Genomic DNA, 72,089 nt, shown 5'->3' with positions numbered 1-72,089 from the left:
TAATAATAATAATAATAATAATAATAATAATAATAATAATAATAATAATAATAATAATAATAATAATGTTGGAAGGGATCTTGGAGGTCATCTAGTCCAACCCCCTGCTCAGGCAGGAAACCTTATACCATTTTGGACAAATGGCTGTCCAGTCTCTTCTTAAAAACTTCCAGTATTCACCGCTTCTGGAGGCAGGTTGTTCCACTAGTTAGTTGTTCTAACTGTCAGGAAGTTTCTCCTTAGTTCTAGGTTGCTTCTCTCCTTCATTAGTTTCCATCCGTTGCTTCTTGTCCAGCCTTCAGGCGCTTTGGAGAATAGCTTGGCTCCCTCTTCTTTGTGGCAGCCCCTGAGATATCTAACCCACATTTTTCTATCTTATCAAGTAGTAGGTTGTGATCTACTTTATCAAATGCCTTACTGAAGTCCAAGTAAATTATATCTACAGCATTCCTCTGGTCCACTAATTTTGTCACTTGGTCAAAGAATGTAATAAGATTTGTCTGGCATGATCTGTTTCTGGTAAGCAACTTCTCACTAAACCTGGAAAGGGTCCCATTTATCTCTTGGGTCCTCCTAAACAGGAAGCAATAGAAAAAGCCTCTTTGTTGTCTGGCTGAAGCACCAGAATCTCTCTCCGCTCCAGTGTTTTCTGGGTTGGGGCAGTAAGTTTCTATTTTTCCCACATTCCTCATTCATTAAATTTTCTTATTTTACTGCCTATTTTTTTTCATGTGTTTGGGACATTTGTGATTAAGATATCACAAATAATTCAGCAATCTACCCAGAAAACTTTGTGCCGGGGATGATATTTAGTGGCTGTATTCATTCATTCATTCATTCATTCATTCATTCATTCATTCATTCATTCATTCGTGTTTTTACTGTGTTAATTTTTAAAATTGTCTTAGAATTTATCTATCTATCTATCTATCTATCTATCTATCTATCTATCTATCTATCTATCTATCTATCTATTTAATGTATTTGCTGCCAGATACTTTGTTGACTAAGGTGGCTATGGAAAATGTGTGAATAAATGAAAGAAAGAAAGAAAGAAAGAAAGAAAGAAAGAAAGAAAGAAAGAAAGAAAGAAAGAAAGAAAGAAAATGCAATGATTATTCTTATAACATAGAATCATAGGGCTGGAAGGGACCTTGGAGGTCTTCTAGTCCAGCCCCCTGCTCACGCAAGACAGCCTACACCGTTCCAGGCAAGTGACTGTCCAGATTCTTAAAAATTATTGTTGGAGCACCCACAACTTCTGAAGGCAAGTCTTCCATTGATTAATTGTTCTCACCGATAGGAGATTTCTCGCTAGTTCTAGGTTGCTTCGATCCTTGGTTAGTTTTCACCCATTATTTCTTGTCTTGCCTTTTGATGCTTTGGAAAATAGTTTGACTCTTCTTTTGCATTTTTGCTCCTAATGATTTTCTCTCCAGTCTGATTGGCTTCCATTATGACTGGAGCTATGCAATCCTTTTCTCACCTGTTTTTTCCTGTTTTCTTTTTTTCTCCAAGGCTCATTTTTCTGGCTCATTTATCAGAAAAGTGAAATTGCAGCTTCGGAAGGAAATTAGCCGATGACTACCATTGTGTCCACCTCCTCCAATAAATGGTCAATGGGATTACAGATGGAGCTATTTTTAGCCCTTCATTCCTCCTGCGTTTGGACTGAATACAAATGATTTTTTTGGGATTCATTTTTCATTTGTTCGGTAATGTATGCATACCTTGACTGAAAATAGCAACTGCCAGGATTTTCCTAACATAACTCTAAGGATAATGTGCTGTTATGGTTGAGGAATGACTGCTCATAAAGCTGAAAGTTTTGTGGCTTTCTGGTTGAATTATTGTCAGGCCAAAATTTATCACTTTTAACATTTGCATGCAACCTTTTCCCAAATACATTTTTTTAATTATATATTCTGCCCTTCCATTTTCCCCACTGTTTTCAGATTTATTATACTGTAGCTAATGGAGCCTTTTATGATAGCCCTCAATTAATCCTCTTTGTCTTTGCCTGAGTTAATAAAATGTATACTATGCTTCAAGCACTTTATTAGGACAAAAAGAAGCTGAGAGAACAAGTAACATATTTGTTGTAAGTGGGAAATCTTTCGTGGCATAGGCAGTTCTGGATTAAGCAGCATGGAATCCCATTTTAAATGTGGCTGATCAGTCCTGATGTACATTTGCAAAGGACGCCAGAATAGATGTTAACCCTGGTGAAAAACCCACCGTAGGATTCTTGCCACTTATTTCTGAAGAAGAAAGAAAGAAGGAAGAAAGAAGAAAGAAGAGAAGGAAAAAAAGAAAGAAAGAAAGAAAGAAAGAAAGAAAGAAAGAAAGAAAGAAAGAAAGAAAGAGAGAGAGAGAGGGGGGGGAGGGCAAGGGAGAGCAGAGCAGAGGAGAAGAGAAGAGAAGAGAAGAGAATAAAATAAATAGAATAAAATCATTTATCTGAAATGGTATTAAATATGACAAGCAGAGGGTTGAACTAGAAGACCTCCAAAGTCCCTTTTGACTCTATTATTCCATGTTCTATGTTCTAAGTGCATCTGCTTATGTGCTTGAAATGGAAACTACTGGCTCAGCGTAGTTAAATAAAATACAACCTCTAATATTAACCACCCTCTAGAGTCTGTCGGGAGCAGGCCAGCCTAGAAATGCAGCAAAATAAATATAAATAAATCCACAGTTCAGCTACTTAATTCTGCTTTTCCTGAGACGTTCCACAGAAGCAAGGCAAAGCAAAGCAAAATGCAGCCCTTCAAAGCCTCCTATTCCATTAGCGTGGCAGCATCAGAATCAAGGCTCCAGGTATGCCCAAAATATAAAAACTTAACAGAACACTTGATTGCTTCAGGTTAACTCAGCCCTGGTTTAATTTGCTTTCAGATTGTGTAGGGAAAAAGGAAGCCCAGTGCTCAGCCTCATTCAAAAGCTTTTTTTCCTTTCATTTTCCCTTTTCTATTTCTGGCAAGCCCATACGAATTTTTACCCTTTGAATTCCATCCTTCTATTCAACACTCCCCCGCCATCCCAAGTCTCTCTGCCAGCAGATGGATGAATCTGGGAAGCGGTTTCTCAGTTGCCATGTTACCCTGGTCTGATGGGGGAAATGTTCTTGGCTATAACTGAAAGCTCACTGGACACCACAGGGAAGTAGCTGGTGGATTTGATTGCCAAGGAACAGGTTGTAACTCAAGAAAAAGGAAGGTGAATGGAGGCATCAAATACATCAAGGATTGCTGCTTGGAGAAATGGACCTTGCCAGCAAGTGTTAAAACACGCCTCCAGGTTCAGGTTATGGTCACCCAATCAACATACTCACACTCAAGTCACTTTCAGTTGGATACTGGGGCCCAGCTGGTTTTTTAGGCTACATGGAAACCCAGTGAATTTAAAATAACAGCACGATTTCACTGGTCACAAAGTGAAATCTTTCTCTCTTTCTCTCCCGTATGTGCATATGCACATATCCACATCTGCCCACGTCTTTCTCAATAAGCAGTCAGGCACTAGGCAGAGGGGTAGAATCCCCAAGTCTGAAACCAAATTTCCCCAAAGTGCTTTTTCAAAAGGCAGCTGGACTTCGTTGTTTTCCTTGAAGACATTTCTCTTCTCATCCAAGTAGCTTCTTGGACCAGAAGTGAAACGTCTTCAAGGGAAAAAAAACAAAGTCCAGTTGCCTTTTGAAAAAGCATCTTTGGGACAACCGTGACCTGAATGACTGAGAATCTCCATAGACATCTGAATCCAACAATGACTCAAAAAGTGTGGGCGGCTTCTGGGCCTCTTTTATCCCCCAAATCCTTGCTTTGTTGATCCACAAGAACTGGCAGCTTCTTCTGCTTTGTTGATTTTCAAGTCTGGTAGCTGTTGATGGGACTTGGGGAAGGGATTCCTATGTGCTTGGGCTCAACTTCTTTTGTCTGGTTCAGGTGACCTTTTTTCATTTGCCTCCTTAATGACTTGGTTTCTTCTTAATGATCTCCCCTAAGAGATCTTTTAGACAAGATTCTTGACTTTTTGTCCATCAGGCTTATGTCCCTGCTTCGTCTTTATGTATGGCAGCTTCAGTCCTGTCCCACCCAAGCTGTGTCCTATTGCTTGGACCTCTGAGAAACCAATAGGATCAAATCTGGCAGTCGCTCCTTGGGGAAAAAAAAAACAGCTGGCAGTGGCTTCCCAACACAGATTCTGCCATTCAGATGTTTCAGACGAGGCTCTCCTTGGGAATTGCAAATGGCAGCAAGGGGGAGGTGTGTTTGTTAAAACTGAAACACAGCGGCCTGTCCAAAACCTACACAAAGGTTTGTTCAGACATAGAGGTTGTGATCAACTCTTATCATCAGGGTTTTACCGTAGGGCTGGAAGGGGCTTTCAAGGTCTTCTAGTCCAAGCCAGGAGTCCTTAAACCATCCAAAATAATTGTCCAGTCTATTTTTGAAAACCTCCAGTGATGGAGCACCCACAACTCTGGAAGGCAAGCTGTTCCATTGACTTTGAATGGTCACTGAACAAACTGTCATAAATCAAGGACTATGTTTATATGTATAAAATATTTTGGTAGTTACACTTTGAGGCAGGCGGCGTCTTGTGTTGAATCAACCCTCCTCAACTGTCTTAATTTGATCAAGGTTGTTGACCAAACAAATGAGATTTTTGTTTGCCTCAGTCATGCAGCAAATGCTCTCGTGCTCTGATCATTTCTCTCACATGTGAGTTAAACAGAAGCGAAGTCCAGATTTAAAATAAAATACTTATGTTGGCTCTCAAAACAAATATGTTACAGGCCAGCATTAACATAAGCTTTATTATGGTTTTAGACCAACTGTTATATAGTACATAAAATACCTCAAATATACATCAAAATTAATTAAACATCAATAAAAAAAGGCAAAATGGAAGGGGAAAAGATACTTCTTTATTAGTATAAGATGCATAGTTTTTCTGTTTTACTTGAATTCAATAAGACATGGAAGATTTTCTAAAACATGGATAGGGAATTATACTACAGCACCCATGTTACTTGGCAATTGGCCATTCTAATTTGCAGTTCAGAACTGGAGTTTCCATATTCCTCGCTCTTGAATACACAGACTACTTCTCACCCCAGAAGAAATTAAACATTTTCATTCAAAAGATTAGATCAATTTTCATGGGGAATCGCCATTATGAAAAATATTGTAAAATTAATGTAATTCGGAGACCTATCCCAATAATAAGATGGTCAAGGAGGTCTGGTCTGTATGGATGTGCACTTTGTCATCTAACAGAATAATAGAGTTGGAAGGGACCTTGGAAGTCTTCTAGTCCAGCCTGCTGCTCAGGTAGGAGCTCCTATACCAGTTCAGACAAATGGTTGTCCAGTCTCTTTTTGAAAGACTCCAGTGATGGAGCACCCACAATGTCTGGAGGCAAGTCATTCTACTGATTAATTGTTCTAACAGTCAGGAAATTCCTCCTTAGTTCTAGGTTGCTTCTTTCCTTGATTAGTTTCCATCCATTTGATCCTGCCTTCTGGTGCTTTGAAGAATAGGTTAACCCCCTCTTCTTTATGGTGGCTCCTCAAATACTGGAATACTGCTGTCATGTCACCCCTAGTCCTTCTTTTCACTAGACTACACATCCCCAATTCCAGCAACCATTCTTCATATGTTTTAGCCTCCAGTCTCCTAATCATTTTTGTTGCCCTTCTCTGCACTCTTTCTAGAGTCTCAACATTTTTTTTTTACGTTGTGGCAACCAAGACTGGATGCAATATTCCAAGTGTGGCCTTACTGACGCATTATAAAGTGATATTAACACTTTACATGATCTTGATTCTATCCCTGTGTTAATGTAATCTAGGATTGTGTTGGCTTTTTTTGGCAGCTGCAGCGTACTGCTGGCTCATAGTTAAGTTATTGTCCACTAGGACTTCAAGATCCCTCTCATAGTTACTACTGTTGAGCCAGGTGCCACCTATTCTATATCTGTGCATTTGGTTTTGCTTGTTCCAACAGATTGCCTGGCTTCCTCTGCTTCAATGAAAAGTCCAAAGAAGGTGGCAGGTTTTAACTTTCCTCCAAGAGATTTTGAAAATTATGAAGTCAGGTTGGCAGTGCTTTTTTTGTAAGAAGAAAGGTGCCAGAACTCACATCTTGTTAATCTTACCTTTCACACTTAGTCAATCACTGTACACGCACCCACACACATCAGTTGTGTAATGAAACATAACAATCGCCACGCGCAGTAAGCACTCAGCGCGTGATCACATGACCAATCACAAGCCGAGCAGTGCCACAAGCCGAGCAGCACCATCACAATCAGCACAGACGAAGTACGCATGCATCGGACTCAACACACAAGCAGCCCGCATGCACCATTTTAATGATTTTGCCGCTGACTTGCTACGCTCAACAGAGCGATTCACGTCCATGTGGACCAAACATCAAATTTTCATAAGTTACTTTTAAAACTTGGAAAATCCGTCAAAAAAGGTGCCGGAACTCTGTTCCAGTGTGTTCTATGAATAAAAAAGCACTGCAGGTTAGAGACCCATGCAGAGAAGAGGAAAAAGAGGAAGAAGAAACAAATGTGCGATATCTGACCGTTCTGTTTCTGAGCAGCTCAGCCATGCAACCTTCTTCCTATTATTTCTTGGAATCTTGTCTTGTGAGGCATCTGGACATGTCTGTTGAGACATCTTGCCTCAGATTGTCTCATGCTGTGAGACAGGAGGATGGCTCTGTAGGCACCAGGCTTGTAAACTAGAAACTTGAGTAGAAACCTCTTCTTTTTAAAGTTTAAGCCATCGTCATCTAATGAACCTGAAACAGCTTACAGCAGTTGGTCTCCTGCACTAGCTAGCAACACAAAAGTGTTTCTAAGAGTCAAGTTATCTGTCTGTTTGAACTACTTAAAGAGTTAACTCCACAACTTCTGCTGCATTCTGAGAATGAAACTGTGGAAGAGAAAAATTCTTTGGCAGAGGAAGAAACCTCCAGAAAATTGGAAGGCATGGACATAACAACATAACAGTCTTTGATGTTTCTGACAGATGGCTTTCATATAAAGGAGGCTGAATTCAATAAACTGCAATCTTTGCTTGCGTTTTGATGCTAGAACTCCAAGGCTGGCATTCATGTTTTTCAAACAGGACTGTCATCACCAGGAGGCAAAATGTGAGAACTGCCCTAAACAGTCACTTGGAAGTTTTGAAAGGTCAGCAATGTAATCCTTTCAATCCAGGCATTGTTATCTTTTTCAACTAGGAATGATAATTTCTTTAGATGCAGCTGCTCAATCTGGGCCTTAGACTTTTTCCCCTCACTGCTGGCCTTTTAGTTTCTTTTGTTTTCTAAGATAATTCTATCTTGGCCTTTAAAAAAAAAGAATCTGGGAAGATCTTCACCAAATGTGAGGGAATGTTTGGCAATGTTGAGATTTAATGGCACATAAGCAGAAATTAAATAGCAAGTATTTGACCTAGCCTATTCAAAAGACTTACGGTATTTGTAGCCCAGCTTTATGTAGTTGAAGAGTGATGGGTTCTTCATTTCTGCAAAATACTTGTAGGTCCATAGAAATATTTTCTCTTTGACCCAATTCAACATTCTACTTTTAATGCCCTTGGAAAATCTGATAACATCTCCAAATCTGAAAAGATCCCTTTTTTGCTGAGTTGAAGGACCTGACTTAATGACACGATGTAAGAGAAGAGCAAGCAGAACTGGGGGATGGAATAAAATGTGTCATCAGTTTAGAATCCTTACATTGCCACAAATGGCAATGGTCTAAGTCCAGCCCCCCTTGAATTCCTCGACCTTTATCTAGTGTCAATTTAGTGTGGACCATTAGTTGACCTGATTCTTCTCTATAGGCTTCAATAAAAAATGTTATGCTACAACGTACATAAACAATCCCGATTCTGCACACAGATGCAGAGTTTGGCTGCTCCTTTCACTCTGAACATCACATACAGTAGATCTCATAATTCCTCTTCTAAATAGAGATAAAATGTAGAAGAATTACACCTCCTTAAATTAATACTCTGGGAATTGATGTTTTGTTATCACTATCATTATGAGACATTGCAAATGATTTGAAATGCCAAAGTTTGGGCAACAATGAAGTGTTTGCTTATGAATAATGCTATAACCATGATTTTTAGTCATGTTATTGATTTTTATTCTTTTTTTTTACTGGGGGAAGAGTTCTACTCCACCATCAAAATAAACTATGACTAACAAGCTTTTGATCATTTTCAACCAATTTTTTTTAAAAAACAGAAAAACAATGGTTGTTTCATTTTATTTTGGGACTATCACTATTGTAAGGACTACCAAAAAAAAACCCCATGAAAAAATGTATTCATCTATTCTGTTTTATTTCACACTGTGCTACTACCCAAGCCTCAGGAAAGAAGTCAATAAATAAAATAACTTTGTTCTTAAAAAAATCTTATTTTAATAGACTCTGAATTTATTCACTGTCTTTGACGATGGGCAAGAAAGCTATTGTTGGGGTAGTCCAGATTGTCTTACGCTCACCAAATACGTTAAACATTTTAAAGGGGATATTACTGTATGCCACATTTCTTTCTCGGAGACAAATTATTTATCACCAGATGGAGAATGCAGATGCTGAAGGAGGACCCTCCCTTGGTGTAGGCCACCTGGCATCCAAGCTAAATAAATCCCATGTGTGTGACGAACTAATGCACTGTTTCTATGGACAGCTTGCTATCCATATAGAGGGTACTTTTCAGAATAACCAAACATTAGGGGACATGTTGCCCAGATGTTAAAAATTTAAAAGCAGGCAAAAGTAGGTCAGAGTCTGTAGAAGGTTTCTTAGTGAATTGCTTTAAGTTGGAGCAGAGTTGACAGTTGTTGATATTGACTTAAGACATATACACACACAATGGCAAAGGTTCAAATCTAAGTGTACTGATTGGTTAGGGTAATTTTCAAATACTGTACTATTCTCTAACTGCCTGTCTTTAATTCAAGGTCAATTCAAATATTTTTGCAGCCTTTGATGGCCCTGGGAAGGAAGGAAGGAAGGAAGGAAGGAAGGAAGGAAGGAAGGAAGGAAGGAAGGAAGGATGGATCTTCAAGGTTAATCTTTGCCCAAGTTTGATCCAAAGCATGAAAAGATGGGAAAAGGGAACATTAGATCAGTTTTCAAGATATGCACCAAAAGCCTTAAAATAATCGTGTGTAGCACCTAATACACAACCTCAATCTTATAATTTGGTTGGATCTAAAAAAGATTATGCTATCAACAGAATGATTACAGTCCTTGCAGCCATATCCCCAACAAGCCACCAAGACATCAATAAAATTCAATAAACTAAACTAAACTAAACTAAACATCAAAACCATCACTCAAGTGCCATAGCATCATCAGACAGATGGCAAGATTATGTAGTGAGGCCATAACGCCTGCTGCAAGTAGGTAGGACGTCATACCTACCTGCATGGGCCAACATCTGCCTCTTCCTGCCCTTGTCTCACCTTGGAAACATTCATGACTCTTTGGTCCACAACGGTGCAAGACAGCCTGTAAGGTTTCAGCCTGCTTTACATATATACATCCTGTGCAGAGAGGGGGTCTTTTTAAACATTATTTTAAAAGCACACATATCAGGGTGGACAACGTGATTGACATCCCTTCTGCAGCTGGCCCGAACTCAGGTAATTATAAAAGCCCGAGATGTGTGCAAGTATCAACTTATGACAACGAGGCAGCTACTGGCCCACAACGCCATTGGAATGTCACAATAGTGTGCAGTTCAGCTTGTTTGTGGAATGGAGGGCTGGTGAGTCAGGTCAAAGCACAGAGCTGGTGTGGAATCTATGCAGGAGTTCCACAAACTGCCAGAAATGCTAGTTGTCATTGTTGCTTCTGCAAACCTCTAAGCTGCAACGACAATGATGAGACGGAAGTGGGGGGGAGTTTTACTTTCTCTCCGTATTATCGCTGCTGCCATGGTGCATCGCCTCACTTGACCTTTAAAACAAATGTTCCTTGTCTACAGCATCTTTGGCAGCCTTCGGGTCAATGTGAATGTTGGAGAGCAAAGGGCTGAATCAAAAATCCATCTCCCCCTTTCCCCTCCTGTGATCACTAATTCAGGATTTAGGTTTCAGGAAAGGTTTTGCTTTACCCCTCTACTGTGGCTTGACTTTAAGCATTTTTGCTCCTTTCCGATAGCAATGACCTTTTCAAAAATAAAAATAAGCAAATCCGCAGCTGTTGTTACTAAGATGTGCTCGGTCGCCTGTAACTATCCATATTTATTTATGACTTGTTTATGAATCAAATTTTAGATATGTAGATCCACAAATGTAGACGTGTACTTATGAAAATGAGTTGACAGAATAACTTTTTTAAAATGCAGAAAATTCTTTGCGATTCCATACAGTCTCTTAGATTCATAACATAGGGAAATACTTTGAGGAAGAGGAGATTCTAGGAATTTCATCTATGCACAGTGATGATAAGAAAAAAAAATTGTTCTGATTTGAACTTTTGTCCTGCTAGCAGTAATATGTAATGTATTTTTTTGATGCTCAGCAAGATGTAGAAAGAGCAAGGAAAGAAAGAGAAAATGTGATTTGTGAAAGTAAACCAAAATATAGTTTTATATTGTCTTCATCTTTTCTAGAGGACAAAACCTAGAAAGGAATTGTTTTAGCTAGACTTTGAAGAGAGCAGAAGGACTTTATTACTAAGATGTTGTAAATGAGATACTCATTGTGTTCATTTCACAGTGCTAGGATCAATATATGCAGTGCCAACAAAGTAAGTGATTAGTTTGATTTGTATATATTAGAACTTGGAAGCTATATATTGGATTTGGAAGCTCCAATAGTAGAGAATATATTGGGTTCTTCATGTTCTCTGAGTTCGCTTGTTTTCCTGCAGACAGTTCATTGCCAGGTTAGGTAACATCATCAGAGCCCAAGAGAGTGGAATTATCTGATTGTGAGTGGTAATCAACTATCTGCAGAGAAATAGCCAAACTCAGGGAATACCAAGAATCCAAGTATTACCAAGTATTTCATGTTCATTATGTAAGTGACTGACCTAAAGATTCCTTCCTTCCTTCCTTCCTTCCTTCCTTCCTTCCTTCCTTCCTTCCTTCCTTCCTTCCTTCCTTCCTTCCTTCCCTTCCCTTCCCTTCCCTTCCCTTCCCTTCCCTTCCCCCTCCCATTTCAAATTGTATTTCTTTAGCTGCCCTTGAGGCTTGGTGGACTATAATTCCCATGGCTGTGAATGGCCGTGGATATCAAAAATTTTAATCTGAAATACAGAGAGGTCATTGAGTTGAGTAATGATGGTCTCTCCTATCCCTCCTTCCCTTCCTTGTCTTCCTTGGGTTTCTTTCTTTGATGATTTATATAACATCCCTTTCCTGCCCAGATTTTCTTGTTTTGCTTGCCTCCTGCTATTTATAGCCCCTCCCTGGGACCCAAATGATAGCATTAAACAGCTCATATGGAGCAATGAGATTGTTTCAAAGAAAAGGGGATTCTGGCCTTTATCCTACAGCTTTGCAGTGGCATTTTTTTTACCATAAACATCACCCTATCCTGGCGAAAGAAGTTTGTTTTTTCCCCTGAAAGATGGAGCTGCATTAAGATGCAACGACCTTTATACTGAGCTGGAACTGAAATCCAGCCAACTTGACTGAGCAGCCTAGTTTTTAATTTTCCGTGTTTGCTGACAACAAAGTCTGCATGGTGCTTATTTTCTCTTTTGCGCTCCCATTGCTGTGTTGTAATGAACCAGTTATTGGAATGCAAATGTTACCTTCGGAGGCCGGGGTGAGTCTCTATGAGGCTAGCAGAGGTGATTACAAGCAAAATCTCAGATTCTGCAAAATGATTGTCTTGTATCCAGGTAGCAGCTTCGAGGCCTTGGGAATCCTTGAAGCTACTGCCTGCTGAATGCCCTTTGACTGCTGGTAGGCAAGTCCACAGCATTGCCCAGAAAGAATAGTGGTACTTTCTGCACGTGTTGAAGGCAACAGAAGAAGGGGTAAAAGATATGGAGACGGAAAGAAAGAACTGTTTGGTAAAGAGGATGGGGTTGCAACCCCAGGAAAAGAAAAAACAACAACAACAAGATATTGTTTGTTCAGAAGTCCTTAAGTTCCAGGAGTTCTCCTTCTTTACCCCTGGATGGGGTTGCTCTGTCCCTCAAAGAGCAGCTCTCCAACCTGGAGGTCCTTCTAAACTTCAGAGGGTTTGCTCAGCTTCATCTGTAGCACCAGTTGCAATTTTGGATCAGGAAGTTCTGACACCAGGAACGTTACCATCTTGCCCTTGGACCACCACATTCCCCTCTACATAGGGGTCCCCTTGCAGATAATTAAGAAGCTACCACTAACTCGGTGTAGCTGCCCGTTTGCAGACTGATCAATACGGGGACAGCAGAGTAACTCCAAACACAGGAAGCTAATTCTGTTATCTGCACATTTCCAGGTTCAATTCAGGGTGCTGGTTATCAAAAGCTGTTTATAACACTGGCCCTCCCCACTATCTTCAGCACTGTCTGATCCAGGCAGAGCCTTCCTGCGCATTCCCAGGGACTGAGAAGACAGGTTGATCATTCCTCTTCCTTGAGTAACAAGGGAAATGAGGTCCAGAAAGAAGTCTTCTTGGTAGCATCCCCCCTCCCCCTCCCCCTCCCCTGGTAACAGTCCTGTAAACGCCCTCCCATTTAGAATAGTCCCTTCCCTCTTGAAAGAAGTTCAAATTTAACCTTTCCAGTAAGTCTTCAGAATGGAATGTACAGTTCAACTGGAAACATCAGAATCAGGATGTTATAATTTGCTGGCATCTAGAGATCAGATTACATGCTTTGTTTTGCTGAATATATGTTATTGTATGTTTTAATCACTGTTATGAGCTGCCTAGGATCGGAGGAGCAGACCAATAAAATCCATGCACCATATAGACAAACTCCAAAGCCCATATTAGCCCAGTACTATTATTAGGTTAGGGACGTGGTGGCTCAGTGGGTTAGGATGCTGAGCTTGTCGATCAGAAGGTCGGCAGTTTGGCGGGTCGAATTCCAAGTGCCGCGTAACAGAGTGAGTGCCTGTTACTCGTCCCAGCTTCTGCCAACCTAGCAGTTCGAAAGCACGTAAAAATGCAAGTAGAACAATAGGGACCACTACGGTGGGAAGGTAATAGCGTTCTGTGCGCCTTTGGCGTCTAGTCATGCTGGCCACATGACCACGGAGACGTCCTCGGACAAGCACTGGCTCTTTGGCTTTGAAACGGAGATGAGCACCGGCCCCTAGAGTCGGAAACGACTAGCACGCATGTGCGGGGGAACCTTTACCTTTACCTATTATTAGGTTAATGCAGAGTTGCAAAATTTGTGTATAACAAGGAGGGCTGCAGAGTTTTCAAAAGATAAGAGGATCACTAAAGAAAAGAGTAAAGAAGAGAAGCATCAAATGAAGGAGAGAACCAACCTAGGACTAAGGGGAAATTTCCTGACAGAACAATTAATCTGTAGAACGGCTTGCCTTCAGAAGCTGTGGGTGCTCCATCGCTGGAGGTTTTCAAGAAGAGATTGGTCAATCATTTGTCCGAAATGATAGAGGGCTTCCTGGCTGAACAGGGGTTTGGACTAGAAGACCTCCAAGGTCCCTTCCAACTCTGTTATTCTGTTAACATCTTCTGAAGTACACATCCAGGTGGTTGCCTTGGCTGTTCATTGGTTCTTTTTCTTAGGCAGGAAGGAATATTAGAGGACTAATTTCTATACACTTCGCTGCCTGGGTTGAAGGTCTACATTATTGTGTTTTCATTTCTTCTCTTGTTCTGCCCCCTAGAGCTGATCGTTCTGTAAGTTTGACTTGTCAAAATTCAGTTAGTAGCTGGACAAGACCAGCCGCCTTTGGAAATTTCATTTGAAAGGGAGAGCAGAAAAGCACAAAATAGAAGAAAGCATCCTTCATCAAAGGACTCCTTGCAAGCTAGAGATAAGAGGAAATCCAAGGCGTTGCTGTTAAGAGGATGGCGCTGTGAGAAAGCATGAAAGGTTTAATATCTGACGGGATATGAATTCTTAATTACCATTCCAACTTGCTCAGAAGCTGTCAACCGTCTATTATAAGCTACCATTTCCTGGAATACAATAAATATATAGTTTCAAGCTGTGTTCTTCTTTGACTCTAGGGAGTCTCTGGGGAACCATGATTTCTGGTTTCTGATTTCCAGCTCACTCTGGATAATTGTTCTCATGGGCCTGAGTCTTGACAGATGTAGCCTATCACTTTTGTCCTTTCCATATCTAAGTCTATGTTAGCAATCTTATATCCTTGAAATAACTTGGAGTATGACTCCCTAAGTCCCTAACAGTTGGCTATCCTGTCTTGGGTCTTAGTCCAAAACATCTGGAATGTGCCTTTTTGCTCACCTATCCAATACTTAAGCCACATTCTGTATTCTGGTCATACAAGAGTTATTGTCTTGGGATATGCTTCCGTTGTGGATGAAATATTAAAGGACAAAAGTGATAATTTGCAAAGCATGAAAATTTCACTATCTTCCTGCCATGATGACTATCTAAAGCATTCTACAAAATCACAACTGCAGTTTTCCACAGAGGTATTAAATCATCCTTTCCCCTTGCATGATGAGTTTTTCCATCAATGGCCAATAAATTATTTCCTAGGTGATATACTGTGGCAAATAATAGCGGCACACTTAATAGTTCCAGTAATACGAAAATGCTTTGTCAACAAAGGCCTTTTCCAAAAATCTGGATTAATGATGGAGATCAATCCAGAATTGAGAGGTCATATTTCAAAGCTTTTTTAAGTCGAAAAGAAGAGCTGGTTTGGTGTAGTGAGAATGGCACCAGATTGGAAACTGGGGTCTAATCCTGATTTAGGCACAAAACTAGCTGTGTGACCTTGGGCCATTCTTTTTCAGCTACAGGAGATGACCCGGCTAAGCCTGAGGGTGGGGTCAAGTGCATCATCAGTTTGGAATCTCTACACATACCCGTAAGAAATCTAAGTCCAGGCCCTCCTTGAAATCCATTGACACTTATCTGGCACCAATTTGCCTTGGCCTTTAGTAGATTAGATTCTTGTGTGTAGGTAGCATGGAATAAACCTGTAGTGCTTGTGAACTCTATCCTGGTTCCTGACTTCTTGCACCTGACATCAGCCCTGGGAGGAAGGCAAAGGCAAACTATGTCTGCATGCTGGCTGGGCAATTCTGGAAGTTGAAGTCCACATAGGTTAATAGCAATAGCACTTAAACTTATATACCACTTCACAGTGCTTTACAACCATCTCTAAGTGGTTTATTGAGTCACCATATTGCCCCCCTAGCAATCATTTTACCGACCTCGAAAGGATGGAAGGCTGAGTCAGGATCAAACTGGTCAGGATCAAACTGCCGAACTGCTGGCAGGATCAAACTGCCGAACTGCTGGCAGTCAGCAGTCGGCAGAATTAGCCTGCAATACTGCAATCTAACCACTGCACCACCACGGCTCTAAAGTTGCTAAGGTTGAGGAATACGGTTCTATTGTCTACTTTGGTCCTAGTTTGGTGAAGGTTTAAAGCAGGGGTCAATGGCAACTTCCAATCCTCAGCTGACAGACAGTACAGCATCATGTGTCAAGCAAGGAATTCTGGAGGATAAGCCAAGCCAGCATTTTGGGAGTCAAGGATCCCAGCTGACCCCAAAAAAGAATTCTTGCCAACTGTGAAAAAAATGCAGAGTATAAAACTGTCATTTTCAAAGTTCACCAGCAACAATAGAAACTCCTGTTTCCATTTCACAGGTAAAACAGGTGAGATTGTTGCCAGTTGCCCCAATGAAAACATCTGGATAGCGAGAGGCTATCTCCAGAACCTTTTCAATTATAAATTAGCTTGAAGAAAGGTTTGACGGGGGGGGAAACGAAGGGAGAAAAACATATTTGCAAGCAAACAAATAGACGGGCAAACATCTGAATAGCTAACAGCCTTCCTTCCTTGCATTAAGAGGAACGTTTCCTCCCATAGGAACAAATTTGAAGCTTTCTGATTATCAGCTCCATCTTATGCAATAGTTGTTGAGGTGGCCCTTTGCCACCCCCTGAGCTTTACACAGCGAGGCAGCAATTTTACACCCCATTATGAGATTTGTACTCCTGTACTCTTCCAAGCAGGGCCACCAAATTAAAGAATCAGCTATATCACACCTGAAGGCCGAGAACATTCTTGAGGAATTCAGTGACCTGATTGTATTTTATTTTTCTTTCAATTTCTTGAGAAATCCTAGAACTTTCTGTCTTACACTGTTCTTTAGGTGTGAAAAAAATGATCCAGGAGTAAACATCTCTCGCCCTACATTATCTAAGGTGGCCAGAAATACAAATAATTAATTTAGTTTCCCAGCCATTGCCCTATTTTCACTCAGCTCTCATCTGACAGACAGGCTTCCTGGTTGCTTTTCTGCCTCAGATGTGTTCAAATAAATTGCTGCTCTCGGACAGCAATCCTGCGGGGCCTCTCGAAGAAATTCCACGGTCAATAAAGCTTCTTATCGAAGACCCACTTGAACTTAAAACAAGAGGCCCAGAAGAAGGGAGGCTTAAACGTCTCTGGAGATTCTCAGTCATTCTGGTCACGGTTGCCTCAAAGGTGCCTTTTCAAAAGGCAACTGGACCGTTTATTCCTTAAGGAAGAAGAAGAAAATGTTTTGCTTCTCATCTAAGAAACTTCATCAGTTGTATTTGAGGGTGGGTGGGTGGGTGAGTGTTGAAGGATAGGTACTGACAGTGGAGGCTGGATGGTGGGGAAATGGAAGGGTAGGTAGGTACACAACTTATCCTTCCATCTCCCCACCATCCAGCCTCCACTGCCAGTACCTGTAAGGTGCCACCATATGCTTACTTGTGCTACTCTACCATGTGGTGACAGTCTACCATCAACTCTGGGGACGGTGGATGTGAGGGGGAATGCTTGCAGGGGTGGGGGGAAATGAAAGTAATTGCTGTATCTCACTAAGATGCTGCTTCAAGGTCATCCAGCTGGGAAAAGAAGGCAGCTGCATACCAACCTAAGTTTGAAGTGACCATTCTGAAAACGTCTTGCTTGAACCTGATTGGTCACGGGGTGTCAGCAGCGGGAGGCAGTTAAGGGAGGGAAAAGTTGAATTTAAAGATTTTGGTATGAAATTCTCAGTTCTGTCTATGCATTACTGCAATATACTTGACTTTTAATAAAATTATACCTTTCTAGCAAATGGAGTTTAAGGGGTGGCAGGTCTGACAGTACCAATCCTTCCATCTCCCCCATCTCCCATTCACAACTGATGAAGCTTCTTGGAAGAGAAACAAAATGTTTTGTTCTTCTTCCTCAAGGAAAAAACAGTCCAGTTGCCTTTTGAAAAAGCACCTTTGAGACAAGGGAGGGTTGAGTGCTCACAACTCTAGACATAACCTATATCTTCTATAATCAAGGAATGCCTTTTCGGACTAGTACTTCTTTTATCCACCCAATGTTGACTCTTCCATAGACCTGAGTTGAAACATACCTTCATTTCTTAGCTGAGGGAGCCAACATTATCTGAAGATATATCCACGGTCCGGTGGCTGGCATGACTATACATCAAAGAGACACAGAATGCCGTTACCTTCCCATTGAAGCGATACCTATTAAATTACTCGCATTTGCATGCTTTCAAGTTCTTAGGTGGAAAGGAGCTGGGGCAAGAATGGGAACTCATCCCATCGCACAATGCTTGAGTCTCGAACAGGGCTGTTAGCTTTCTTTAACCGCTAAGCCATCATGCCTCTTTCTGTTAATGTGGCCTTACAATAAAGTAGAATTAACCTATCTGGCTGAGTTTCCTGCCTGGACTACCTGGTAAGGCTAACAGGTAGTTAGACACAGGGCCTTCTCAGCAACCACCCCCTGATAATGAAACTCACTCCCTGGGGAACATAGTCAGTTCTGCTACGTCATGCTGTAAACATCAGCTGAAGACAATAGTGTTCATTTGTCGGCAAACCACAGGATTTTAAATTAACTCCATTTTAACTTGTCAACCTTCCCTCATTTTATCATACAGTTCTATGGGGGCTTGCTTTTCTTGTTGATTGTTTTTATCAAATTGTTTTTATGGAAAAGGCTTGGGTGTGGGTTCTGTTTTTGAACACAATTTGGGAGTCCTCCAGAAGGGATAGCAGTGTAACAATAACATAATTCTTACTTAGTGTGGGAGGTGGTGTAGCACCACTGCCTGGTTCCTGACTCGTAACTCCCAAGAACTGAAATGTTCTCCTCATTAACAGGGACAAGAACTGCTGTGCACCGAGGATTTCAAGCTCAAGATGGCCAGTCAATTATTATTAGCACAAAATGTTTCCATGTGTACAGATTTTTAGCACGAACAGTGCGTGGGCAGGACATTCATTTTTTTTCTCCCCAGTTTATCTGCATCCTTATGCCTTGTCTTCATTAGCATGTGCAAGCTTTGATTTCACACCACCCAAAGGATGCCACAAACACATTTAATCCTGATATGGTTATACATGATTACATCAAGATAGTCTTTCTCTCTCTCTCTCTCTTTGCATTGGAGAGCACTTAGCAACCTTGGCTGATCACAAAAGTCTAGCAGTGATGAACTCTTGCTTAGCACTGGGGTGGGAGTACAATGCAGTGAGACATATACAGATCTGTACATTGGAGAAACAAAACCACTTCACAAACACAAGGCACAAGATAGGAGAACAAACCCATCAGGACAAGATTTGGCAGTCCATCTACATTTGAAAGACAAAGTCCACATTTTGGACAGCAAAGTCCACATTCTGGACAGAGAGGACTGCTGGTTTGAAAGAGGGAACAAAGAAGCCATCTGTGTTAAAACTGAACAGCCCTCTCTCAACAGAGGGGCAGAGATATGACACCACCTTTTTCCTTTCAGCTGTTCCAAGAAGGTTCCATACCCATTGGGCATAGGTGACCCTCAGGGCACAGATAAACCTCCAAGTGGCCTCAACGACTTTCAGGAGGAGCGCTAACAACCAGATGACTGCAAGGAACACAAATCCTTCCATCCTCCACTGTTCAGTCAGAACTGAAGAAGCTTCTTGGATGAGAAACAAAATGTCTTCATGGAAAAACAAAGTCCAGTTGCCTTTGAAAAAGCACTTTTGGGATTGGGGTGGGAGGCCACCAGGGAACTGCAAGGGTATAAGCTAGACTGTGGGTACAAAGGAGGAGAAGACAATGCAAACCCATATTGTGTCAAGAGATCTATTTGTAAAAGGAAGTAGTTTCATTGGAAGAGCAATTCTTGAAGCTTTTGGTTTCTACATGATGCTACTTCATCTTGTAGAGGACAATGTTCCAGTGATGGGTTTCTATCCTGAGGATGATCCTGCCTTCTGGATGGTTCTGTCTCCAGAGTTCTACAGAAAGGTGTGTATCAGAAGGAGATGGAAGATAGGAAGGAGGGAGAAAGGAAAAGAAGTAAAGCTTTTTCTAGGGAGCCTTTAGTGAGAAAGTAGAGGTTGCTTCTACTCAGAAGAAGAAAGAAGCATGCAGAGCAACTGAGATTTGTTTTATATTCTCCTGGGACCTGATGCAGATTTGGCAGCTGTGCAAGCTACTGATTGGAAAGGTTTATGCTTTCATTAATTTCTGTTTTATAAGTGGATATGTGAAACAAAGACTAGCTTGCCAGTTCCTGAGTGTGAAACAGTTACATGACCAACAGGCTACCTTAGAAAAAATTTCCTGCTTGGAAAAGAGGCATAGATGGTGAAATAGATAGGTACAAAATCAGCAAGACATTAATTGTATGTATTAAGGTCATAGCAAGCTTTTATTTGGACAAAAAGTCTTCCTCAACCAAAGGGAATGCAACTTTGCATAAAATTCAAATATTACTCTATTATCGCCCCATAACAATAAACATAGCTTATCTAGACTGCAAAATCAGATGACCATATAGATGGCAGCAAAGGGTGATTTATTTTTGTAATCCTTTGCTGCCATCTAATGGTTTTCTGAGTTTTTGCAACCCAACAACCTACTATTTACCTAATAATGTATAGAGTCACATGAATTCACAGCAGCTAAAACTACAGAGTCATGTGATTCTATAATGCCTAACAAATTTATGGCAGCATACGTTTTTGTTGACTGCAAGTCTAGGTCCGCAGATACATGGTAAATTATCTTGAGTGAGGAATTGAAATACACCCACAGTTTGGTTAATTGGTGGATTATACACCAAGAAATTAATAGATATCAGGAATGTAATGGGCTGTGAGACAGGAGGAAGAATTGCAGCCTAGGCAGTGGTCAGGCAAAAGCTATCTTAGTTCACAGAAGGAATGAGAGAGTGGAAGGGACTCATCCTAGTTCTCTGGAAAGTAAAGGTAAAGGAGAGGAGAAGTGTTCAAACTTACCAGATTCTATTATTGTAACCTTACAATAAAGGCAGTCTTAGTAATCATGGTTTTGGTTTCTTATCTGGATTATCTCAAAGAATTGGCATCAATCTTGCAAACAATTCTCTCCTTTCTTGCTTCTACTTTACAGAGAACTGGGGAAGGTCCTTTTTGAGGCACTTCCCAGCACTAATGATGTTACCTAGTTTGAGCAATGAAAGGTCTGAAAGAAAACAGCCACGTTCAGAGAGCACCAAGGACCCCTCATATCAACCATGAGCTACAAATATTCTCCTTTATTAGTAGTACTTCCCATGCCTCCATTCTTTCTATGGGCTGAGATATCTCTTGTCTGACCATTATCTAGACTGTGGCTCTTCCTCCTGTCTTCCAAGGTGTCTCACAGCCCCTTACAAAGAAGTACAGGTTGTGATGATTGTCTACTGATCATACTTAAAAAATATTTTCTGAGCGGCCATAGTAGATATTATTTTTGGCAGCACAGTCCTAAACATGCTTCCTCTTAGGGATCCAGCTGAATTTTTAGGTACCTGGGAATAAGATTGAATACTGTACTACCTTATTGAGAAAATACACAGAGGCAACTGACAATTGGCAAACTTTGTAGAATTTCAGCCTTTGTTGGCACTGAGGGACAGATTTGACACAGATGACTACAGAGGATGCGTACAGAAAATGTACGGTAATATATAAATTACAAATACAGTTTGTGGGAAAAAGGAATTATCTTTACAAAAAAAAACACCCATCCTTAATAACTATGGAACCTTTTGCAAAAGAGCAGCTGTATTTCTCTGATGTGGCAAACACACACACAAAAATTTATATAGCTGTTTGAAAGGTAACATATTTATTACGGGGCATGTTTTTCTCAATTGGGAACAATTATCAGATAGAAGAAATGGGGCTCTGGATAGCAGCTATGTATCTTTATGACAGGAAGAGATATAAATGCTGTAAGATCAGTAACGAGTGCCTTTTTAATTGTGGCATTCACAGAGGTTGTCAGGTCACAAAGCTGATAGGAGATAATTGTATTTTATTCATCCCTTTTCTCTCTACTCATGATTTCTCACTCAAGTATGCATATTCTGAACACTTGAAACACAGCACTTCATTGAGCTAATAAACTTGTCTTTAGTCCATGAATTAACATCATCCTTTGGTCTTTAAGGTAATGTAAGACTCTGATTATTTTATGAATGAAGACAAATCTACGTGTCCCAGGATAATGTTGCAGGATCCAATCTGGGTGGTTCACTGGGACCAGAGGTTTAGTCTTCCCGATGGGCTTCAGCATGAATCCTAAAGCTCAGAATACTAAACCTCTGGTCCCAGAGAATGACCCAGATTGGATCCTGCAACTCTGATTATTTTGGTTGAAAATAGAAATGTTGAACTTCGATTAACCCAGGATTGGAATCTCTCAAAACGTCAATGATAAGGAGGTGACACTAACCGTTCTCTTGGTCCATATTCTCATCTTCATATTAATATTGCTGTGGAATACTTTCACCCAACTTGGAAGCAATTAAACACGCCAAGTTGTTCCCTCTTCAGACTGCTTTGCTTTCATGCCACGATTGTGAATAAAAAAAATTGTGCTTTTGTGTTGCATATCATTTGCACTCACACAGACAGGCCTTCACTTCTGGGACCTGGGGAAGATCCCCTGACGAGCCTCTGGAGTTCAGCTTCCAATCAAAATGAAATTAAGGTAGGGAATTAGATGTCCTAAAGTGCAGGCTTCAGAGACTTTCTGAAAAGTTTTATTGAACTATTATATATATATAATATGGGAAGAGGAGGAAGCACAGAGAATTATGAAGGAATGGGGAAAGTCTGGCTTTGAGAAGAGACATCCAAGCAGAGTAAGTAGCCCTATTCAGGTACCTTGGAAAACATCATGAAGAAGAAAGTCAAAGCCTGTTCATCTCAGTGCACAGAATATTGGATTGAAATTACTGGAAGACAGATTCCGGCAGAATATTTTTAAAAGTCTTCTTATTAGTAAGAATAGTTTGAACCATTTATCCAGAGAGGTGAGGGCTCTCCTTCATGGGATGTATGTACAGGTAGCCCTTGAATTATGAGCACAATTGAACCCCATATTCTGTTGCTAAGCATGATATTTGTTAACTGAGTTTCACCCTATTTTACAACTTTTCTTGCCTAGTGACCTAGTGCCTAATGTCCACAATAATATGTCCCAATTAATGTAGTTAAATAAGAACTACTTGTATCTTAATCTTAAAAAAAAGTAGTTTCTCACTGTTAGGAAATTTCTCCTTAATTCTAGGTTGCTTCTCTCCTTGATTAGTTTCCATTCATTTTTTCCTTGTCCTGTCTTCAGCTGCTTTGGAGAATAGGTTGACCACCCCTTTTCTTTGTGGCAGCCCCTCAGATATTGGAACACTGCTATCATGTCTCCCCTGGTCCTCCTTTTCACTACATACCCAATTCTTGCAACCATTTTACATATGTTTTAGCCTCTAGCCCCCTAATCATCTTTGTTGTTCTTCTCTGCACTCTTTCTAGAGTTTCTATATCGTTTTTATAATATGGTGACCGAAACTGGATGCAGTATTCTAAGTGTGCTCTTACTAAGGCTTTATAAAATGGTACTAATACTTCATGTAATCTTGATTCTATCCCTCTGTTAATGCAGCTTAGGAGTGTATTGGCTTTTTTGGCTGCCGCCGCACACTGCTGGCTCATATTTAAGTGATGAAGTGATTTGAGTTTCTAGAAGACTCAAAGCTGAATGTTCAAACAGAAGATAGTTATCTACTGTATCTATCCAGAAAGTCTTAATTTGGATTCCTAGATGGGGAGAGGTTTCAGCTTCAGTGGAGTTCCTAAATCATGGAATTTTAGCCTCCCTCTTTTTTCTCTCTTTCAACACATGATGAGGTGGGATGATTCCCACAAATTCAGAGCCCCTTGTGAGAGAGTGGAGCATCAGTTGGATAACTACTACAAAACTTGGAGAGGTGGAAAGGTGGAAGACAAGAGAATTATGAAGAGACAAGCAGATAAATAGCCAGAGGTTTCTTTTATTGAGGAATCAACACACAAGAGAACAATCATGCCTTGTTCTTTGTTTAAATGAAAGCAGAGGATAGTTTTGTGCCTGACTTTGCGATATAATTAACTGCTTCACATAAATTGGTTTTAGAGATCCAACTTCGTTTTATTTTAGTTTGTCTTTGACTGTCTCCAATGATAATATCGGTAGCTTAAACAGGTTTGCTTCGATAACCGAACAACACTCCAAGGAGAAGCTGAAGAATGAGAGGAAGGAAAGAAAAGCATTTCCAACCTATTAGTTCACTGGTTTTATCTTATTTAATATTGCAATAGTGGTCTCTGTGCTAATAAGTAAAGATCTTTCATGCTCCTCTTAGGTGAGAAGACATGTTTAGTTATGTAACAGAATGAGAAAGCAAAACTCCGAGTAAACAAGATCTAAGACTTCCCTTGGCCAGAATTGTCTTCCATTCCAAATACAGTGGATTTGGAGTGAAGGAAAATATTTGAACGCCCCCGGATTTTACGATTGGAGAGACCTAACTTCAAATCAGCAGAAGAACAAATTTGATGTTTTTGGAATGATTACTGCTGGATTGTCCTGGGGACAAATTGATAGTGTAACGACTACCATACAATCAAGGATCATGGCAATTCTAGATTGTTGTGAGGTAGGAAAGGTAGGCCTTTTAAACTTGTTAAAAGTGTCAGAAAAGAAAAGCTTTAATTTTTAGTTTGCCATCCGCTAGGAATGGAGAACCATGGAGCCTTGAGAGGCAGCCTTCTGACATACTGATTCTGCCCATCCAAGCTGGTCACTGCTTCCTTTGGGACAGGAAATTGGATCAAATCAGATCATTATTACAGTCATGGGCCAGCGTTAAGAAGAGTGGGGTACGGTCAATTAAAAAAGCATAAGAGGTACATGAGAGTCTAAAATAAAAATATTTTTGAAGCTAAAAGATATAACACAGAAAGAAGATATATAGAAACCAAGCATCTAAAAGGATCTGATTTGATTTGGGGGAGGAATGAATGTAAATGTCAGCTGAGCCTTTCTGGAGAACAGGTGACATGAAGAAAAGGTAGGAATTTATCTGGATATAGATACAAGCTGATTAGGTTAGGCAGGGCTGTAAGGCAGAGTAAGAAAATCTCTGGTACTCAAGATAAAGCCTGAACATTGATGAGAGATGTTGGCAGTTGTGTTTAGCATCCTCTGGGTAGTGTTACTCAACCATAGGAACTCTAAGATGTGTAGCCTTTAACTCCTAAAATTCCCCAGCCAGCCATCTTACAGTTGTCAAGGTTGAGAAAGACCGCTCTGGGGTGTCACTGGCTGCCTGCTTAGTGTAAACCTTTCCTCCAATTTCCCTGTTTTCCTAGTCTCCTGACAAAGCTTTATGCATCCAGTATAATGTTCTAAAACAATACTTACAAGCCTCTAGAGTTTGTGATGCTCTCTGAGCTTAGTTTTTTGCTTGCAGATGTTTCCTCGCCTACATTGGTAACGTCAGTTGGAGTAACTGTGAGGTTTGCTGCCTGTTTATAGGCAGTAGCTTGCCCTGCCAGTTTTGGTGGAGGTATAATTGCCTCCTTGTGGTTCCTTGATTAGAGTATTGTTCCCTGCCTGATTGTCTGGTGCTCTTCTCTGCTCATCTGCATGTGGGCAGCTAGAAGGGGGGGGGATGTTGTAGTTCTTTTGTTTCCTCCTAGGTTTTGCATTGGCTCTTTTGAATGATGTGTAAATGTAGTCTATCTTTATGTATCTATTGATGGCTGATTTGTGTATGTCTACCTGAGAGTAGCCTCATTCTAGGGGTCAGAGCTGATGAGCCCCAGCTATGTTTAGGAAGAGAGTGATACTCCTGGAAATTAAATCACATGTTGCTCCAGTCCTGTATGGTCTGTTCCTTGTGTGCTTTGTACATTTGTGCCAAGGGTTTTTTGGATACTGTTCATGGAACAGATCATGCTTTTTGTCTTACCTTGAACCATGCATGTGAATAAGGGCTTATACGCTGAAGACTGAAGTTAGAACTATAGCTTAGTCTGGTGAATTTAACTGATTCACAATCTAATAATGCCAGATGGGGCAGGAAAATAATTATGTAAGACAAAGTCAAATTTTAATATGTATCAACATCATTTGTTTCTTCCTTCTCTTTAGTTTTGGAGTCCTGACTATTATATTATCCTAAATTATTGCATTCCTTGTCCACATCCGTCCACAGTCCAGCCTTCCACCTGAAAATACTCCTGTGCATAATTTATGCCAGGAAGCAAAATAATTTAGGTTCAATAGACCAAATTGGAATTTTGGGAACGTGTTATGGACACTATCACCAGCTGGCCACCATGGATGATGACTTGCCTTCTCAAAAAATGATGGCTTGGATGGGGTCTCAACAGGCACAAATCACCTGTTTATCAAGCAGGTGAAGGATGCTCTTTCTATCACACTAAATTTGCTTTCTCGTTTTTAACTTCAGTGGAACAGGAACTTGAAAATGGCTTACCTTACCTTACCTTCGATCAAGGTTCAAAGGAGAACCAGCTCAAACTGCTTTTTCAGAAGACAATGTGGCTTTGCTAGGAGAGATTATGAATTGAGGCAAGTCACATTGTGTCTCCGCTTCAACAAGGCACATCACATCACCTTCACAACATGAAGCTACTCATAGAAGCCTGATCGTTTCCACTAACAATTTCTTTTGCAAAGAAAGTCCTTGTAAATTCAAGTCAGTAGGAACAATGTAGGAACTTGTCTCTTAATGAAAATGAAAGTAACTACAGTTGCTGCAAATGAAGTAACTACAGTTTGTTTAACAAGTCACCATTTAGAAAATCCTGGCATATAACATTAAAAGTAAATCCATTCCGGGAGTAACATCAGATCGTCAAGACTTCAGTAAGGGCAGGATCATTCCCTATTGCAAGAATGGTGATGAGCTACGGCCTTTTCATACCATTTTTTTTCCAGAAGTAACCATATTACTTCTGTTCGACATCAGCTAAAGTTTTGTCAAGTCTTCAGAATCAAAGAATTATGACAGAGATGAATGATGGCTTTTGAGTGAGTTTGTGATGTGTGAGGTGATGCTAGTAAGATCTCCACTTTTGTGGGAACAGATTACCTATGTATCTTTGGTTCACAGTTAATCTGGAAAAAGAAAGAAAAAATGAAAGTTATCCAATGTTATTGGGTTATGCCATGATCAGTTATTGGAACCTTTCTCTCTTCCTCTGCCTCCCCATTCCTTACCTCCATTTAAACACAATTAACAATCTCTAATAGCTGTCTCCATCAGCAACAATATTGTGGACATGTGTGCGTAGAGACGCACTTCCACAATAACATCAATAACTCCCTAAAAACACATTAGCCAAGGAGACAGCATTTAAATGATGGAACTAAGCAGTGGGAAGCATTTTCTCCATATAACAACCCTTGAAGACTGCGATTGACCGCCCCCTTCCTTTGATCTGCATCTTGTACATTGTTTCCAATGTCCAAGAGAGATGTCAAATCCCCCCCACACACACACCCAATCTTTTTCAAAAAAGAAATCACCATCGTTAGGAGAGCTTGTGAATTCAGTTTCCTGTGCTCAGCTGCTTGGCAGCAGATAAAGGAGGGAGGCAGTGTGTTGCTGGGTTTATACAGAAGAACTGCTAGAATAGATGTCAGATTCCACCGGCTAGTGCAACTGCTTTTGAGAGCTCCTACTTTTGCCTTGGCTGCCCAGCACCCTCTTTCTCTCTGATTTGAAGTTTTGGTTTTATCTGAATGTGCTTTGCAAGGGAGAGAGTAAGCCTACTTGAGAGGAGAAGAGCTGGTTCTTTTCAGCACCATCAAAACGGGACAGTTCCCACGAAGTCTTTGGACTGCAAGCCTTCTGATCCTTTTGTCCTACCACAAACTGGACTCTGGAGCCACCTGGTACCATGGAGCTGTCCACCATCCCTGGTGCTGAAATCTTTTACAACAGCACCTTCCAGGACTCAAGTTCTCTCCCAACTTCCAATGCCACAAATCAATTGCCAATGAAAGATACTACTTCAATCATCATAGCTATTGCTATCACCGCCCTGTATTCTGTCGTATGTGTGGTGGGACTTTTGGGAAATATCCTGGTAATGTACGGCATTGTCAGGTAAGAAAAAGGTTCCAAACTAACAAGCCCAGTTTGTTCTTTGACTTAGATGAGAGGAAGTTTTATGCTTATGTGATTTGGCTGGATGCCACCAGGGTCATTGGAAAGAAAGAAGACACGAAGTAGATGTGTAGGGAGATTGGGAGAACTATGTGCAGCATGAAGTTGTGACATAAACTTGTAATCTAATGTAGTCTGTGTGAAAGAGTGAAAGAAAAGTCATTGCATGCCAAATGCATTAATAACCAGGATTTTAAAAAAAAATCTTGTTGTGCATTGAGTGGAAATAGAGTGAACATTTGAAGTTGGTGAAGGAAATTTAGAGCCATGTCTGTGCATTCAGCAATGCACTACCATGTGGAAATTAGGATAGAAATGGAAGATTTAAAATCTGAGCATTTAAAATGTGACTCAAGAAATGATGTGCTTCACTGCATGCATTTTTAACTGCAAAATGAAAGTGCATCCTCTGTAGCTATTGTTATGTTTTTAGAAAATTACCATGGCTGGTACATCTCTGAAACAATGTAGATTTTACAGTGCTAAAAATTCTGCCCACTATGATTTTTATATATGGCTATATATGAATGAAGGGAGAGACTCAAACAACAGCAACAAAAATGCAATGACTTTTCAAATAGGAGCATCTTGGTCAGGCAGAATAAACTCCAAGACATATTCACTCTCAGTTTGTGAAGATAACATTGTTTTCTTTCAATTCATCTATCAAGAGAGACATGCATGTTCCTGTATGGGACATATCAATTTTTCTAGAAATGCAAGAAAGGTTCAAAATGTCGAACAAATAGAAATCATGAACATAAACATCAATGTTTCTGAAACAATATGTCAGTATGTTGCTTTGTCAGTATGTTGTCCTCAGCATATCTTCCTTCAAATATGTTGGACTACAAGTCCCAGAAATTTAGGCTGCCTGGAAATTATGGAAACTGTAGTCCCTCCTATCTGAAGGATAGTTGGTTGGGTGGGGGGGGCAAGAATATTTCATAACTTTGGGAATCAGCTTCTGAGAGTCATTTTTTTATTGTACTGAGAAATTTCCAAAATACCTCATATTTAATGACACCATCAGGGATCTGAATTTATTTGATAAGATTTCACTTCACAGGTATTTTTTCTAATAGTACTATTACCTCCAAAGTGAAATCTTATCAAATTAATTCAGATCCCTGATGGTGTCGTTAAATACTTCTGCAATCACTTTGGTTTAGGTCTAATGAACCTGCATTGCAGCCACTGGTCCCAACAGAGAAATATTTTTAATCCTGACAAGTACCAATTATGAGACTTACCGCCAAGTCTCTTTTCTATTTAGAAATGCTGAGATTAAACCTGGGAATTCTTCACAGAGTCACAGCCCCTTTATTTTTGTGTCTAGAATTGCGACGAGAAAGTTACTTAAGAATTACATTTCCACTTCCTTGCTTCTGCCTCTTTTCATTTTTTTAAAAATCAAAATACTGTAACTTCTGGTTAGGTCTAGCCAAGCAAAGAACTGACCTCTCATATTTCAAATGGCATATTATGCAAACAAACAGGCCCCATTTTGTGAACTGGGCTGCTCACTTAGAGGCTGTGTGAGTCAGCATTCACACATTAATCTGAGAAAAGAGTGCCAATATGGGGTTTTTTTCCGCTTCGTTGTTTCTGAGTCATACAAAGCAGAGAAATGGTTTGCTTTCATGCAAGCAATTCAAAAACCCATCTGCAGATTCCTGTCTTGCCTGTGTAATTGGCAGAGAAAAGCTTTGGCAAAATCACCACTAATATGCAGTGACCCTGAACTCAGGGGACTCAGAACTTGGCATGCCAAGGAAATTGTATTTTGGGCTCACGTTATGAAAAAAAATCTGTTCTGGGGTAGAATACCCCAAGGTTGTAATTTGTGTCTATTAACATTTATTTTCTGTATTTTCCCATTTCACTTCCCAATGGTTGACCGAAGTGATACAATAGAACAGGAAAGTACTTTTAGTAACTTGGAGCAATCACAAAGAAAATTTAGGTTTACTGAAGGGAAATATTCCATCTGTTAGCATTCACAAACCCTCACCAGAAATTCCCTTGCTATTTTCAAGCCTTTATACAATTTCCAATTTTCTCCTAGACTCATGAGGTCTAATAGCTTTATCTTTTCTGCAAATGGGAGCTGCGATATCAAATATTCTGAAAAACTCTTTGTGTGAGAGTTCCGTAGAGAATTGGACATTAAGTGCAAAACCTTATATAACTATTGATAAGTAATTTCTAGCAGATTCAGTGTAATCGATTTCTGAATTTGGAACCTGCATCTCCTTGATGAAGACCAAATACTAGCATCTCCTTATAGGGCTTTGTTCTTTCAGAAGATGGAAGATTTCTGCAAAAATCTGGATGACAATTAGATAGCTTCAAAGAGATGCAGGGGAAAAATTACAACTCAGGGTTGAACTGTGTGGTCCTTGGTGCTCCCTGAACTTGATAGTTTTCTTGCAGATGTTTCATTACCCAACTAGTGGTTCCTTCATTAGACAGTTATTTCATTGAAGTTAGATTAGAGTACAAGAAATAAACAACACTCCAATCAAGGAATTACCAATTCAGACAAATAATCAAACAACAGCCTAGGAACACCACCACCACCCCAACACTGACAGGGTAATCCACTACTATATAAAGTGAAAACAAGCCCCATTCCCTCCTAGCAGTGATGATATTACCTAGTTTAGTACTGAAACATCTGCAAGAAAACAACCAAATTCAGAGTGCACCAAGGATGGAGATTAGAAAACCTAACTCTTTGCTCACATCTGGATTGTTGCAACCCAGTACTGGCAGCCGTGCTGAATATCTATGCAACAGTTTGCCTAAATTATCAACCATATTGTTCTACATGCTGTGCCTGGTGCAGTTTATAAAGGTTTACAAACCTTTATTTGTTCATTTGGCTGTGAAATGCCAAGAGATTAACAAATTGTGTTGCCATTTTCTTTTCCAACCCAAGCTGCTAATGTTGATCGTCATACTTAATTTGGAGACAAATTATCTTAAAATTTTTTCTCCTCCTGATAAAACTACCATGTTCTGAAGTCACCTACGGAAACATGCAAGGATTAAAGTTTGGAACAATTGATTTGAAAGGCAAAATAAGATTCATAGCAAGCATGGATGTGCACGTAGCACCTGTCAGGAACTAACAAAACGTGTCTGCTCTTAAAATTGCACAGCACAATCACATTTTGTCTTCAAGCCGGACTGCTGCACAACCCTAACCCTAACCAAATTTGTTTGGTTGCTAAGATGGGGACATAGACATAGAATCATAAAACTGAAAAGTCCCTCAATCACCAATTAAACTTCATCTTTCAAAGAGTTGGGACTCTTTCCAGAATGGCCAGTCAAGGAAAAATGATGAACAAGGAAGAGAATAAATACAAAAAAATCCAACACCAAGCTCAGGCACCAGTTCTAAAAATAATACTTGACCTAGTGACCTTTTCAGATTTTACAGTCAGTTCATGGATAGGAAGCAGTTAGATCAGGGGTCTTCAAACTTGGCCCTTTTATGACTTGTAGACTTCAACTCCCAGAATTACTCAGCCAGGCACGCTGGCTGAGGAATTCTGGGAGTTGAAGTCCACAAGTCATAAAAGGGCCAAGTTTGAAGACCCCTGAATTAGATGACCCCTGAGTTAGATGACAATCAACATAAGCTGGTTCCTGATTGCCATAATGAACAGTATGACTGCTATAGTGACTGGTACATTACTTTACCTATTTGTTTTTAAAGTGTCACAATATTCTGTGATAATGAATTCCACAGGTAAGCTGTATGAGTCTTGGAATGTTTGGTTTTACCAAACATGTCACCTTCTGCAGATTAGAATGATTGAAATATAATATTTTGATAGTTTCCCATATTACTCATAATTCTAGAACCTATCATGCTGTGATCAACTGTTTATTTTCCCACTCACTTAGCCATTGTGAATTCTCATTAAAGTGCTTCATCTTTATCCATCCAGGTAGTCCTTGACTTACGACCACAATTGAGCCCAAAATATTTGTTGCTAAGGGAGACATTGGTTAAGTGAATTTTGCCCCATTTTAGATCTATCTTGTCACAGTTGTTAAATGAATCACTGCAGTTGTTAAATTAGTGACTTGGTTGTTAAGTGAATTTTGCTTCTCCATTGACTATGCTTGTCAGAAGGTCACAAAAGGGGATCGCCAGACCCCTGGACACTGCAACCGTCATAAGTATGAACCAGGTGCCAAGTATCTGAATTTTGATCACATGATCCTGGGGATGCTGCAATGGTCGTGTGAAAAACACTCGTAGGTCACTTTTTCCAGTGTCACTGTGACTTTGAGCAGTCACTAAATGAACTGTTGTAAGTCGAGGACTACCTGTATTCATTAAAAGCAGCACATGTGATATTTCCCTGCATATTGAATTACACTCAATATCAATTACACTCAAAAATCAAAACCAAGAGAAATTTTTGGAGAGGTCTTATTATATAAATAGTTTAAGTATGCAGATCTAGATGTACAGATGTATGGATTTAGATGTACAGATCTAAATCTTCCATTGTATTTTTTTTCCTTGCTGATGTGCACTCTCGCACTCTCTTGCTCATGTTAATAAGTAAGCATTTTAGTAATCAGTGATGGAAAACACTTAGGCAGAAAAATCCATTTCATTAAACATCAAAAAGCCAAATCTAGAAATTTATGACAAGCTGCCAATGACTGGGGATTTTCGTGATCGTGCATAGAAAATACATTGTTCATAATACATTGTTCATGAAGTCCAATGAACTAAACTTCCATTTTTGCATCCTTGCCCTATCGCTTTCAGATGGCTCGTTTGCTAAAGAAGCCGTTGCTTGACCGTAATTGGTCTTCTACCCATGTTTCTGATTCCTTTGAGCTATTCTAAATGGAGCAGCTTTAGGAAGCAGCTTAGAGACGGTGCTTGGTTCATAAAGCAGCTGCTTCTTCTCAGTATAATTCTATTTATATTTGGCTGTTCATCAAAATCACAAAACAGATAGCTGCGATAATAAAGTAGTCGCATAAAGCAACGAAAGGTTAATTGCCAAACTTTAAAACCAAGGAAGCTAAATAAACACTAGCAGAGGAAACAAGCCATCAACCAGTCATCAATGACCCTTCTTAAATGCACAAGGAACAAGTGAATCTTAGCCAAACCTCTTGGGGGAAGGTACCATTCTGACATGGGGCACCGCCAAAAAGAATGTCTTCTGTTTTCATCATATGAGGCCAACTCCCCCAGGGCAATGAGTCAGACCATTTTCCCCCCTCCAGGGTAAGTATATAGGAAATGGGAGGTTCTGAAGGTCAAACCTAATTTGGTATCAATGTTTTCTCTTTCCAGATAAGATAGAATATAGAATCATAGGGCTGGAAGGAACCTCAGAGGTCTTCAACCCCCTGCTCAAGACAGGAGATCTTTGTTGTTGTTGTTGTTAGCTGCGAAGTCGTGTCCGACTCATTGCGACCCCACAGACAACGTTCCTCCAGGCCTTCCTGTCCTCTACCATCTTCTGGAGTCCATTTAGGCTCATGCCTACTGCTTCAGTGACTCCATCCAGCCACCTCATTCTCTGTCGTCCCCTTCTTCTATTGCCCTCAGTCTTTCCCAGCATGAGGCTCTTCTCCAGTGAGTCCTTCCTTCTCATTAGGTGGCCAAAGGATTTGAGTTTCAACTTCAGGATCTGGCCTTCCAAAGAGCAGTCAGGGTTGATCTCCTCTCGGACTGACCGGTTTGATCGCCTTGCAGTCCAAGGGACTCGCAGGAGTCTTCTCCAGCACCATAGTTCAAAGGCTTCAATTCTTTGGTGCTCAGCCTTTCTTATGGTCCAACTTTCACTGCCATACATTGCAAGATCTTATACAATCCCAAATGGTTGTCTAGGCTCTAGTCTACTTTTGAATACCTCCAGTGATGGAGCAATCACAACTCCAGAAGGCAAGCTATTCCATTGATCAATTGTTCTCGCTATCAGAAAAATTATCCTTACGTCTAGGTTGGGTCTCCCTTTAACAAGCTTCCACCCATAACTTTTTGTCCTGCCCTCTGGTGCTTTGGAGAATAAGTCAATCTCCTTTCTCTGTGACAGCCCTTCAAATACAGGAGGACAGTTCTCATATCCTTCCCACCCAGTCTGTCTTTTCGATAAGCTAGACACATTTAGCTCCCTGAAAAGTTCATCATATGATTTAACCTCCAGACCTTTTATCATCTTGTCTGTGCACTAGGGTGTTAGCATTGTTTTTTGTACTGTGGTGACCAGAACTGGATAGACCAGAATTATAACATCTGAATAGTTATATTTTACACACATAATTTCCAGCTGATTTTTAAAATATGCATTGCAGTAACTCAACTGCTAAAATCAGGAAAAGCATCTAAGAAACTCATTTCTTCTCATGTCTGTCTTCTGCTAAACAGACACCAAAGCCAAGCTGTAGGACAGTGAGAAGTTAATGATCAGCATTATTGCAGAAGCTGCTTAGTCTACCATTTGCCTTAGTAGTTAAAAGTTTAATTGCATTTACTCAGATTTAGTTTAGTTAGAAGCAGCCTTGTTTATTCTTCGGTGGTTTAGGATCTGCATAAATGCAGCTTTCTTTACAGTTCAGTAAATTGGAAAAGTGCAGGATATGGGTTAACTCAGGAACCAAATTAAGCATGTTTGCAAATGCTGGGCTTGTGAAATTCTTCCTTTCTAGGACACTTTAAAAGATGTCAGAAAAGGAAAGGAAAGGAAAGGAAAAAGAGAAAAAAGAAAGAAGAGAAAAAAGAAGAGAAGAGAAGAGAAGAGAAGAGAAGAGAAGAGAAGAGAAGAGAAGAGAAGAGAAGAGAAGAGAAGAGAAGAGAAGAGAAGAGAAGATGTGCAGCACAGATCTTTGCACCACAACATGTTAAGAGCTACGGTATGCTGAATGGGGAACTTAGGAGAATTTAGCTCAACAGGACTAGAATCAAGGCATTGCCAGATTTTAAAACAAATTAAATTAAATTAAATATTTATTGATTTGGGGCCATCGCAACTGGAACACAGCAATCAGCCCACAAGGACAGTTAGGCACAACGTTCAGCACAATTGATATCAGCAGAGATTTACAGGAGAAAAACAAACCCTAACCCTATAAAGTATTGTCTGAATTGAAGTCATAAACAATCTGCACATTCGCTGGCCAAAAACTTAATAATCTTCTCTCTGGTTTAGCCCCCAGATGTAGATTTCTTACTGGTCTAGTTTTCAGTAGACCATTAATTTCACAAGCCTTTATCAGTGGTATAACATTGGAGAGCGTAAGAACCATATCATCTGCAAATAGATTTAAAAGATAAGTCTTGTGTCCCAATTTTTATCTTGCAAATCTGATTGTTGGATCTATTACCAACTAGGTTGAATAATAAGGAGGATTCAATCAAAGCCAGCCTCAAATTTAAATGTACTTAATATTTCTTTTAAAAATGGTAGTTTCAGAGAATCAAAGACTTTAAATATATCTAAAGAACATATGGCTAGTAAAGATTTATTGATTTGTATAATATTTAATTGCTCTTTAGAAAGCCAGATCCTGAAGCTAAAACTCAAACACTTTGGCCACCTAATGAGAAGGAAGGACTCACTGGAGAAGAGCCTAATGCTGGGAAAGATTGAGGGCAAGAGAAGAAGGGGACGACAGAGAATGAGGTGGCTGGATGGAGTCACTGAAGCAGTAGGCGTGAGCTTAGATGGACTCCAGAAGATGGTAGAGGACAGGAAGGCCTGGAGGAATGTTGTCCATAGGGTCGCAATGAGTCGGACACGACTTCGCAGCTAACAACAACAACAACAACAACAACAATAATAATATTTAATAATTTCTTTTTAAGGATAGATATATTTCAATTTGGAATAAAACCCGATTGTTCCATTTGAATATTTTTTCTCTCAATAGGTTCACTTACTTAAAATCACTTTTAATAGGTTCCCATGCTCCCCATTCAATTAACTATATTAAGGAATTAAAGGAATGGGCAAAGGTATCAGGACTATCAGTTAATTTTCCAGAAATCGTATCTAATATTTTCTCCACACACACCCAAAAATTCAAAAGGAAAGCTCTACAGTTTTAGGGATTCCAATGGTAGATAAATCTTGAAAATATTTAGGCATTACTATTGTTAAGAATATTAATACAATTTTTACTATTATATGCCAACATGGAAGAAATTAAATAGGGAAATAAAACTGGTCTTCAAAACATTTTAATATTTTAGGAAACCAAAATGAAACTTAATTAGAGCCAAATAATGATATAAATCATTTTATTTCACTCAAAATACTTTTTAATAATAGAACTGGAAGTATTTTCACTAGAATAATGCTTCAGATTTGGAAGAGTACAGTATATATACAGTTTTAATTTTCCTTTAACTGTTTTTAATAACATTATATAGGTTAGGTTAGAATAATCTTTATGGTTTGGTTAAAATGAAATTTTGAGATAATCTTTATAGACTGAAATATTTTAATAGTTTTTTTATAGGAACCTCTTGATAAAGATCAAACTGAGCAATGAATAGGTGATAAATAGCTCTTTTGGTGTCCACTCAAATCTTTTTTGGGCAATAGAAATACTAGAGTTTCAGTAACGTGGTCTGAAACTCGAGAATTCAATCCTTCACAATGTGGAACAACCAGAAGGAACAATCTCAAAAATTTACAAGCTATTACTGCAATTAGAAATCAAAGATGTGCTATGTGGCTTAAAGAAGCTTGGCTAAAGAAGTGTGATGGCTATTTTAAGCTCATTGGTATTGAGGGAGCTGCTAGCATCAGAGGCTGCTAAATGTTCCTTGAATCTTCAGAATTTTGTCCCTTCACCACCACCACCATGTTTTTGTTCGTTTGTTTTTGCAAAATACAAACTTGGAAAGAACCTTGGTAAAAGTGAGTTTGTCTGATCTCCTGCTTATAGCAGTAATGGACTGGAGACTGACATCAGAATCCAAGTATTTATTTTTTAAATTGATTTATATGGTAACTCTAGATAGCTAACAACATGTAAAACAATAAAAAAAACCCCAGCAATAAGAAGTTTTAGGAGGGAAAACCTACAGTGGTCATCAAGCAGAACAATCAGTGGTGGGATTCAGCCAGTTCACACCAGCTCGGCAGAACTGGCAGCTAATTTTTTTTGTTGCCCAGGCCCAGAATGGACTTTCGGAAGTGGCATTCACACAGAGAACCGGTTGTTCACATATTTGAATCCCACCACTGAGAACAATCAACAAAAATCTTTCAACAGGCCATCTAACCTCCTCATATCCAGCTCTTCAACCCTTTACAAATTCTGAGAACTGCATTTTTAGTACTGAAAAAGCAAAAAAGAAAAAAACAGGTTTGGGGCCTTTATGTCTACTTTGGTTTGGATAACACCTGCTGAAATCTCAGCAGCTAAAAAGGAAGCTGGATAAGGCCTCCAAAAGTTGAGTAGTACTCCAGCACTCTTCCTTTCTTGCAATTTCCTCTTCTTCTTTTCCCTTCTCCCCAAGAAATAGAAATGAGCTTAGCAAAATAAAATCAATGAGGCATCTTTATTTCATGCACATGGTGAGAGCTAGATGTGGAATCCAAATGATTTGCTCTAGGATAAACCGGAGCCGTGACCAGGTTTTCAGTCACAAAAGGCAGCAGTATTTCCTTTCCAGTTTTCCAACTGCACATAGATGTCTTGACAGGAGTAACACAAGGGAGGTGTTCTTTAGATGATCAAAGTACTGTAGGTATTTCCTAATTCTTCTAAGGGAGGTTAGGAAGCGAGGTGTTTGTGTCTGGTATGGAATATTTCCAAAACAATGTTAGAACAGAACAAGACTAAATCATGTGATTTAAAGAACTTCAAACACCATAAATAGTCCATCCTTTTGGAATCATTATTCTGGAAGATTCAATAAATCCATAATAATACTAATACTGATGAATTACAGTTGCATTTTTTTAAACACAAGAAGCTGCATTGCTGAGTTGGAAAGGAACCAAGAATGAATGAATGAATGAAACTTTATGGTCAAAGTACAACCATGTATACATTGAGATTGGCTGAGCCTCCATTTGTGCCCCCCCACAACTCACAGTGACAACAAACCCACCATCTTGTTACACCATGTGAGCTAATTGCACAACACACCAGCTAACTTTATGAATTCTACTCATAGAGCCTTGGTGGAGCAGTGGGCTAATGCCTCCTTAAGTAACACCAGCTGCCTGCAATTAGTGCAGGTTCGAGTCCCACCAGGCTCAAGGTTGACTCAGCCTTCCATCCTTCCGAGGTAGGTAAAATGAGGACCCAGATTGTTGGGGGCAATAAGCTGACTTTGTAATAATGCTGCTTGGGGTGTGTGTGAAAGCCCTAACAAGCAGGCATATACATAGAATGAAGGCTACTGCTAAGCTTGTAAGCCGCCCTGAGTCTTCGGAGAAGGGCGGGATATAAATGGAATTAAAATAAAATAAATAAATAAATAAAGTTAGCTGTACCTTGAAATTTCATTTTCCCTCTTGCTGTTTTGCTCCACTTCTTTAAAGTTTTGTTCTGATTATGGTAAAAATATCCTAAAGTTAGAAGAAGCTAGCTTTCCACAAATGTTAAGACAAAACAAGCTTCTCGGATGATATCAATCCATATAAAATCCCAGTCGTGTGACTTTTTCCTGATTAAATACAGCATTGGGTATTTGAGTGACATGGCATTGTATCCCATTGGGCTATACTCCAAAAAATGATGAATGGCATCAGAACAAATGAAAAATATAATTTCACTTCAGCTTGTACTTAATTAAGCTCACTGTAGTAAATATGATTATTCTACGGTGATGCATTTAAATATTTTCCCTGGCACATTAAAATACCATTCGTTAAGAATTTTTGAAAGTCCCAAGGGCCACAGCTTAGGGTTTGGAGGGAGGTCTGTAGCTTTGATGAGTTAAATTTTGCAATTCAGTTATAAAGAAGCCTGTGGCTTTTCAAGACCTACTGAAATTTTACTCCTGGACTCAACTGCTGTCTACCCTGGAGCATAGATAGAAAGGCTCCTTATAGCTAAAAGTTTAACATCAGCTCAACTTCATTATTTCAGACTTGGTCTGGGAATATTGACCAAGGAAGCTTCGGGCATTTCTGTGGAAAGCTGCATTTAGCTCCTATCTGACTTCATTTTTGATCATTCTGCCTGACAGTGTTACTACCACTTTATAATGCCTTGGTAAGATCACACTTCGAATACTGCATCCAGTTTTGGTCACTGTGATATAAAAAAAGATGTTGAGATTCTAGAAAGATTGCAGAGAAGAGCAACAAAGAAGATTAGGAGACCGAAGGCTGAAACATATGAAGAACTGCTGCAGGAATTGAGTATATCTAGGTTAATGAAAAGAAGGGGTGATAGCAGTGTTCCAATATCTCAAGAGCTGCCACAAAGAAGGGGGAGTCAACCTATTCTCCATAGCAAGACAAGAAGCAATGGATGGAAACTAATCAAGGAGAGAAGCAATCTAGAACCAAGGAGAAATTTCCTGACAGTTATAACAATCAGTGGAACAACTTGCCTCCAGAAGTTGTTGGTACTCCAACACTGGAGATTTTAAAGAGGAGATTGGACAACCATTTGTCTGAAATGGTATAAAGTATCCTGCTTGAGCAGGGTGTTGGACCTCCAAGGTCCCGTCCAATTCAGTTATTCTGTTATTCTGATAGTACCATTGTTGTTGTTAGATGCGAAGTCGTGTCCGACCCATCGCGACCCCATGGACAACGTTCCTCCAGGCCTTCCTGTCCTCTACCATCTTCTGGAGTCCATTTAAGCTCACACCTACTGCTTCAGTGACTCCATCCAGCCACCTCATTCTCTGTCGTCCCCTTCTTCTATTGCCCTCAATCTTTCCCAGCATTAGGCTCTTCTCCAGTGAGTCCTTCCTTCTCATTAGGTGGCCATTAGGTACCATTATTGATAAGCAAATCAGAGGGAGGATTATGCAGTCTTCAAATTGTTTCCAGGGTTATTTATAAACATTCAGTAGAACTGTAATTGCAAAACTGCAAATGGTACTTCAGCTAGCATTTAGGAAAAAGACTAGAAACAGAAAGACTGTGTCAAGTGCTGTATGAGCCTAGCATTATCAGAATGGATAATTGTACTTAGTCCGTATTGCTTCAAGTTACAGATGGGGACTAAACTTTCTGAGGGATTCTTCCACATAAAAGTGAAGGCAGAACAGGCATACATAAAACTGTGCTCTAGAGTCTAGAAGTTTTGGGTTTTTTTGCTGATGGAAAACCTTTAAAGACTAATGGAAAGTTCTTATCACTTCATGGAGTAAGGCTGCTCTCAATAGCTTTATCCACAACATGATTTATTTATTAGATTTATATCCTTCTCTTCATTCAGGAGCTCAAGCGAATGTCGATATCACTTCTACAAGCCCTTTGCATGTTCCTCACAACAATAGCTCTGCCAATTCAATTGGATAATTCACACACGTTCCATCTGTCATCCTAGCACTTAAAAGTCATAATCAGAATAAGTAAGTGAATTTGCGTACCTTGGATGGGGACATTTCAAGACGGACAAATGTTGGCAGAAATGTAGCAACTAATTTGTGGGTTTTTGCAAGGAATGAATGTTTGTTGAAGGACAGAAATAGGGCTGCATATAAGAATGTGCTCCTACCCACTTCATTATGAGGAAGCAAGAATTGACTATATTAAGAACAATATAAAAGTTTAGTTTTGCAGGAAAGAATGGATGTTGAATAAATATGGATCTCCACCCAACTCACCTCACAGAATTGTTGTTAAGGGGGAAAATAGGCCAAAGGGGGAGTATTAGATACGTTTGTGGCCTTGAGTTACTTACCAAATATTAGAGATAGGATCAGTGGCGTAGCGTGGGGGGTGCAGGGGGGGCCGGCCGCACCGGGCGCAACATCTGGGGGGGCGCTCACACTCGCAGCTCTCTGCCCCTGCCTGGCTCACTCACTCTCTCTCACTGCAGTGCTGGCTGTGTGAATCCTATCCGAGCCGCCGGGTCGCCGCCCACTGTGGAGGGGGTGTGTGTCAGGCGTGCGGTGCGGTGCGGTGCGGAGAGAGAGCGAGGGACTATCTGGGGAAGGGACAGTGCAGCGGCAATACATGTGCTTAGGGGGTAAGGGTTTCTTTAACTAATCTAGTGGAAGAGACTCGAGTGCTAAAATCCACGGGTTAGGGGGCGCAAATTACTTGCCTTGCCCTGGGTGCTGACAACCCACGCTACGCCACTGGATAGGATAAAAATATAATAAATCTAATAGTGATTAACGAGGCATGAATAGGTCATAACACAAGTAGTCCTTGGCTTACAATCAGAACTGAGCCTGAAATTTCAGTTGCTAAGTGAGACAGTTGTTAAGTGAGTTTTGCCCATTTTAAGACCTTTCTTGCCATGGTTGATAAGTGAATCACTGCAGTTGTTTAGTTAGTAACACGGTTGTTAAGTGAATCTGGCTTCCCCATTGACTTTGCTGGTCAGAAGGTCACAAAAAGTGATCATATGACTGTGGGATCCTGCAACCAATATAAATAGGAACCCCTTGCAACTGTCTGAATTTTGATCACATGACCCCGGGGATGCTGCAATTGGCATAAGTGTGAAAAACAAGTCATATGTCACTTTTTTCAGTGCTGTTTAACTTCGGTCATTAAATGAATGATTGTAAGTCAAGGACCACCTGTAAGACAGGGGACCAGAGAGGTTACTTGGTTTGTATGCAAAATACCCACAAAAACTCTGCCCCCCTGATGGAGACAGGAAATGTAGAGAAATACAGGTAGTCCTCAACTAACAACCATCATTTAGTGACCATTCAAAGTTACAACAGCACTGAAAAAAAAGGGACAATTGTTCACATTTACGACCATCGCAGCCTCCCCACGGTCACGTGACCAAAAATTCGGCCGCTTGGCAACAGCCATGTATTTATGACGGTTGCAGAGTCCCAGGGTCCCGTGATCTCCTTTGGCGACCAAAGTCCTTGGGGAAGCCAGATTCAGTTAACAACCCTCCTGTAGCTAACTTAACAGCTGCAGTGATTTACTTAATAACTTTGGCAAGAAATGTCATAAAATGGGGCAAATCTCACTTTAACAACTTTCTCGCTTAGCAACGAAAATTTCAGGCTCAGTTGTGGTCATGTTGAGGACTACCTGTATGCACTAAGAATGGGCACACACACAAACACCCACACACCAATGCATACCATGGAATCGGAAAGAAAAGTGTTCAGTGTTCAGTGCTTTTTTCAGGTTGTCTCTGGTTTACCACATCCTTTTTCATGAGCTTTTATACCCCTGTACCCTCCTATCCCCCTGGGCACCATCTCACAGCCATGGAATAAACTCCATCATGATTAGACTGTTTTGGGGAGAAGGGAAGGTGCTCCCCAAACTGTCAATATCTCAGGAGCGGTAGGAAAATTTTCAACAGAAGCTGTTTTGCATTTTCCCAACTATAAGTTGAATAGGTTACCGAAATAAGCAGGGTAACTGCAAAAGCTATATGGCTAAGATAATATATGCTGCTGCAAAGAAACTTTTCTGCTTCTGAGAAGGCTACCACTCCTTTGGCACAGCAATTTAATGAGCATATTCATGAGAACAAGTAAAATTAGGTTACAGTCACAAATCTTTTTAAAAAAAAAGAAGAAGAAGAAGAAGAAGAGAGATTTTACTCATCTTTTATTTATCTTCCTGACTTCTTCTTTGCCTTCTCTGCCTGATTTACCCTACAGAAGATCAGCATCATTTCAGTCCTTTCACCATTTAAGCTCTGAGTATTGATTGGCCTTTCCCCCTCCCCCTCTCTTGACACATTATGAAACATATACAGGGAGTGCAAAGGATGCACTTCTGGTTTTCATCATTTTGCAGACGTTTCACTGTAGGAAGATGCTTTTTTCTGCAAAACATTGAAAACAAGGGAAACATTCAAAGAAGCAAAGACAGATCTTGATGAAATACAGGGAATTGCCAACTATGGCAAAGCTCAAGTCCCGTCTGCCACAGAATAAATATGTTCTTTTTTTAAAAAAAAGCCCACTTAAATATCAAAACAAATTCATTAAAGGAGTTGAAGGATAAACCAAACTATAACAAAATGTTGAAAATAGTAGCCAGGTATTGAGTTATGTCCCCTTTTATATGCCATCTCATCTGGTGTCTCCAGGTTCTTTAAACATGCTAGGTCCATTGTGTGAACCCAACTATTCTTTCTGAATGCCTGAATGGATTATTCTCTTCCTAATAGAATGAGTAGAATGAAGAACATCAAAGTTGGAAGGGACCTTGGAGGTCTTCTAGTCCAACACGCTGCTCAAGCAGGAGACTCTGTATCAATTTCAGACAAATGGACGTCCAGTCTCTTCTTAAAAACCTCCAGTGATGAAGCACCCACAATTTCTGGAGGCAAGTCATTCCACTGGTTGATTGTTCTAACTGTCAGGAAATTTCTCCTTAGTTCTAGGTTGCTTCTCCCCTCGGTTAGTTTCCATCTGTTGCTTCTTGTCCTGCCTTCTGGTGCTTTGAAAAATAAGTTGACCCATCCTCTTCTTTGTGGCAACCCCTCAAATATTGGAACACTGCTGTAATGTCACCCCAAGTCCTTCTTTTCTTTAGACTAGCCATACCCAAATCTTGCAACCATTATTCATATGTTTTAGCCCCTAGTCCCCTAATCATCTTTGATGCTCTTCTCTGCATTCTTTCCACAGTCTCTGTGGCATCTTTTCACATCTCTAGTGAAAATCTCAGTGAAATCTCACATGTCTAGTTGCCATCCAAGTGGTCCATGGTGAACACACATACACAAGAAGAGCTCAGGATGCATCTGAACCAGTAAACGAAAACTTCAGGAAGCCAAGCATTTGGGGGAGAACTAGCTACCATAAAAGCAAGCAAGGCCAGGCAAAATCTTGAGTTTAGCCACTGACCATCATCAATTCATGTTAGAATGGTGAACAATGGCAACCCTTCCCATCCATAAACTATGAAAAAATAACTACAATTAGAATGTTAGCACAAAGCTCATACTTAGCTAAAATAAAGTTATGGAAACTACAGTATTGTCCAGTATAAATGTTTATGTATACTTGCTTTGGAGAAAGGAACAAAAATCTAAAATTATGTATATAACATCATTCTACTGCTAAAATCTACATGTAAAGTTAGAATTAGTAGATAATCTGTTTTTCTGGGCATTTTTTATAATCAGAAGTGCTTAATATTTTATCAGCAACACATTGTCTAGATTCCAGCATTTAACTTACTAATACAAGTTAAATTCCTTTCTCTCTACCTTGTTTTTCTAACGATTGATAAAAGGTACCCCATGTTCTAAAGTATACTGACTCTTCTTTCTCTTTCATTTTCAGTGTCAAATCTATCCATTTCTGCACAATCTAATTTTTTTTAATTCACTCTTCCTCTATTGGTAAATCTTCTTTTTTCCAATATTGAGCGAATACAATTCTCGCTGCGGCTAATACATATAAAATTAGATATATACGCTCTTTCTCATAATTTCCTACAATTATGCTTAACAAAAATAACTGGCCTAAAATCTATATGTTTTTTAGTCATTTTCTTTAACCATATGTGTATTCTTGACCAGAATCTTTTAGCTTTGGGGCTTGTCCACCAAGGGAGGTGTTTTACTTCTATTTGGAATGAATTTTTCAGACACAGGACTATCTACCCCAACATTTTCAAATTTGATGCAGACCTGCATCTTTGTTGGTTCTCCCTTTGGAGCAGACATGTCAAACACAAGGTCCGGCGGCCAGATCCAGCCTGCGAAGTGGTTTCATGTGGCCCGCAAAGCCATCCTGGAAACAGTGAAAGGAACGGCCCCCACTGCCTTGGCCCTGGCCCATAGACCCTCCTTCTGCCAGAGACCCTCAGATCTGTCCCACTCCTGCCCAGGCCCCCATAGGCATCCTTGATGCGAACTATGTAGAGCTGGCCACGCCCACCCAGTAGGCCATACGCACTCTAGCCACGCCCACCCAGTAGGCCATGCCCACCCAGGCCATACCCACCCGGCCCCTGAGGGCAACTGCAATGCTGATGCGGCCTTCAAATGAAATTGAGTTTGACATCCCTGCTTTGGAGGATGAGCATCTTTTTGTGGGGTTGGGAAAGCAGATGCAGAAATATCCGCCATTCATCCAATCCTTTGGCAGATATCCCTTTAGGGTTTAATAGAAGAGATCAGGATTCGTAGAAGAGATGGACAAATGATTACAGCCCCATTTCCTCCTGCAGCTCCTACCAATGTGAATTTATGTGCATGAGTTATTATTCCCACTTATTCCTCCATTCCATATAAACAATTCTACATCATAGCCGCAACCCACAAAAGCACCAGAGGTTTCAGGCTAGAATGCAGTCAATAAATCACTGCTGTTTTATAGAAGCCTGCCAGGTATAGATCAAAATCAAGGTGACACATCTTCTCTAAAGAACGTGCTTCGGTTATGATGGCTGGAAGGTATTTTTCTCATTCTTTTCTTGTTCCTTCCCCCTTTCCTGGTATTTCTTGGCAGTAAGATTCTCCGAAGGTAGCAAAATCAGCTTTCAGGGGCATTTTATATGCAACTGGAAATATGGTAGGATTTGATCAATGTATTTCAAGAGAGATTTCACGGTGGTTATATAGATTCTATTTCCACACTGCACCTGGCAGTGTCTATTAAGGGCCAAGGAGTCTTTAGTTTTATGGAAGAATTAGAGAATATATCCTCAAATATTATTTTTGGGTGGGAACGATGTAGCTCCCTCCAGGTCCTCACATCCTTTTCCAAAATAAGGTAAATGTTTCCCCTCTCCAGTTGTGTATGACTCTAGTGGGCAGTCCTCATCTCTGTTTCTCAACGGAGGGAGCCAGCATTGTCCAAAGATGCTTCATGTGGTCAGCATGACTATACGCAGAGGTACACGCAATGCTGTTATCTTCCCAACCAAAGTGGTACCTATTTATCTACTTGCATTTGCATGCTTTCAAACTGCTAGGTGGGCAGGAGCTGGGGCAAGTGAGGGGATCTCACACTGTCACATGGTGCTGGGGTCTTGAACCTGGGCTGTCAAGCTTTCTAGCTAACAAGCTCAACATCTTTAACCACTGAGCCATCACGCCACCTTACTCTAAAATAACCAGAATCATTCAAAGCAAAATGCCGATGGAGTTTTCTAAAAAGGAAGGCTCTTAAGAGGATTCTCCTAAGAAAGGTTCTGTTAATACAACGGGATGCAGAGTAGCTCTGATCAGATGCAGATTTTATTTATTTCATCAATTGATCGCCTGTTTTTCATTCAGGAGATCAAGAGACTATACACACATGGCACTCCTTCCTAATTTTTCTACCTAGCCACTTCCCTGGGAGTTTGAGATTGAGAGAGATATTAATCAGTGAGCTTCCCTAGTTTCAGGTTGGAGCAGAATCTGTGTGTACAGATTGTCCTTGAATTATGACCATAACTGAGTCCAGAATTTCTGCTGCGAAGCGAAACAGTTGTTAAGTGAGTCTTGCTCCATTTTAGGATCTTTCTTGACACAACTGTTAAGTTAGTAACACGGTTGTTAAGCGAATCTGGCTTCCCCATTGAGTTTGCTCGTCAGAAGGTCACAAAAGGGGATGAAATGACCCCAGGATACTACAGCGGTCATACATGCACGCCAATCTCCAAGCGTCCAAATTTTGATCACATGTCCACGGAGATGCTTCAATGATGGCAAGTGTGAAAAAATCATAAATCACTTTTTGTCAGTGCCATTGTAACTCCGAACTGTCACTAAGTGAATGGATGTAAGTTGAGGACCATCTGTATTTATTTTAAATGTATTTATAAGATTCTCATATTGTCATTTCAAACTTGCCAGGGATACTTGGTCAGCACATGTATTTGAGCCATGATTTTGTAGCTCCAGGATGAACCACTGAACTGTTTATTCCAACAGTTCTTGAAGTGGTCCTCCTCCACACCAAGCCAAGAACATTGCTGAAACCTCCAGAATGGCTCCATTTTGAATTGAGATTTCAAGTAGCCTATTTTAACCTCAGAAACTTTCCCAATGCAACTCTTGCAAACCCCTGTAGGCAGTGGTAGGATTCAGACAGGTGAACAACTGGTTCTCTGTGTGGATGCCGCTTCCGGAAGTCCATTTTGGGGCTGGGCAACAAAAAAATTAGCTGCCGGTTCTGCCGAAGTGGTGCGAACTGGCTGAATCCCACCACTGGATGTAGGAATACAGGTGAGTGAGGTCCCCGTCTTTTCACTGGGGGCCTCCATCTGTAGAATTTTTCCCCCAGATCTTTTGGGCAGCATTCTTTTAATTTTTCTTTTTAATTTTCTCAGTCTTTTCATTCATCGTATTATTGCTGCAACATTTTCAGCTAATCATTATAGCCTTTATTCATAAAGTCCACCGAGTGGCGTGGTGGCCTAGAAGAGGACCTCTCACCTCACAGGAGGCTGTGAGTTCGATCCTAGGTAGTGGCAGATATATCTCTCTGCTGCGAACTCCAGATAGGCATCAGGAAGGGCGTCAGGTCAGTAAACACTCAGCTCCATTCAGTTGCCCCGACTCCACCACGATGCAAGGGAGTATAGGGTCCTTCAAAGAAAAAGAAAAATATGTAGTCCAGTGATCCCAAGAACATTGGCATTAAACAAAAGGCTGGCTTTAAAAAGGAAAAGTGTCAACAGATTGAAGACAAACATTTGAAAAATCCCTTTCCTTTTTTTTTCTGTCACTCAACAATGATCTCCTCCATCCTGAATTTTTCACTCCCTCTAACAGGTGCAGTGATGTTGGGCATTTGCAATTTGTCAATCCATGACAATTATGCATAGTTTGTAGCATATTTTGAAACTTCACACACACATTCTCAGCCATGGATTTATTCAGATGGTCAGTTTTCCAGTGTGACTGGAGAGATTTATGAAAGCAAACTTGGCCAAATAGTTAGTTAGTTAGTTAGTTAGTTAGTTAGTTAGTTAGTTAGTTAGTTAGTTAGTTAGTTAGTTAGATAAGAAAGAAAGAAAGAAAGAAAGAAAGAAAGAAAGAAAGAAAGAAAGAAAGAAAGAAAGAAAGAAAGAAAGAAAGAAAGAAGGAAGTAGGAGAAAAATTCATTATTTTTTTGGTCCTGCGTTGGCTCCTCTAATGGAGCTTTCTCAGATCAAGGATCAGCAGAGGTGGTTGCAGGCTGACCTAAAGAACTTGAGCGTCAGCAGTAAAAACAGCAGGAGTCTTGGCCTCCTTAGAGAAATATACTGTAGTCAACATAAAAAGGAATCCTGGAACAGACTGAAAATCAGCTGTAAAAACAGAATCTCTTGCTCAAGGAACAGAATGTTTTCAGGAACAGGAAGGATGGATTTCAGCACCATTTAAACAATGACACAGTACAGGTGAAGCTTCTTTTGCTGCTTACATCCTTCAGATATTCAGATTACACTAAAAGGATGATTTCCCCCTTTTTAATCAGTTGATTAAAAGCACAAGGAAATGAGCACGGGTGGCAAATACAACATGAGGATCTGATACCACTAGATGGGAGATAAGCATAAAAGAAAGGAGAAATGGATAACAGTGAAGAAGCAAGCAAGGGTATTTGGTGAAGAAGCTAGCAAGGGTATTTATGTAAGTTGGGTATCAGGCTGTCAAAGAAACAAGGGAAATTGAAACTAGAATATATATCTGGAATGTATCCTAGTGAATTATAATAGCTGACAATTTCTCTGCAAGCAGAAAAGATAATTCAGAATTTATAGCTAATAAGAACTTAAACTCTTCATGTTCTCCTTCAGTATGGCCCTCTCTGATAAGTTGGCTTGAATTTCTTCTTATCTCTTGCCTTCCTATTATCTGCTGGAGCCATGTGTCTGATGGAAAAGTGGACTGTTCTCATAACAAATCAATGAAGTATGATTGGGCAATTTGGTGGGTGGAGGTTATGGAAAGCTATTGTTAACTAACCAGATTTTTAGTGCTGGAAAACTAGAACTGGATTTGCTTCTTCAGTACTGGGATGTGTATTCAATAAAACTTATTTTTTCTTGCACTCCAAAGCCACGAGGATTCCTTAATTTTGAATTTGCTAGATGGATGGTTGACACCATGTTTACATTCTTGGCATTCCTGTGCTCCCCTTCAGATTAAATCCACCAAACTAGATTGCAATTTTCTAGCGCCATTAACTGAACCCTGATACCAGGAAAGGATTCAGGAGAAGCATTTTGTCTGTCACTTGACTTCAATCAAAACACGAGCCACAGTTCTGTCCCATTTTACCTTGTGTTGCTTTGCTTATTTAGTAAGAATGAATGTATTTCTTGCAAAGAATGAGCCCCGGTGTCAGTTGCAATTCATGTCATATTCTCCTTATCTCCTCTCTCTAGATACACCAAGTTGAAAACGGCCACAAACATCTATATCTTCAACTTAGCCCTGGCAGATGCCTTGGCCACCAGTACTTTGCCCTTCCAGAGCGCTAAGTATCTGATGGAGACCTGGCCTTTTGGGGAACTGCTTTGCAAAGTCGTCCTCTCCATTGACTACTACAACATGTTCACCAGCATCTTCACCCTCACGATGATGAGCGTAGACCGGTACATTGCTGTCTGCCATCCAGTCAGGGCCTTGGATTTCCGGACCCCAGCTAAAGCAAAGTTAATCAATGTTTGCATCTGGGTTCTCTCCTCTGTGGTTGGAGTGCCTATCATGGTCATGGCTGTCACTAAATCTCAAGGCAAGTGGGCTGCCATTTAATTCCAACGACTTCCCTGAAGACTACTACTCAGTCTGGGCAGTGATCAGGCTGTGGTTCCCACTGCTAAATTAATACAGACCTTTGGGGTACTCGGACTTTTTCTGTCCTGTAGTAGCAGAGGATCTTATATTCAGTTCGCTTCTCAGGGATGATTCCATTATGTAGGAAACAGGCTTACCTACATAACACTTAGGAAAGAATGTTCATATTTCAGTAACAAGAGGGGCTTGTAAATAACAGACCTGCACGTACTAGCTTGGAAATAATCTGAAGAATTCTATGTTCATTCATTAATCCTGTTCACACCAATATTGAATTGGGTTGTGGGATAGGGATAAGAAAATCATACAAACTCCAAATCCCAGTCAATTAATCCAGACAGAAAAAATAGCTACAAAGAGACCCAGGCTTATTTGGGGCTAATCAAATACCTCCCTGGTCCCTTACAAGCTACTAACTTGATAAGTACCTGTCTCTGAAACTTTGTCAACAGAGACAAAGTCCTAGAGAAACTCTGTGAAAACAAAGTTGTTCTAGGCACTCTATCTCTATGGTTTGCTTTGTACCGTTTCCCACTCGACATCCATAAGGAGGAATGAAAAAGAGTGGAAATGATGAGAGGGTGCACATCTCCCTTCTCAACCATCTGTAGCCTATTTTAAAAAGAAGGAATCTGGAAGGTTGCAGTGGCCTTCCAACCTCTTTCGTAGTGGCTGAGAAGACTAACAGCATGGCTGTTCTTTAGCTGGTCCACTCATCCTGAATTGGACCCTGCCAGCAATAAAGGTCAACTAATTCACTAGGAATATACTCCCAATGTTGGGAAAGATGGAAGGCAGAAGGCGAAGGGGAAGGCAGAGGAAGAGATGGCTAGATAGCGCCATCAACACAACGAACATGAATCTGGGCAAACTGTGGGAGACAGTGGAGAATGGGAGTGCTGGTGGGCTATGGTCCATGTGGTTGCGAAAAGTTAGACACAGTTTAGCATCTGAACAACAGCAGCATACTCCCAAGCGCCCATTAGCATAGCCATTAGTCATTGCTGATAAGGTTGTTGTCGAAAGGGGCTCCATCATGCGGATATATTTTCCTATGTCCAAGAGAGTAGCAATACCATTGTCCACTGAGCTATGGTCCTCCTGTTTGTTCATCTCTCATCTTTGTACTCTTCCTCCTTTTATGTAGGTGGCATTACAATCTGTCTCCTTCAGTTTCCTGAACCTCATATTTACTGGGATACTGTTACCAAGATCTGTGTTTTTATCTTTGCTTTCTTGGTTCCCATCTTGGTGATCACCATCTGCTATGGGCTCATGATTCTCCGCTTGAAGAATGTCCGTCTCCTCTCAGGTTCCAAGGAGAAGGACCGCAATCTGCGCCGTATTACACGCATGGTGCTCATTGTGGTAGCTGCCTTCATCATCTGCTGGACTCCCATCCAGATCTTTGTCATTGTTTGGACCCTGGTGGGCATTGACAGGGACAACCCGTATGTCATAGCCAGCCTGCATTTTTGTATTGCCCTGGGCTATACTAACAGCAGCCTCAACCCTGTCCTTTATGCTTTCTTGGATGAAAACTTCAAGAGATGTTTTAGGGAGTTCTGCCTCCCGTTCCGATCACGGATGGAGCAGAGCAGCTTTAGCCAGGCCCGGAACAGCACCAGAGAACGTGTTTCTACCTGCACTCCCTCAGAGGTTCTTCATAAGTCAGCATGACTAGACATGGACAGCCACAAAAGAGGCTTCAGCAGAGGAGGCAGAGGAGAAGAGCTGCATTCTGAAGTGACCCAGGTCAGCACTACAGAATTTTAGCCTGAACTGATCCAGGAGCCGTTCAGGAAAAGGCACCACCACAAATCTTGTGAACTGTTCAGAGTAATTTAGGGCATCACTCTGCAAAGCTGATGCACTGGGACTGCAGTTCTCCAAATTCCTATTAAGCACTTCCATTGTATGTGGAGGGCCATTTATTTGGGGAAAGACATGCTAGGTTCCCCCCACCCCCCATTCGACCTACGACAAGCCAAATTTTTGTTCTGCAAAAAGGTCTCAGTTTGTCAGTTGTTATATGGCTTCAAATTTCTTCGGAAATCTTTAATTTTTTTGAACAAAGTCTCCAAGAGGCACTACAGAAGTGGCCAAAATTCTGTAGACCTTTCGGGAAAAGTGTATTTTTGAGGTTCGATGGCTAATAACACCACTTCCTTTTTTGGAGTAGTACCATAAAATTATATATCAATGGAAAGACAATTTAATCAAGAATGTAGTGCAACAAAGTTTGTTCAATTATCTGTACTGTATTCTATTAAAAGTTATAGCCAAATAACCAGAAAAAGGAAGCACAACTTGCTTAGGTCGATATCAGGTAGCTTTCCTTCATCTGACTGTAGCCAATGAGCATGAGTCTTTAGAGAGCCAATCAGGTGTCATCTTGTTTTGGCAATGAGCCAATCAGATCACAGTAGGATTCAGTTATTGAGGTCATGTATTGAAGCTGAGAGGAGGACATTTGTCGGTGTGTTATGTGATCACTATCAAGTTGGTTGGGTTTTTTTGTGTTCTTTCATTTAGTGAGCTTGTAAAACATAGTAAAATTAAAGTAATGGTGTAAAGAGTTGACTGGTTGCCCAGAAAGCGATGTAAAATAGTATTATTAAGTGAACAAGGCTACAGTTATAAAGAAATTAGAAGAAAAATTGGTGGAAATTTAACCAAAGGTGGCATTTCTACTGTATACTTTTCCCAAAAGTTTTCCACAATTTTGGCCACTACTGTAAATGGATGCTGTGTATGTGTGCCCCTTCATGCCCATATGTACATATACATTTTTTTATTTCTGAAATCAATGCCTTCAAATGTTTTGAAGAACTCATGGCATCTGTTTCTGCTTTGCTGAAGATATTTTAACTTTAGCTTTACCAATTAGGGTCTGATTGATGGCTTCTGCCTTCCTTCTCTCACCCGTTATATGCATTTGACAAACCAGTGTCAGAACCCGCTTTAACAGTTGCTATGCTTCAGTGGAAGCCTCCCAAAGTAGTTCAATGGGATATTTTTAAAAAGCCATACATTTTTAAACCAAACTTTCTAATGGCTACAAAACCTAGTTATCTATTTGGAGAAAGAAAGAATAGCCTTTGATTTGTAAAGTTGGAATATCAAATCATTGCCAGGAAAGCAATGAACCCATGATACAAAATTTGACCATTGGTGACTTAATCTCTGTGTAATCAGTGTTATTTGGCAGTGCAGGCTAGATTCTTGTGGATGTCATGCCTTGTTCAGTGGTGTTCCTTCTATATTGCTTCTCAAAAGGCCAGGAAAAGAAGGAAACCATGGTTCCATAACAAGAGTTGGTTTCCTGGTTCCAGAGAACTATGAACTCTAGATGGAAAGAGATTGAACACTGGAAACTGACAAAAACATTTCATCCTGGCTTTCCCCATGATCCATGGCGAGCGACCTCCTTGCAAAGTCTCATTTTCCTCAATGTTGCACCATCACAAAGCAACATAAATAGTGGAGACTACAAATTCAAACCAGGGTCTTGAGCAGCCCAAAATCCTTCCTTGTAAACACGTCTTGGGTGTTTTCCTGACTGTTCTGTTATATGTACCTGCAAGAGACTCTGCAACATTTTGGTACATCTGCTCAGGAACTCTATCATGGAACAAAGATGTAACTGATTGTTCTTCACTGTAGATATGAACCTGTACCAGTACTCCATGGTTACTCAGAAGGCAGCTCCTTGGGCTTTAGGCAACTGAGATTGCGTGAGGCAGAGCTGAAAGATTGCAGATGCACTTGTGTCCTGCTTGACAACTTCCTAGAAGCATCTTGTTGGCCTCTGTGAAAACAGAATGCTGGACTGCATAGGCATTTAGTCTGGTCCAGCAGGCATGACTTACATAGGTTGCTTAAGTGTTGGGTGTTCAGCCACTTCTGTATTGCTATTATTGCCTGACCCTCATAGAAGCTGCAAATCAGGTGGCCCTTTGCATTCCCCATACAATCTCTAATCCATTTAGGGCGTTGTCTGGAACAGGGGTTGATGTGAAATCATTTGTCAAGTTAAGGAGGATTCATATTTCAGTGGCATAGTGGGCTCAATAAAATGCAGTCAATGAATTATGCGATATTTCCTTTTTATTAGGTTGATCGAGAACTGGCTTTAGCATTTTTCTTTCAGTTCTCATTCAGTTTGATGTGAATGGCTTCAAAACAAACCTTTAGACAATTTGCTTTAAAAAATATTTTTAAAAAGGTTGTGGAAACTCATGGGTGGAATGTGTTGTTTTTGCATATAGAAGTAGTTCTTGACCTATGTCCACAATGGGGATTAGAAATTCTGTTACTAAGTAAGGTGATTGTTAAGCAAGTCACATCCAATTTTACTTTTTTTGCCATAATTATGGCAGAGTTTAGGGTAAGGATTTTGCAAAACGCTAAGAAATAACTCACTTTGTGTAATTTTCATCCCATTCAAAACTATTTGTTAACGCTGGGCCACACTCATAACTGTCCTCTGTTGCCTTCAGTGGCATTAAGGTTCCAGTCTGGCTGCATTGGGGTGTTATCCTGCTCATAGAATGTTTTCAGACAATAATAATCTCTAAGATAACTTGTAATAGAAACAGTGGACAGTAATAGTAACATAGACTGTCTATAGCCCTAACACGATATGATATTATGACATGATAGTAGTGTGCCAATACTTGAGGGGCTGCCCCAAAGAAGAAAGGGGTCAACTTCTTCTCCAAAGCACCTGAAGGCAGAAAAAGAAGCAATGGATGGAAATTAATCAAGGAGAGAACCAATCCTGAACTAAGGAGAAATTTCTGGACAGTTAGAACAATTAATCAGTGGAATGGCTTTCCTTCGGAGGTTGCGGTTGAGATTGGACAACCATTTGTTTGAAATACTGTAGTATAGGGTCTCCTGCTTGAGCAGGGCTTTGGACTAGAAGACCTCTTAGGATCCTTCCAACTCTGTTATCCTGTTAAATGGCATCATAGAATAGAGAACTGATTTACATGCATAAAAAGCAGATTGTTGTTTTCCATGCAATGCTTCATCCATTTAGAACACATTGCTTGGAATAGAGTTCAATGTGGAAAGACAAGGAAAGGCTTTGCCAACATCTTGGGGGAAAAATAACAATGGCAAAATACTTCTGTATTGTTGCCCAGAAAACTTTATGGTTGTGTCCATAGGGATACATGGAATCAATTTTAACTGAAAGATGTTATTATCATTTTTAAGGGCAGTGTGCATCTATTATTCAGGTCTACAGGAAAGATCTTAGGCTAAAAGTTTGTAGAACAACACTGGGGAGGGCAGAGATGTTAGAGGACAAAGAATCAGCCAATACCCATATTTCCTTTTTATTTTTGCCGCTACCACTACACAATTTACCCCTCTCCAGTCTCCTGCTGTTCTGAGTGGTTTGATGTTCCCCAGAAGAAAGAGAATGCATGTTCCATCAAAACCACGAAGTTCAGGAAGAAGGACTGATGCTTGGGATTGATCAGGTCATGACAAAGAAATATTTATGAATGACTTTAAATTTCCAGGGCCAGAAGAAATGCGAACGAGAGTTCTGAGGAAAACTGATGATGACCTGGCCAAGATTTTATGAATAATCTTTGAGTAATCCTAGAAATTGACTCACCAGGGGAAATGGGGGCAAATCACTCCAACACTGAACCCTGGAGAGATTCTAAAGCAGATCATAAAGCAATTGATACATAAGCACCTTGGAAAGAAGGCACTAAACGTTACCAGAAGTCACCATGGATTTGCCCTGCAGGACTAACCTGAAAGGTGCAGAGCAGGATGATTAAGCAAAAATTGTATTCAAAGAATATTCATGAACAATTCTTCCACCAGTGAGGAAGATAACAAGTAAGGGCACTGCTATTCAAGTTTCAATCCAATCTCTATTATTTTCAATTTTTTTAAAGAATAATTTGCACAAGGAGGTGAAGGCAAAATTTGCAGTGACCCCAAACTGGAAGAAGAGAAACAACATTCAAGAGATTGTGAAGGGTTAGAAAAATGTATGAACAAAAATTATGCATTTAAAAAGCAGAAACAAAGGCATAGGAATGAACAGGCAATAACTGGACCGGTGATAGAGTCTTTCTTTTCACAAAAATAAGGAAGTAGAAGGAATGGAGGAGAATAATAGATTTACATTGCAGAAAGACAGATTCAGATGAATATTAGGAAAGATGGATGGCTGGTAGCAGTTCAGAACTTGAATCAAGTACACAGAAAAGTTACTCATTGATTGTATTTCAATAGAGGCTAAACCAAAAGTGTTCACTGTGGGCGAAAAAGTCAAGAAGATTCTACAGCCACATTTTCAACTTTTTTGACAACATCCCCCTCCCCAATGTGGAAGTTCCCAATTTTATTTGGATTCCTGTACTGAGTAAGGGGTTGAAGTAGAAGTCCTAAATTGTCCCCTTTAACTGAATGAATGAATTTAACTGAATGAACGCAGAGAATGAATGGATGGAGGGAGTAAGTGAATGAACAAAGGAACTGAATGGTTGAATGGAGCGAATGAGTGAATTTATTAATTTAATATTTAATTAATTAATGCTTGAGGGGTGGGAAGAGCCTGCTACCAGCTGCCAACTTGCCCAGTGTGTTGATATCAGCAAAACCCCTCATCTTCAAAATGCGAGAATGAACCAATTTCTCTGTTGTTTAAGTGAGATGGTCAAATTGGGCAGGAAAGTTATTTGGTTTGGTTAAGACGTTCTTAGACCTGTGATCTAATTCAGAATGCCATACCAACAAGATCTATGTGTAAGATATGCCTGTTGGGCTTTTGAACTGAAATACTTGGATGGGGGACATTAGTGCAGTGTTTTTCAACCTCAGCAATTTTAAGCTGTGTGGCTGGGGAATTCTAGGATTTTATTGATAACTGGTGCCCTGTGGCCAATCTAACCGATCTGCAAAAGGTTAAAGCGGGATCAAAGCTGTTGAATGCCTGTTTAGGAGACTATGTGGACATATCAATGTGTAGGCTGGCTTTGTTGTTATTGTTAGTTGCGAAGTCGTGTCCGACCCATCGCGACCCCATGGACAACGTTCCTCCAGGCTTTCCTGTCCTCTACCATCTTCTGGAGCCCAATTAGGTTTCACGCCTACTGCTTCAGTGACTCTATCCAGCCACCTCATTCTCTGTCGTCTCCTTCTTCTATTGCCCTCAATCTTTCCCAGCATTAGGCTCTTCTCCAGTGAATCCTTCCTTCTCATTAGGTGGCCAAAGTATTTGAGTTTCAACTTCAGGATCTGGCCTTCTAAAGAGCAGTCAGGGTTGACCTCCTCTAGGACTGACCGGTTTGATCGCCTTGCAGCCCAAGGGACTTGCAGGAGTCTTCTCCAGCACCATAGTTCAAAGGCCTCAATTATTTGGCGCTCAGCCTTTCTTATGGTCCATAGGCTGGTTTAGGAAATAAATAAACGTTTCCTGAGGAACGTAGCATGAAGCCCCTTCTGCAGCACTGCCAAGAAAAATCAGGTGGTGTTAACATGAGTGCTTCAGTTCAGCTGAAGAGGCCTCTACCTTTTAAAGAGGTATTGTTCTCTTGAGTGACTGCATAAATTATTCATTTCACTCAAGAAATAAAATCAGGTCTGACCTTTCACAAAAGACGGAAAGAAAAAGCATTGTTGAAATCTCATCAAAGGGTAGAAAAAACAAATCTTTTCTCCATACTTTTCTGTAGCCTGTCTTCAGTTTCAATCCAATTAAACCTGAACATTGACTCAGGAAACCCACAGCCAGAAAATCTCCAGGTGGCTTGCATGCAGATACCTAGAGGTTATCTTTCTTATCGCCCTGGTATTTTTGAAATCATCCCCTCAATGGTCATATGTTGATAATGGTTGGGTTGGTACAATACAAAATGCATTAAGCTTTGAGTAATGAATGTTCTTATAATATGTCAACCCATTTTCCTAGGCATATGACAGAGCCCTCCTGCCAAGCTTATCTGGCCTCAGAAACTAAGCAGGATTGCTTGGTACGTGGACAGGGGATGAGCAAAAAATTCCAGCACTTGTGCAAATTTAGAATTCTAGAAGAAACTGGAACAATTTCAGTTCTTTTGCCAGGAAAAATTTTTCTATAGGAATTTTGTACCACTTGAAGAGGTTTTTAACTGAGATTTTATGTTACTGCTTTAGGGGGGTGGGGTTGGTGGGCAAAGATCTGGATATAGAATGAATTGAGACAGTCCTGAATGGTACTGTGGTGGTGCGGTGGTTAGAATGCAATCTAGCAGGCTAATTCTGCCCACAGCCAGGAGTTTGATCCTGACCGGTTCAAGGTTGACTCAGCCTTCCATCCTTCTAAAATGAGGACCCAGATTGTAAGGGACAATATGCTGACTTTGTAAACTGCTTAGAGAGAGTTGTAAAGCACTATGGAACGGTTTATAAGTCTACATGCTATTGCTATTTGAAGCTGCAGACTGTACATGAGATGAGCACATTTTAATGGGCCCCCACTGTTAAATAAAAGGAGAAGCATACCCATAAGTACCAACAAGAGAGTGTTGTGCACTGAATCTTATCAGAATGATTGTCCTCTTCCTGTCCAAGAATATTATGCCTGCAGCAATTTTTAAAACAAGCAGAGAAACCTAGTAATTGAGTTGTAGTTAAGAGGATGAAACATAGTTAAGTCAATGTGCTTAAACATGTCACAATTGGAAAAATAGATTGGCTGAAACTTTTTCTTCAATACAAGCTGTTTTTGTGTTCTCTCTCTCTCTCTCTCTCTCTGTGTGTGTGTGTGTGTGTGTGTGTGTGTGTAAGAACACTCAGATGAAACAGCAGCTCTCTGAATTTTTTCAAATCACATCATCAGAATTTAGTAGCATAATTTTCTACTAAATGCAAAACAAAACAGAAAGTAAGCAATGAAACAGACATGTTGAGTATCTGATAATGTTGACACTTCTATTTTGCTTTGTTTTAAAATGAAATCAGTAAAAAAAAAGATCAAACAACAGGAACATGATATTTATTTATTTATTTATTAATGGGACTTATATCCCGCCCTATCTCCCGAAGGACTCAGGGCGGCTAACAACAACAAAATTAAAGGTCTCTGTACAATAAATTAAAATTAAAAATTAAAATAAATTAAAGATTAGAGTTAAAAATTGTAAACATAATTAAAATCCCTGTCAGTCCAGGTCAGCCAGGTGGAAAAGGAGTGTTTTGAGGCCGCGGCGAAAGGACCGGAGATCCGGGGCCATCTGAAGCTCAAGGGGGAGTTGGTTCCATAGGGCTGGCGCTCCCACAGAGAAGGCCCTCCCCCTGGGGTTTGCCAGCCGACATTGTCTAGCCGACGGTACCCTGAGGAGGCCTTCTCTGTGTGAGTGTACTGGGCGATGGGAATTCGTTCCCGGCAGCAGATGCATTGACACATGTACAAAAAAAAGGAATGGGGCTATAATCATGTGGCTGCAGTTGCTATCATGATTCTTTGGATGCCCCCCCCCGGGTAAAAGGTAAAGGTAAAGGTTCCCCCGCACACGCGTGCTAGTCGTTTCCGACTCTAGGGGCCGGTGCTCATTTCCGTTTCAAAGCCGAAGAGCCAGCGCTTGTCTGAGGACGTCTCCATGGTCATGTGGCCGGCATGACTAGACGCCAAAGGCGCACAGAACGCTGTTACCTTCCCACCGGAGTGGTCCCTATTTTTCTACTTGCATTTTTACGTGCTTTCAAACTGCTAGGTTGGCAGAAGCTGGGACGAGTAACAGGTGCTTACTCTGTTACGCGGCACTCGGGATTCGACCCGCCAAACTGCCGATCTTCTGATCGACAAGCTCAGCGTCCTAACCCACTGAACCACTGCGTCCCCCCCCCCGGTAGAACTTATTGAAAAATGGATTTTAAGACACGCACCCATTACTAGGGCCTGATTTAAACGAATTATCAGGACTGTGCAGCACTTCAGAACAGAAGTGGAAAAGGTGCAAAGTACAAACAATGCATCATCTGAAACTTTGAAAGCAGATACAACTTTTGGGGGGAATTTGAAACTGCTGCAAAATTTTGGACAAGTTTAGTACGGATGACCAATATCTGCAATGTTCCCCAGCACTTTCTCCCTTTGGAACCCAAATTTCACACGCAGCTCTTAACTAGAAGTCAACTTTTTTCCACTCACCATCACAGCTGTAGACTTCATAGAACCATCCAGATATGTCCATCAAACATTCCAGAAAAGTGTCAGAACCAAGCCAAAGGTCTTCAATCCAATGAGATCCTTCTGATAGCAAGAAGAAGAGTCTACTTGACAGAAGTCCCCAGGAACTGGTCTGCATTAGAAAGAATTTCTTGATAGGAAGAGCTGTCAGTCATGGGGTAGGTCCCGCATGGTAGGTTTTTTTCCCCTTCACTGGGGTTTTTGCCAACAAGGCTGGATTTTCATCTGTTTGGGATGATGTAAAGCAGTGTTTCTCAACCTGAGCAACTTTAAGAGATCTGGACTTCAACTCCCAGAATTCCCCAGCTGGACGGGGCTGTTGCTGCAGCTGCCACAAGGCGAGACAGGTGTCAGGGGAAAAATAAGACATTTCCCCAAAATAAGACCCACTGCCTCTTTTGGAGGCAAAAAAAATATAAGTCTGGGTCTTATTTTGGGGAAAACATGGTATGGTGACCTCACCTTCCTTGTGATCATGTGATTTGTATTTTGGCAACTGGCTCACTTTTATCTTTATCTTGATCTTTATTAGACTTATATACCGCCCTTCTCCCATAGGACTCAGAGCAGTTCACAAGGTTTTCAAAATAACAATACAACAATTACAAAAATTAAGAACTTTTATAGCTGTTTGCAGCATCTCATGGTCACATGACCACAATTTGCCATTGGTTGTTTTTTTTTTGGCCAATTTCCAATGTTTACTTCCAGTTTCTGGCAAAAAAATCCCCACTGTTGAGGAAAATTGATTTAAGGACTGTGGTGTTCATTTAGCGACGGCTGCAAAAACTGTTGAAAAATCGGGTCTACTCATGTGATGCCTCAACTTATAATTGTAATGATTTATTACTGTAATTCCAGACTGAATTACCGTGATGTGTTGAGGGCTGATTGTATTTTTTTCACCTAGAGAGCAGCTGCATCAAACCTTTGCCACTGAATTAAGAATGGGATAAATTAATAATGAGATTCATTCGAAAAGAAGATAGGACAGATGTATGAGTGATGCAATGTGAAAGTCAAGCAAATGATTTTTGCATTCATAGCTGAGCAGGGAAGCAGAAAATTACCTTCTGTTTTTTTTTCTGGATATATATTCCTGTGTCTTCCCACTAACTTTTTATCACCACCATTATCTGGAGTTGCAAGTCTTTTAATTCTCCAAAAGAAAAAGACAACAGCTCATCATGCATGGTCAATATATATTAAAAATCCAAAACTGATGATACCATGTGCAGGTCTCTGCAAAAAAAAAAATGCAATTACTGTATCTTCAATACACAACTTTGAGAAGATGACTCATTGCTTTCTCTTTTCATACATTAATAAGAACTCACCAAAGGATGTTTGTGTGTGGAAATCCATGGAACTGTTGCCATGGGCAACAATGTCCAGCTATGCAAGCATATAATATGCCTTAATATTTCAAGGCCCCACTATTAAAAAGACACAAACCCCTGGACCTAAATTCTAATGGGTACCTGTGATGGGCAATGCCAGTGTTAAGAAAAGTACACACCCCAGGCCATTATTATGTAAAAGCACCCAGAAAAATGCACTCAAAAACATGGTTTGGAAGGATGCATAGCTTAGCAGACAAGCACACACATATATGGAGAAAGAGCCATGAAAATAGGCATATATTTTGCGTAGCTTCTGAAAATATATCAGTGACCCAATGTAGGAGCCAACGAAACTGAATGCTCTAAAATGAGGAACTGATCAAGCCAAGTAGTAATATTTATGCTACTTGTCTATGTACTACTAAAACGCACGGTTAAATTCTCAGCCACAAGCAAAGTCAATGGGGAAGCTGGCAGGAAATCAGAAATACCTCCTCCTCCTCCTTTTTTGCCAGCCTGTGGTCATTCTGTTTATCTCTTTATGTAACTAAATTTGTCAGCTAGAAAGGCGGCAGCCCAGGTTTGAGACCTGAGCACCATGTGACAGGGTGAGCTCCCATTACTTGCCTCAGCTCCTGCCAAACTAGCAGTTTGAAAGCATGCAAATGCAAGTAGATAAACAGGTACCACTTCAGTGGAAAGCTAACAGTGCTCCGTGATGTCATGCTGTCCATATGATCACAAAAATGTCTTTGGACAGCGCTAGCTCAGTTGCCTTGAAATGGAGATGAGCCCCAACCTGTATAGTCAGCAATGACTAGTGGAGTAAGATCCCCAGGGGATCCTTTACCTTTACTATTGAAGTTTGTCTACCATTACCATTATTCCTCCATTACTACCTTTCTCTCAAAGGATGGTCCAACAGGTTATAGTTTGTCTATAAGAGTAGTTCACTTTTCCATCAAGGCAAATAACTTGTACATGTTATTAAATCTTCTTGAGTTATGACAACATCGTTGCTCTGACTTTTCCATCCCTCGGTGTACCTAACAATAACAATTATACTGAAATTATATTCAATAGATTCAATATTCAGTTCAATTATTTCAATTATATTGAAACCATTCTTACAACCATTAGACTAACCCAAAAACAAAGAAAGTGAAGGAGAAAAATTGGAAATGAACTCCCCTAGAGTGGGATCAAAGCAATGATTACATCCCAACATTAATAGTATTTTGGCAAAAAACAACATATGTTCACTTTTTGATTATGTACCATCAGGTTGTTATTGACTCTTAGTGACCACATACTGTAGGTAAGATTTTCCCATTTTCTTTCAGATCTTCCAATGTGTACACATATCACAGCTCTAGTCCTTGATTTACAACCACATTTGAGCCCAAAATTTCTGTTACTAAGCAAGACAATAATTCAATGAATTTTGCCCTCTGTTGTGATCTTTCCTGCCACGCTTGTTAAATGAATTACTGCACCTAAGTTAGTTGCATGGCTGTTAAACGAATCTGGCTTCCCCATGGAGTTGCTTGTCAGAAGTTTGCAAAGGGTAAGCCCGTGACACTGCAACCGTCATAAATATGAGACAGTTGCTAAGTGCCTGAATTTTGATCAGATGACCATGGGTGTGCAGCAACAGTCTTAAGTGTGGAAAATTGTCATAAGTCATTTTTTTCCTCATTGCCACTGTAACTTCAAACAGTGAATGGTTGTTAAGTCAAGGACTATCTGTAACTGAGTCTATTCACCCTGTTGCTGGTTGTTGTCGTCTCTTTCCTTCCACCTTTCCCAGCATTAGTGTTCTTCAGGATGTTGGATCTTCCCATAATGTTTTGGAGGTACACAATATGAGTTGACCCTTGTAATTTGTCCCTCAAGTGAGAACTCTGGGACAATTTCTTCAAGGATTTGCTTATTTATTATTACAGTCACTCAACTCCAAAGTTTGTTTTCTTAGCTGGCCACGGTATTCTCAGGACGACATATAGAAGAGATCATTTGTGGCTCAGGGCCGAACTGTGGTTTTCTTTGGTGCTCCCAGAGTTTGGTGATTTTCTTGTTTCAGTACTTGACCAGCACTGATGATGTTACCTAGTTTGGTGATGAAACGTCTGCAAGAAAGCCACCATCATGGAGCACCATGGAACCCACCATCGCCAGGAGTCTTCCCCAACATCAATACTGTACTCCCCCTATCCTGCTTCTTCAAAATCCAATGTGCTCACTTTCTTTCAACCACAATGCAAATTAAGAAGCACATTTAATCACTGAAACTCAATCTAACTCGGGCATTGACTTTAATGAAAAATCTGTGGATATAAGCCTAACTTTAAGCTCCACTTTCTGTCAAAATTCAGCAAGTAAAGAATTTTACGCTAAATATTGGTTCACCAAAGGCCTGGCGTCCTGTTAAAAAAACACTATGGGAATTCAGAGGACAGTAAATATTGCAAGTCATAGTGACTCAAGAAAGTGTGTTGGTCTTTGATAACAATAGCAACTATCAATCTGTGTGTGCCCGTGGGTTAAATAATAACTAAAAGTCACAAAATCATTTTCTAAAGGCAATGCAGAGTGACAGTGTACTAAATTGCAGTTTTATATTAATACCCTCATGATTTAAAAACTGAAATTTTAATTTAAATGCAAATGAAAGCTCAGGAATAATACAACAAAATAGTTCGTGTTAGTTTTGCACTTTCTGGGCTTAATCTACCTTTAGAAATTATTTATTGCTTCTGCCATTTCTGTTTGTCAAAGCTTTCTCTTCCTACATTTTCTTTATAATGCAAGCTACCCAAAATATGACAAGATTAAACAGAACCAGGGTTTTACTCTTGAATGCACAAAGTGCATGTTCGCAAGAAATAAATGAAATGGTTCATAGGTGCAAAGTGAACTATGCTGATTTAAATATCAATCACTTAAAAGAACAACAACAACAAAATCCTCTTTCCTGCTCAGTGAAGTTTTAAAGTTTCTATCTAAAGGGAACAGATTATGAGAAATATTTTATATCAAATCAGAACTGCCTTTACTTAAAATTATTCCGCTTCATTAACTATTTATTACATATTTCATAGAACTGTAAAGAAACTTGAGGGTTATGTAGTAGTCCATTCCCCCCTATTCAGGGGAGGATTTAGAGGCAGTCAAGCTATTCTCCAAAGCACCTGAAGGCAGGACAAGAAGCAACGGATGGAAACTAACCAAAGAGAAGAAGCAACCTAGAACCAAGGAGGAATTTCCTGACAGAACAATTAATCAGTGGAACAAGCTACCTCCAGAAGTTGTGAATGCTCCTACACTGGAAGTTTTTAAGAAGAGACTGGACAGCCATTTGTCTGAAATGTATAGGGTTTCCTGCCTGAGCAGGGGGTTGGACTAGATGACCTCCAAGTCCCTTCCATTTTATTATTAATATTATTATTGATCATCGCACAGTCATCCAGATGTTCCGACTGGATTTGGCATTTTTGTCTACCTATCGAGTCCTTACCAAGGACCTGGGATAGGCAGATGTGGATGTTTGATGGTATTACAGATATTGTCACAGGATGGAAGCGGTTCCTAGTAAGACCACCTTTTGCAATTGACTAATGGCAAATTTGTCAATGCCAATGGTGTTCAAGTGGTGCTCCCAAGACACCTATTACTATTGGTACTACCCTTGCTTGCCTTTGCCACAGTCTTTCTATTTCTATTTGTAGGTCTTTGTATTTTGTTATCTTCTCCAGTTCTTTCTCGTCTATTCTGCTGTCTCCAAGCACTGCCACGTCCACTATCCAGACTTTTTTGTCTTTCTTATCGACAATTGTTAAGTCTGGGGTGTTATGTTGCAGGTGCTTGTCTGTTTGAATTCTGAAGTCCCAGAGCAGTTTAACTTTATCAATTATTTAATTTATTATTATTATTATTATTATTATTATTATTATTATTATTATTATTATTATTATTATTATCTGAAAAGCCATTTTGGACAGATGGCAAGCAGCATCAGTAATCCTTTATTGAAGGGAATTTAAAAGGAACGTAGTTTAAGGTTGATAGTTCCTGCTACAGCTAGACCTTGCTTATGACCACAACTGAGCAGAACATTTCTGTTGCAAAGCAAGACAGTCGCTAAGCAAATTTTGCCCCATTTTATGACTTTCCATGCCACAGTTGTTAAGTGAATCACTGCAGTTCTTAAGTTAGTAACACAGTTGTTAAATGAAATGGGCTTACCCATTGATTTTGCTTGTCAGAAGGTCACAAAAGCTCGTGACCCTGGGACAGTGCAGCCATCAGAAATACATGTCAGTTGCCAAGTGCTTGTAAGTGTGAAAAATGATCAAAAATCACTTCAGTGCCGTTGTAACTTCAAACGGCCACTAAACAAATGGTTGTAAATCCAGGGTTACCTTTATCAGGACCTTTCTTTTGTGTGTTTTTTTTAAAGATATCTCTGCCAGGTCTTTTGAAACCTGGACCAGTTCTCAAAGATTATAATTAAGACTTCTGTATTTGTCTCTGTTACTCCCTTCAGGATCCTAAAATGTAATTCATCTAACCCTGGAGATCTGAATTGATTTAAATTACTAAGTGTTCTCCTTGGTTTAGTTTGAGTTGCAGCTCCATGCTTCTGATTATACCTTCATTTCCCTTCGGAGAAAATAGAGAGAGTATTGGGAGTTGTGCGCATTGGGAGTCGGCGTCCACAAATCTTCAAGTTGCCAAGTTTGAAAAGCACTGCTATAATATATTTCCTATGCAGTTGTTTTCTTGCAGATGTTTCATTATCACTGAATGATGCATTGATGATGTTGCCTAGTTGAATAATGAAATGTCTGCAAGAAAAGCACCAAGCTCAGAGAGCACCAAGGACCCCCTCGTGTTAACCCTGAGCTACTAATGTTCCCTTCTGTCAGTATTTCCTATGCATACATCTCCTTTCTGACATAATAATGTACCTTGTTTCATTAATCACCGCTCACGTGTCAGATTCCCACCTTCAGAAGCACTCAAGTGCAACACTGAATGCTTCGACCTTTAACACACTACTATAGCAGAGGTCTCACATTCCACAGAATGTAGTGTGGGAAGAATCCAGAGAAAGAAATATTTTGGGGAACGTTCAAAAAGGCAGAATATATTTCCCCAAAGGAATAATGGAGAAGATCTTTAAAAAGACAGAAACTAGCCCCAGCCCCGCTCCCCCCAAGCAGAAAACCCAGCTTTTAGAAATGCAAATCCAATATAACCCTTTCAGAAAAAAGGCTTGAGCCTTCCAGCTAGAAACTGAAAAGATTAGGAAGACAAAGACACCTAAAATCTACATACCCGCCCACCCCAACCCCCAAATTCTAAAGCAGGGGTGTCAAACTCAATTTCATGGAGGGCCGCATCAACATTGTGGTTGCCCTCAGGGGGCCGGGTGGGTGTGGCCTGGGTGGGTGTGGCCTACTGGGTGGGCGTGGCCAGCTCTACATCGTTGGCATCAAGGGTGCCTATGGGGGCCTGGGCAGGAGTGGGACAGATCTGAGGGTCTCTGGCAGGAGGAGGGTCTCTGGGCCAGGACCAAGGCAGTGGGGGCCGTTCCCTCACTGTTTCCAGGATGGCTTCGTGGGCCACATGAAACCACTTCGCGGGCCGGATCCGGCCCCCGGGCCTTGTGTTTGACATGTCTGTTCTAAGGACAGGAAACATAATAGGATTTATTTATTTATTTTATTTTAAACCCATTTATATCCCGCCCTACTCCGAAGACTCAGGGCGGCTTACAATCTAAGCACAAATCAAATGTGCTTAGCAATAGCCTTCATTCTATGTATATGCCTGCTTATTAGGGCTTTCGTTCCCCCTCCCCAAGCGGCCCATGGCCTATTTGGAACCGGCACCTATGCAGCACAACTCACGTGAGCGCCGAGCTGGCTTGTAAGCTCATGCCCACTGACCCACAGCTCACGCAAGTTGAGCTGCATGTGTGTGCCGGCCTGCTGTTCGCACAGCCTGGTCCCCCTTCCTCCTCCCCCAGCAGGGCCACCAAGCCACAAAGGTTGGGGACCGCTGGTCTACATCATGTTGAAGTTATGGTGATTTGAAGAATTCAAATCATTTGTTGTGGATTCTTTATCATTTGGTTCATAACCTTCCAGTGGAACTATAGGGAGCAAGTGAAAACTCGGTCAAAATGGGAGCATGCTCACACTTCCCTCTAAGCCACTAGATATAATAATTTCAGAAGTTATTTGTAACTTATGACGTTACAGATAAGCAGCCATGTGCAACATTTAAGCAAACGTGCTTTTTTTAGCGCTACAGAAACAATTCAATTCCCCTGAATTTAAAATACAATTTTGAGGAAATGTGTCAGATACATAGAGAGAATGGAGGGGAGAAAAAAAAAGATGTGGATAATTAGCATATTTCAATAATGCTAGATCTCCGGAGTAGGGGAAGATGGTTGCCTCTCCTTCTTTCTTATTTCAGTCAGATGAATGAAGACCTGTCAGCAATGACAATTCTACTTTGAAATATGGGTGATATAATTTACTTCCTAGGTGGAATAGGGTGGAATGTGCTAACATCACTTAGCTGAGTGGAACAGTATTGTCCCTATGCAGTCACTGTTTCGAGAGCAGACAAAGACTTTTCTTTAAATGAGTTCCAGTCATGGAAAAGGCATACAAGTAGTCCTCTGCTTACCACCAGAATGGAGTCCAATGTTTCACTAAGTGAGTTTTGCCCCATTTTATGACCTTTCTATACACAGTTGTTAAATGAGTCACTGCAGGTCTTAAATTAAATTCACGGTTGTTACATGAATCTGGTGTCCCCGTTGCTTTTGCTTGTCAGAAGGTCACAAAAGGTGATAACGTGACCCTGGGACACTCAACCATCATAAATATGAACCAGTTGCCAAGCATCCAGATTTTGATGATGTGTTTGTGGGGAGGCTGTGACCATCATGAGTGCAGGGACCACTTTTTCCAGATCTGTTGTTAACTTCAAACAGTTGCTAAACAAATGGTTGTAAATCAAGGACTACTCCTTCCTGTACAGAATATTCTCCTGTTGGTGCCTTTTCTCCAAGAGAAGGAACAGGACTTTGCCCATGAGAATTCTACCAAAACCTCTTCTCCTTATGGAAAACAATTTCTGCTACTGGAGTAATCAATCAGAGAAGGATGAGGGGTGACAGGATAGCAGTGTTCCAATTCCTGAGCCATTGGGAGTTGAAGTCCATGAGTCATAAAAGAGCCAAGGTTGCCTACTCCTGGTCTAGTCTAATGAAGAGAAGGACGAGGGGTGACATGATAGCAGTCTTCCAATATCTCAGGGGCTGCCACAAAGAAGAGGGAGTCAAGCTATTCTCCAAAGCACCAGAGGGCAGGACAGGTAGCAATGGAGGGAAACTAACCAAAGAGAGAAGCAACCTAGAACTAAGGAGAAATTTCCTGACAGGTAGAACAATTGATCAGTGGAACAACCTGTCTCCAGAAGCTGTGAATGCTCCAACACTGAAAGTTTTTAAGAAGAGACTTGACAGTCATTTTGTCCAAGATGGGAGATTAGAAGACTCCAAGGCCTTTTCCAATGCTGTTATTCTGTTATATGCAAGGACGAGGGGTGACATGATAGCAGTCTTCCAATATTTGAGGGGCTGCCACAGAGAAGAAGGAGTCAAGCTATTCTCCAAAGCACCTGAAGTAATGGATGGTAACTTACCAAGGGAAGATCCAACACTGAACTAAAGAAAAATTTCCTGACAATTAGAACAATTAACCAGTGGAATGATTTGCCTCCAGAAGCTGTGGGTTCTCCATCACTGGAGGCATTTAAGAAGTGATTGGACAGCCATTTGTCCGAGATGGTAGATTAGAAGACTCAGAGGCCCCTTCCAATGCTGTTAATCTGTTATATGCAAGATTGAAGTTGCCATCTACAGATATGGAATTTCCTCTCCCTTATTTAGAAAGGAACATGGTGGTAAATTAATTTTTTTTCTGAGGAAACTAATAATATAGGGCGTTGCTCATTTTAGCACAGAATTAGATGAAACCACTATCTATTGACCAATTGCCTATAGTATCAAGATCATCTTCAACTGATCAAAATCTATTAGGTGAAAAGAAATTATCAGCTGGAGCTTTTGTGATTTGATGGAGCATTGATTCACCTAAAGGTACATACACTGCACACAAAGCGTGAATCAGAAAGTGTGAGACAATCTACCATTTTAAGGGGTTACTTTGGAGGGTAGGAAAAGATGGATGTAAGTTTGCAGTGATTTGATTCAGTGTGATGTCATTATATGGTTACACATTCAAGGCATCTAATTCATTCATGGCCCAGATGTCAAGCGCAAACAAAGCTGTTAATTTGGCTCCTGAGTATGCATCCAAATTTGTTTTCTAATATGTACATCGTCAGGCTGTTGGTTCAGAAGTTGTTTGCCTTCTCTTTTTCTTTCTTTCTTTTTCTTTTTTATTTAGTCAGAAGGAGCAAATGGGGATTGTCATCTGGCTTCTTTCTGGTCTACGCTGGGTTGGATTCAAGCCCAGTGAAACAATGAACCGTAACTCAGCAGCAGATCATCTGTTTTGCAAGCTGGAAATCTATGGTTCAACCCCCAGGATTCAGTAAGAAAAGGAGAGAAGCCTAAACCGCTGAACAATGCTTCTAGTCCATAGACAACTTGGGCGGAGGGGGTGGTGGTCAAAAATCGGAGTAGCAATCAACTTTTTTATGATACACGTAGTCTTCGACTTACAACAGTTTGTCGAGTGACCATTTGAAGTTGCACGGCACTGGATAAAGTGATTTATGACTATTTTTATTTATTTATTTATTTATTTATTTATTTATTTATTTATTTATTTATTATATTTTTATACCGCCCTTCTCCCGAAGGACTCAGGGCGGTATACAGGGCAATAAATACAAAAACAGGATACAAAAGTTAAAAGCGATTAAATAAATGCCCAAGGTTAAAACAATAATTAAGATGTATTAAAACCCCAACCATTTTCACCATTGCAGCATCCCCACAGTCACGTGATCAAAATTCAGGCACTTAGCAACTGACTCATACTGATGACGGTTCCAGTGTCCTGGGGTCACGTGATCCCCTTCTGTGACCTTCTGACAAGGAAAGTCAATGGGGAAGCCAGATTCACTTAGCAACCGTGTTACTAACTAAACAAATGCAGTGATTCACTTAACAGCTATGGCAAGCAAGGTCATAAAATGGGGCCAAATGTGCTGAACAACTATCTCACTTAGCAACAGAAATTTTGGGCTCGATTTGATTGTAAGTCAAGGAATAGCTGTGTTGGACTTGGGGGGCCCAAAATTTGAATAACAGGTAACTTTTTATTTATTTTATTTATTTATTTTAATTCCATTTATATCCCGCCCTCCTCCGAAGACTCAGGGCGGCTTACAAGCTTAGCAGTAGCCTTCATTCTATGTATATGCCTGCTTATTAGGGCTTTCACACACACCCCAAGCGGCTTTATTACAAAGTCAGCTTAATTGCCCCCAACAATCTGGGTCCTCATTTTACCTACCTCGGATGGATGGAAGGCTGAGTCAACCTTGAGCCTGGTGGGACTCGAACCTGCACTAATTGCAGGCAGCTGGTGTTACTTAAGGAGGCATTAGCCCACTGCTCCACCAAGGCTCTTATGGATGATAAATGCTAGTGACTTTAAGTTAGACTTCTGGAGCCAAGCCAAAAATTACCACTGAATTTTTATACACACTTTGCATTCCGGAATAATGTTGAAAAATGTATACCTGATGAAGAGCATTTGGTTCAAACATTAACATAGGCGAAAGGGGATGAAACGGCTTACAACCTGTTCTCACACATATGACCATCACAGCATTCCGGCAGTAACCTGATCAAAATTGTCAACCAGCAACCAGCATGTATAATCACATGACCCCTGGGTGGCTGCAGCATCCCAGGGTCAGGTGATCATTTGCAACATGCAAAGTCGGGGGGGGGAATATGATTCCCTTAACAACTGCAGTGATTTGTTTAACAACCATGGCAAAGCAAAATCATAAAACTGGACACAACTCACCTTGCAACTGCCTTGTTTAACAACAGACATTCTTCTCCCAATTGTGGTTATAAATCAAGGACTACAAAGATCTGAGTGCTTGTAAGCAGAACATCTTGATTTAAGAACAAGTATTTCCTATCCTAAAAGGGAATATTGTGTTGGATATGTAGATACAGTAAAATAAGAAATAAACTTTAAAAACATTTCCTTTTCTTTTTGACATTTTTTATTTAGAATTTTCTTTCTTTTTACTAAGTAGGTAACAGACTTCTGAAAGCAGATGGGCTGGGTTTTTTTTTTAAAAAAAACAACAACGTAGAATTATACCTGACTACAATAGGATCCCACATATTTACCAACAGTTATGGTTATAGAATACATGAATCAAAACAATAAAATGGCACTTGTCCATTGTATCATCCCAGACACTGCAAGATGTTTGAGTTCGGTTGTTTTTTTGTTTTATTTTTACAATTGCAAACACATTGCCAGACCTTGTGAGAAGGCTGGGAAAAGAATATATGAGAAAACAAACATAAACAATCAAGAGACAGTGGGTGACTCATAAATGGCAACTTCACCCAGGTGAAGCAAAATCTGGGAATTTTGTCAACATGTTCGAAGAGATTCCAGCTTAATTAACTCCCTGTAAATGAGGCTGGGAAATTCCCCTTGCAATTTCCAAGATCCCCTATTTATATCAGGCTAATGTTTAAAGAGAGAGCCAGTTTGGTGGAATGGTGAAAGCATCAGACTTGTCATAGGTTGCAATTCCACCATAGGCATGGAGCCAGCTGGGCCACCTTGGGCCAGTCACTATCTCTTAGCCCCAGGAAGGAGGCAATGGCAAATCTGAAATCTTGCCAAGAAAACTGCAATTCTAACTGGGGAAAGG

General features: G+C 40.4%; 1 protein-coding gene and 1 long non-coding RNA gene across 2 annotated transcripts in view; both read left to right on the top strand.

Annotated features, from left to right (window-relative positions):
* LOC310644661 overlaps nt 1-1,835 on the top strand; it is an 11,414-nt gene extending 9,579 nt beyond the window's left edge. The window contains exon 2 of the long non-coding RNA XR_014493339.1: nt 1,519-1,835. This is a non-coding gene — a long non-coding RNA (uncharacterized lncRNA). The remainder of the gene's footprint in view (nt 1-1,518) is intronic.
* A 25,594-nt stretch (nt 1,836-27,429) lies between these two features.
* On the top strand, nt 27,430-51,248 carry OPRD1 (opioid receptor delta 1; the record flags this gene model as incomplete). The annotated part of the gene is made up of 3 exons (XM_083369585.1): nt 27,430-27,638; nt 49,157-49,506; nt 50,716-51,248. 3 exons carry the CDS (start codon nt 27,430-27,432, stop codon nt 51,246-51,248), a joined length of 1,092 nt encoding a protein of 363 aa, XP_083225711.1.
* Between the last annotated feature and the right edge of the window lie 20,841 nt (nt 51,249-72,089).

Source organism: Vipera ursinii (assembly GCF_947247035.1).
Source record: "Vipera ursinii genome assembly, chromosome: 9".
In the NCBI taxonomy this organism is placed as follows: domain Eukaryota; kingdom Metazoa; phylum Chordata; class Lepidosauria; order Squamata; family Viperidae; genus Vipera; species Vipera ursinii.
Note: the sequence above shows the minus strand (reverse complement) of the source record. Positions and strands in the feature narration are given on the sequence as shown.